General features: G+C 40.4%; 2 protein-coding genes and 1 long non-coding RNA gene across 7 annotated transcripts; all 3 read left to right on the forward strand.

Moving 5' to 3' along the window:
• The first annotated feature begins 12,279 nt into the window (after positions 1-12,279).
• Positions 12,280-28,835, forward strand: KRT23 (keratin 23). 2 transcript variants are annotated; one of them, XM_008539624.2, is made up of 8 exons: positions 12,280-15,984; positions 20,580-20,662; positions 21,333-21,489; positions 22,812-22,973; positions 23,060-23,182; positions 25,972-26,192; positions 27,032-27,063; positions 28,466-28,835. In XM_008539624.2, the coding sequence occupies exons 1-8, from the start codon at positions 15,571-15,573 to the stop codon at positions 28,558-28,560; spliced, it is 1,287 nt and encodes a 428-aa protein (XP_008537846.1). In that variant the 5' UTR covers positions 12,280-15,570; the 3' UTR covers positions 28,561-28,835. The 2 variants fall into 2 exon arrangements, with proteins under 2 accessions (XP_008537846.1, XP_070418096.1); XM_070561995.1 differs by lacking the exon at positions 27,032-27,063.
• A 4,597-nt stretch (positions 28,836-33,432) lies between these two features.
• Positions 33,433-38,735, forward strand: LOC139074049 (uncharacterized). The gene is made up of 2 exons (XR_011523361.1): positions 33,433-36,233; positions 36,938-38,735. It is a non-coding gene; the product is annotated as an uncharacterized lncRNA (long non-coding RNA).
• A 21,546-nt stretch (positions 38,736-60,281) lies between these two features.
• KRT20 (keratin 20) lies at positions 60,282-68,360 on the forward strand. Of its 4 annotated transcripts, none has more exons than XM_070561996.1 (8): positions 60,365-60,848; positions 62,788-62,870; positions 64,203-64,359; positions 64,693-64,854; positions 64,988-65,113; positions 66,052-66,272; positions 67,007-67,130; positions 67,548-68,360. In XM_070561996.1, the coding sequence occupies exons 1-8, from the start codon at positions 60,441-60,443 to the stop codon at positions 67,551-67,553; spliced, it is 1,287 nt and encodes a 428-aa protein (XP_070418097.1). In that variant the 5' UTR covers positions 60,365-60,440; the 3' UTR covers positions 67,554-68,360. The 4 variants fall into 4 exon arrangements, with proteins under 4 accessions (XP_070418098.1, XP_070418097.1, XP_008537842.2 ...); XM_008539620.2 differs by having other exon boundaries at positions 67,007-67,023; XM_070561997.1 differs by lacking the exon at positions 67,007-67,130 and having other exon boundaries at positions 60,282-60,848; positions 66,052-66,298.
• Positions 68,361-72,089: the final 3,729 nt, after the last annotated feature.

Here is a 72,089-nt window from a genome sequence, read left to right on the forward strand (position 1 = left end):
ACCCTGGGCCAGAATGCAGTGACCTTCAGTTCTAGTTCTTAGGAGCATCATTTGACCTCTCTCTGCTTGGACTCTGGGTACTCCCAGGGATTTCTGGATCTAACAGTTTAAGTCTCTCTTCCAATCCCTGCTGTTACTTCGCTTATTGTGTCTAGTCTTCTGCATCTGCAAATAAGAAATGACACCAGAAATAACATCCTCCAACTCCTTCTCTCTCTGGTGTCTTTAAAATAAGGCAATTAGATGCTATCAATAAGATCTTTAAGTTCTCTAGAAGAAATGGCTGTATGCTGTTATTATTATTAATTCCCATAATTTCCATTTATCAAACAATAGAGAAAAGTATCTTATTCATTACCTGAGTAGGTTTACCCTAATTCTGTCCATTTTTATTTAAACTGAAAGTTTTGATAATAAAAACTATTTTAAAAGCAAATGCCCTTTCTAAATGAGAGGGAGGGAGAGAGAGATTAAAATTCAGGAGAAAAGGAAAGTATCCCAGAAGAGAAGAGTACCATCCATGCTGGGAAGAATTTCTAGGCTGAGGCAACCACCTTCTGTGACACAGTGCCGTGGGTTAGTATCAGCACGAGCAAGCCTGGAATGCACTGTTTCAACACTGTGATCAAATATCTTTCATAGGAAATGAATCCTTTGGCTATGTGGCCGGTTGAAAATATCTGGTCAGTGTGTTCATGCATGATTCACGAGTTTCAGGAGAACAACACCCAGTTCAAATGGGAACAACCCTATTCGGCAACATTGAAAAAGTTTACGTAATTGAATTGTCATTTCAGATTGAACATTATATTTGGAGGGTTTTCTTAGGTGATGCTTTTAAGCCACAGACGACCACTTACATGCACATAAGAAAATAGGTAATATGACAATGTTTCTAAATATCTCAATTAAGGTGTCATCAGTAGCAAAGTTTCTGAACAAGAAAATCCTCTCTTCCTCCCTTCTCTCCCCTCCCCCTCCTTCTCCCTCCTCTTTCTCTTTCTCTCTTTTCTCCTTCGCAGTCTGGAACAACTTAACAATCAAGGTGGACATACTGATGGTACTTAGAGAAAACATCTGTGGCTAAAGTTTATCTCACTATTTCCTAGAAAGAGAGCAGGTTTGGGGTTCCCTTTTCTGTGTCCTTCTCTAAAGAACAACAACAACGAAAATCAAGAAAGCCAGGGGCAAAAATCTCTGATATTATGGTTCCTTGTGGTGGCCCAGTGGGCCAAGCAAGTGCTTGAGATTTACCCTGGAGAGGACTATACGTATCCACTTGATATCTGTGGCCACTGGAGAAGCAACTTAACTCAACTGACCCAGAAGACCTAGAGAGAGACCATACTTCTGGCTCAGTTTCTCCAAATCCATGTAGTTAGTTGTAGAGAACTGCCTAGCCCCAGCTTGTATGTAAGAGTAGAGAGGGCTTCTCTCTGCACCTCAGCAGGGAATAACTGTTTGTCAGCTCACTGTTCACAGACCCATCAGAAATAAATAACTGTGCCCTCCTCCTTCACTGCCACAGTCAGAGAGACCACCCCCCTCCCCACCTCCCACATAGCCTTTGTGGGTGCAGAGAGAAATCTCACAGTGCAAGGCAAATAAAACTCACAACACATTTAAGTGAACTCTGTAACTTGAGGGAGAAAAGGAGACTAGGAAGAAAATTCAAAGTGCCCCCTGCTAAGTCATTAGAAAAGCCAGGAGAGAACATTGGCCATCTCTGGTCAAGAAGCAGGATCACGTGCTGATTAAGAACAGATGTTTGAAGCTAGACCAGCTGAGTTGGATTCCCAGCCTTGTCACCTACTGTGAGATCTTGGGCAAGTTACTCAACCTCTCTATCCCCACTTCCTCATCTTTAAAATGGTGCTATTAATAGCATCTACTTCATACTGTTGAGAGGAATGACATTAATTAATGCATGCAAAACTCTTAGAGTACGCCTGGTACCCAGTAACATTGTAAGTATGATTTTACTGTGCTGCTTTGAGGAGCTTACATTCAATTGGCAAACAATCATGCTCAAGCTAATGAAGTATTTCACCGGAGCCGACAGTGGCACAGTCATGCAAAGCCACCATGATAAGTAATGAAAGCAGTAGATTAACAATGGAACTTTTCTTTTTTACTTTATTTTTTAAATAAAAATTATACATATTTAAGGTGTTTTGATATTCATATATATAGTGAAATGATTACCACATATAGGTCCAACTCTTCTATTTCCCAGAATTTATGAAACTCAGCTGGTAAGGACTTCCCCATAACATATCTACCTTCAGACTCTTTGGCAGCCAATAGGAAGAAGGCGTGCCAGGAGGAGGGAGAACCGTTTGAAGCCAGCCCTGTAAACAGGATCACTTTGGCGGAGAACGGACGTGATAGGGCAGTTCAGATAGGACGGGTGGCCCTTCTCCTAGTACAACATCTGTTGCCCTTGTCTCTTATGGCCCTAATGTTCCCTGGAGTCAGGTCATGGGCTCAGCAGAGAAAGCAGTAGGGAGGCTGCCGGAAAACTCTCAGAGTTAACACAGTATAGCCAACGCATAATCAAAGTGATTAGAAATGTGCAGAAGCCACAGTGCCTCCTAGGGCCAACAGGTAAAAAGAGTAATGTTTCTTCCATCCAATTAAAAATTGATTGAATATTATCAGACACTGTGCCAAGTGCTGCATATGAATTACCTCACTCAGTCCTCACAAGGACCCTGGAATACTATTATTATTCCCACTTTACTAATAAGTAAACCAAGGCTTACAGAAGTGAACTAACTTGCTCAGTGTCACACAGTTAGTAAATGGTAAAGTTAAAATTTGAACAAATTCCTGTCTTCCGTACTCCAAATGCCCTGCTCTTAATCACTTCAGTTTGACAATATAATATCTGTAGCCCGATCAAAGGCATAAATAGTTAGAGAAATAATGTGTTTGTCTTGGGGTCCTAAAGAAGATGAGGCCTAAGAGCCACTCGACAGTGTTTACACCCAGCCCAATCCAGGACGGAGTGAAGCTGAGCGCACTCACACCAGCACATGGAGAGTCGAGACACTCGTGCCTCATTCCTTAAGACCCCACATCTCTTTTCTGGTTCCATTTTGCCAAACAAATCCATATCACAGTTTGCTTTCTCTCAGACTCAAATACAACAAAGAAGGTGCTCTGATTTGCAGATGGGAACTTTGTGGTTGCAGAATGGATCATCTCTGCATGTTAAATTAATAAGTTTGCACTCTGGCTCACTCATCTGGCCTTTAAGAGTTAGCTTACTGCCAGTCAGCTCCTGAGAATCCCTTGGATCTGGTGCACTAATGAAAATGGTGCTCTGAACCCCCAGCCTGAGAACAGACACGACCACTGTGACTGCGCAGAGGAGTGTCATCCCGTGAAGCTCTGCCTCGGAGACTAGACAGCCTAACTAGATGGCACCTCCAGCTCACCCCACTCCACCTATAGCAGTTAGGTTGTGGGGTTCATGTGAAGTTTATTGTCTGAAGATCGGCATGGAATAGCTCAGCTCCACTAGAGATAAAACCAAGAGGTCATGGTTAGCATTAGGAAAGCCTAGTTCTCATTTCCAATCCTTTTCATATTCATAGTGAGCACAGAGTCAAAACAATGGCTGCCAGATATCCACGTTTCCAACACATGATTTGTGGCTTCATTAGCAGTCATGGGTTCTTGAAGCTTCAGGGGACTTCCTGGTATTGATCCATCCTAAGATTAACAGGGAAAAAGGTGATAGGATAGAATATTGAAAGTCCACCCCCAGGATCCCTTTTAAGAAAGGCTACAAATTGTTGGAGGAGGTAGCAATCAGAAGCAAAATCAAATGTATTAGGTTTAGATATTAAAAGTAGAAGATGCAGATTCATAGGAGGCACTGAGAGAAACAGACAAAATAAAAAGAAGGAGGAAAATAGGTATGCTCTTGTGGCCACAGGGTGAGATGTGCCAAGAGATCATTTGGAGCTCACCCAAATAGAGCAGAATGTTCTGAGTGACTTGACTGCAGGCATCACCACCTCTTCATAGTAATGATATGAAGCCTATGTAGTAAACAGCAATTAGTGATGGAGAAACCCATGGTGCAGGTAGCTCCATCTGAGAGGATGGTCCATAGGGGAATTCAAGAGCTGAGGATAGGGCCAGCCCTGTGACCGAGTGGTTAAGTTTGCGCGCTCTGCTGCAGTGGCCCAGGGTTTTGCCAGTTTGGATCCTGGGCGCAGACATGGCACCACTGTCAGGCCACGTTGAGGCAGTATCCCACATGCCAGAGCTAGAAGGACCTGCAATTAAGATATACAACTATGTATCTGGGGGATTTCAGGAGATAAAGCAGGGAAAAAAAAAAAAATATTGGAAACAGTTGTTAGCTCAGGTGCCAATCTTAAAAAAAAAAAAAAGAGCTGAGGAAAGAGGGTGGGATCAGGAGGGGGCTGGGCTTGGGCTGTAAATAAAAGACAAATATTCACATCTATCCTAATTACAGTAAGTGTATGCCCTTAATCTTCAGGAGAAGCCTTGATTTTATGACTTTTATACTTTACAATAAAAATTATTTGTGAAATATTTAATTGAATGTGATCTAAATTCTATAATTTTGTGAGATGTATTATACAAATTAATTTGAAAATAAAAAATCTGTCTATAATTTGGCTAATGTAATGTCTATGAAATTGAGTCACAACAACCATGTTTGCTCTTATGCTGATAATTAAATATCCATATTAAATACGTGTATTGAAAATATATATTTTATAAATGACATGGAAAAATATTTTATTCACCTTAATTTAATCTTCAGCAAAAATCAGTCACTAGAGTTCCTATTTCCATGTCACACACACACATTCTTGCTATATTAATTTTCTATGACCTCTGGAACAAATCAGCACAAACCTAGTGGCTCGAAACAACACAAATTTATTATCTTACAGTTCTCTATTTCAGAAGTCTGTCAAGGGTCTCCCTGGGCTGAAATCAAGGTGCTAGCAGGACTGCTTCTTCCTAGAGGTCCTAGGGGAGAATCCGCTTCCTTGCCTTTTCCAGCTTTTAGGGGCCATTCCCATTCCTTGGCTTGCGTTCCTCTTCCATGTTCAGTGTCAGCAATCTCATCACTCCAAACTCCACTGTCATCACAGGTCTTTCTCCGACACCGACTGACTCTTCTACCTCCCTTTTCCACTTTTAAAGACGGTCAGGATTACATCAGGCCCACCTGAGGAATTCAAGATCATCTCCCTATTTCAAGACCAGCTTATCCGCAACCTTAATTCTATCTGCAGCCTTAATTCCCCTTTACCATATAACACACATATTCATAGGTTCTAGGTCTTAGGAGATGGACACCTCTGGGGGGATATTATTCTGCCTTCTACACTTGCCTACAATTAAACCAAAGGAAAACGAGAGAGAGGGAGAGAGAGCTCTCGTGTGTTATCTCATAAAACACCAAGACCAAAACTGGAGATTGATGCAGACAGTAATGAAGTCATGAGTGTTAAAATCCACCAACCAATCAAATTTCCATGTTGTACTTCAAGCCTCAGGGAACACAGCTGATGTAAAGATAGTATATATTTAGGCGAACACCTTAAATAACAGTTTGAAGATGTAAACATATTACGTACCCTTGTAGGGGCCATATTTTTACAGCAACAATAACAACAATTAACCTTACTGAGCACTTCCAATAACAAAAAGTGTTCAGCGTTGTCTCTGTGCATTTTCTACACAACTACTCATTTTACAGATGAGGAGCCTGAGGCACGAGATGTTTGTAACTTACTAGGGTCACATGGATAGTTAGTGTCAGAGCCAGAGTTCAAAGCCAGGACTGTGTGACTCCAGACCCTGCACTTTTAACCATCATGCAAAACTACCTCTTGCTTTTTTAACCAATATACATTTTGCAAGAATTTATTCCCTAATTGACTTGTCATGATCTCAATATTAAAGAAAAAGGACAACTAGCTGGAATGATACTATCCCTCCAGGAAATTTGGGCAACCACCCTCCCCCCTACCCCGGACCTCTCCTCTAATTCTGAGAGAGAAAGGAGAGAACAAAGAGGGGAGAGAAAGAAAGAGTCATAGTCCGGGGGAAGTGAGGAAGACAGGGAGACAGAGGAGCGAGAATGCGAGTGAGATCTAACAAAAGGCGTTTGGGAAAGCTTTCACCTGCTCAAAAACAATAAGACAAATTCAAGCCTTCCTAGGGAAGAACGGTAAGACTGGCTGGCTGTCTCCCATCCTACCTTAAAGCCCAGTTATTATAACACGACATAACATTCGGAATGTTCCGGTGACTTCCTTAGAGTGGAAATAGTGTCCATCCTAAAATATAAATAAACATAACATAGTAGGAATAAGAATAAAAATACCAAACAAAGAAATTGGGGATTATATTTAGGATATGATGTATATAGAAAAGTGACAATTTAAAAGGCACAAAGCATATTGAAACAAATCCTATAAATTTAGGGCATTCTATAAAAAATATCTAACTTCCCAACAAACTGTACCCAAAGCCAGAACATAGAGTGATATGGGCTTATTTTACCTGGCCAAAATAGAGTATTCTAACACACACACACAAACGTATTTGAATAATAGTGATACTGAGCACTTTTTATGTACAATGCATGGATTATCTAATTTAATTCCCACAATAACTCCGTCAATCAGGGGTGAGCATTAATCTCAGTTCACAGGTGTGGAAATTGAGGCCTAAGGGGTTGGGCAGCAGATGGCACAATCAGAATTTGAACTTCGAGCTTGTAACCAGAACATTCATCAGCATGAACTTAGACTGACCTTTACAAGGACTGTGTTTATAAAATATGAACTCTTGCAGTTAACGTTTATCTTTGGATTCATCTGGAGACAGAAGTATGCCTTTTAGGCTAGGATTTTTTATCTAGCGCGTGTGACCTCCTGACAATTTCAATGGTCTCTTCTCTCTCCGGAGCTGTGGGATCACAGGGTAGAGAAGGGTTGTTTACGATCATCGTCACCCTCTGTCCTCCTGTGCACACTACAATGTATAGGTTACAAAGTTTATGTGTGTATGTTACATATTGATCACATAGCTCATGTTATGTACAGTGCATATAGATTACATAGTTCATGTATGCACATTGCGTAAGGATTACACAGCTCATGCATGTGAGTTACATACAGACCACATAGCTCATATATGTACATTGCATGCTGATTACAAGGCTCACGTGTGTATATTACATGCCGATTATATAGCTCATGTATGTCTATTACATACAGATTACAAAGTTCACGTATGTACTTTAACTCATTCACTCGCCACAACAGCCCTATTAATTACAGGGAGGATTATTGTTAGTCCCATTTTAACCATAAGAAAACTGAGACCAGAGAGGTTAAGATCACCCAGTGGGTTAATAGCAGAACAGGGACTTGAACCCCTGGCCTAAAGTCCTTTCCACTAATTTACACTGTAGCAAACATATAGATAAGATACAGCATCATCAGGGTGATTTTTTGAAAAAGGAAGGGCAGAACTCTTTGAAACTGGAAGCATAGAAAAAGCAATCATTCCCAGCCAAAATAAAAGAGAGAATGGGGAGAGAATCAATCTAATTTTCCATCTAAAAGTCAACACATGAATAATAACTAATAAGCAAGAAAAGAGGTAAGGAGAATATCTCCTACAAATACAGAAGGAGCAACCAAGAAATAAATCTGCAAAGATACTGTAAAGACACATGAAGTCACTGCAAACAGATGGATGAAATATGAAGCCAGTGGTGACGTAGGGGCTGGGCTCCACGGCCTCTCTGCCATTGACCCACTGGACAACCCTAGACAAGTCTTTCCCCTTCCACTGCTTTAATTCTTTCTTCTAGAAAAGAGAGTCCATCATGGTAGTTACTTGTCCATTAAACAAGCTAAGAGCCTTGAACTAAAAAATACTTTAGCAAAATATATTATTACTATATTTCCTGTCTAAAAGTGTACGGATTAGGATATGTATCAAACACATACAGTTTAGGATAGCATAATAAACAGTATATTTATTACATCATCCTATTGAGGGGACAAATGCAGCATATGCACACTATAGTTGCCGTAAGAATCAACGATAAATTGAATTTTATTATGATGTTTTCTTTTTCATGGCAGAAAACTAACTAAAGCTGTGTTACTCTTCTAATACCTCTGCATATTTCACTAAATCATTCTTCTACAAAAAATAACAAATAAATCACCATCATTTCTCTTCTGCACAGGTGCCATAGGCTCCCAACTGATCCCTACACGTTTACTCTCTCATTTCTTCTCCACAAAGCTGCCAGGGTTATCTTTTTAAAACACAAACATGATCATGGTACAGCATTCCTTTGCTTAAAATCTTTCTGTAGCTCTCCATGGCTCTTGTGTTGAAGATCAAAATACTTAGCAGAGGTGGGAAAGCACCTAAATGCATCACCAGCTTCATCTCATCCTACTTTCCCCCTTGCTCTCTATGCTCCAGTCACTTAGAGTAGGTATTCAGTAAGTATTCGTTCTATGAATGGATGAATGAAAAGGTGAACAATACATTAAGGTGTTTTTTTTAATAGGAAGCAATATTTTTGTGAACCAAACAAACAAATGTTGCATTTCAGGCACCAACAACTGTCAAGTGAGGAAGAATCATGGTGTGCAAGGACCTTCCCACAGGCCTCCACACACTGACCCTAACACAACAAGAACCACACTGGGCTAAAGGGGAAACCTACCAAGACAAGATTTCGGCAAGTTGCATGAGATGATGTCTCAGTAAACCAACACCAGTTACTTAAAATGTAAAATGCAGGTTAATTCAAGGATTACCAGTGACAACAGCCTTTGTGTAAGGGATTTATTTGGTTACCTATCATGTTCTTTGGATTAAGATGATAATAAGGAGAAAAAAGAAGAGTGAAATCATTTCAGTCTTGCACTTGCACTCCCCACCCACTAGTGGGGACTTGTTTTTCTTCTGTAGCCTTAAATAAACAAAATCACCCCAATAGCCCTGGTGCCATGCCAGAGGCAGTGCAAAGGGACTTAAGCATCTATCTAAAATCAGGCTTAAGCCAGGCTGTCCCGGCACTCCTTTCAAAGAAGTGATCTGGCTGGAACACCTCTTACCTTCTCAGCAAGGTATGGTGTCAGCTGGGAAAAGGGAAGAGATAGGCCTCCTCTTTTGAAGGTGATAGTGATAAATGAGATTCAGCTCCAGTATTATGGGATAGGCTGGCCCACTCTTCCCAAGGTTCACACTAAGGTGCTGAATGACAAATATGTCACTCAAATGATGAAGACTTCATCTCCACCAGGTGAAAAGAGCCCGACAACCAAGAAAATGAAGCTGTCTCTGTTGGTGATAATGCTAACTTTCCATGTCTCCCTGAGAACTGGCAATTCTGAATTCAAGGCATAAATGAGTAAAGATCAGTAACTGCTCCTAAGCACCACAGAACAGACCCTAACGTAACACATTGTTCATCTGGCAGGGTACTAAATCTGCAAAAACCAAAACAAAACAAACTCCCATATCTATAGACTAGAGAATCCTGGGAGGCAGGAACTGCGTCTTATTAGTCTCTCTACTCACAGAACCAGAGCACCTCTAAAGTAAACTCTCAACAAAAGAAACAATTAAGTAAATTAAATTAGAGTAATTAAATTAGTAAATTAAATAATTAAGTGAATTAAATTTAACCTAATTATTTGTGGCTGCAGACTTTAACCAACAATGGAATCAGAGACGAAACGCATAGTGTGGGGATAGGAGAAAAAAGTAACAGAAACATTTTAAACACAGCTGGACATTTGTAAATCAACAGGTGCATGAATCAACATCCCACAATTGCAAAAATCTTAGGGAACCTAAAGCATCATCTCTATGGCTTTAAAAAATAATAAAGCAAAGAAATTAGGGAGCTCTACAACAATGTCATGGAATCCCACTGCCAATCCTAGCTCTGCTATTAACTAGCCACGGGCCCTTGCTGAAAGGAATTCCCTTCTTTTGTTTCTTGTCTGTAAAATGACGGGTATGAGACAGATGGTAAATATGGTTCATTTCAAAGTCCAATATTATGTTCCTATAGAACATGAAAATCCTAAACATTTTCTTGGTAACTAGAGGCCAACAGAGAGAAGGAACCTTTAAAGTTTTACATCATTGGCTCCCAACTTTTTCTATTTGTAGACTTCTTTGAAAAGTTAATGAAAGCTGTCACCTCCCCCTCAGAAGAGTGAACATGTCAAGACTTAAACAAAATTTTGTAAACAGTTTTAGAGATTTTACCAACTTCTTGAAGTCTAACCACTGAATTCCAAGTTAAAGAGCTCAGCTAAAATGGAAGCAGTGATTCGCAGTGTGAACAACAGGAAGTGCACAACACTCCCTACAAAGCATTCCTGCCCAAAATGCCAGACTGGAATCTAATAAAGCCTTTAGCTCTCATTATTACCTTCAAAGAAATACAGCGGTCAGAGAACCACGCTCAAAAAATTACCACGGGGAAGCAATCAGAAGAATCTAGAATTTGGGAAATTCTACAGGAGTTGTCATTCCTTTCCAGCCATTCTTTCTGACTCTACTACCTAGGACCTCTTGCTCCTTCCCAACCATGAGGGTCCCTTAAGTATCCACTTAGGCTTATCTTTTTTAACTACCCCTGCCCACAATTATCCTTCCTTTTCTTCTCCTTTTTATCTTAACTTATTCTATTCCACACAATCCACTACGACTTTATATTCTTCCCAAGACCAAGGTTAACAAACATTTACGGAGGGCCTGCCACAGCCCTCTGTAAACTGAAAGTGTTGAGGAGTTGAAGATGTTGGCCATACCCTGGGCCTTTAAGCTTCCTTACGATTAAGTTCTGGGATAACTAGGCAGTTGCTTGACGCGCAGGACGTGCAGCAAACACGGCTTCACTTTTCATACATTTTGAATTGCTCAAAAATATGCTAATATGGATTAGGATCTTAATAAACACTTGCTGAATTAGATTTCTGTCAAAACAGATCTTATTTAACTGAAATCTGCTTTCTCTTTCTTTCTCTGATGCCTTCTCTTCTTCAAATTTCCTAACTCTTCTCTTAAGGCCCCAAATGCTATTCGTTTGTGGTCACTTACAAGGCTCTGTCTACTGCTGCATCCTTATCTAATTCTCTCCAGCTTCTAAAAACCAGATTAAGAAGGGTTTCCAACACATTTATCTCAAGACATACTGTTTGAGGAAATTTCCTTCTGTAATCTTAAAACTCTTTTTGCCTGTGTGTGTTTTTAATTATTTTTCCCTGTATATCAGTCAATATATACAGATACTATTTGGAAGCAATTTTACATTGGTTTACCTTCCCTCCTCGTCTGAAACACTATGTTGGATACTTTTTAATTTAAACCTTTTATCTGTTGGCCTCTTTTTTCTGGAAAAATCAAAATATGAGAAAATTTTCTTTTGATTTGGCCAGAGTTTGATAAACCTAGGCATTTATAAAATGTCTGACCTGGTGTCATTGCAGAAGCTGTGTTTTATTTCTATAAACATCTAGTCTTTTTATGTAACCCTCCAAATCACAGGATAATGACACAGCAATTTTTCCTGAAGCTCTACTACTCATCTGTTCTGAAATGTCATGCATAGTAAAAGTCTATTTGGGTGTTGTTTTGGCCATTCTTCTCTCACTATAAAGAAGAGGGGGCCTATAGAACGCTTCAGGGATGGAATGATTGTCTTTAAAAGGCACAAACACACTGTGCTTTCAGTTAATGACAACTAACTGTTGACAGGGCTCCCATCTGATCCCTAATGCACCCACGTGCAACCCCATTCGTTCACTCACCACTCAACCCCCTGCAAAATACCCATTTCCTTTTAATGACAACATCTCAGTTCATCAGAAAGATGAACTAAATGTGAAAATTACAAATCTTTTAGCTGGAAAGTCATGCAAAGAAGAACAATTTATATTCTGAACAATTTGAACTCAATAGAAATTTTTTAAAAAATCATGAAACCATATCACAGGTGAAATGCTCATTGACCAAAAGGACGAGTAAATGTTGGACATCTACTGAGAATGCAATTGATCCTTTATCCCTTGAGTTCTTTAAAAACAGTTTAAAAATACCTTCAGTGGGGCCAGCCCCGTGGCCGAGTGGTTGAGTTCGCACACTTTGTTTCAACGGCCCGAGGTTTCACCAGCTAGAATCCTGGGCGCAGACATGGCACCGCTCATCAGGCCATGCTGAGGTGGCATCCCACATGCCACAACTAGAAGGACCCACAACTAAAAATACACAACTATGTACCGGGGGCTTTGGGAGAAAAAGGAAAACTAAAAATCTTAAAAAAAAAAAAATACCCTCAGCAATTTGCAGTTGACCTACCTAAAAGCAGAAAGCTGCAATAAATGACGTTGTTGGCCTTTCCAGTTCTGTCATTCCACAAATACTGGCATTTACAGGTCATTTTATGTTCTTTAAAAATTATAAAAATAAAATAATGTGATGAATGTTTAAAATTCCTATAGAAAACACATAACTAAAGTGAATTCATTTTAGCCTGTCAACTAAATTTTTTAATTAGCTTACTTCTTCTAAAATAGAATAAACTGTATGAACTCATCTTTCTAAAATTATTTTAGCCATCCACCTGTGGAGAGTATCTGAAATAATGTTCACCAAACTTACCAATGGTTGTCTGTATGGTAGAATTAAGAAGTTTTTCAAGATCTTTTTTCTTATACTTTTTTATGTATTACTTGAATTTTTTATGATAAGCATATATCATTTTTACCAAAAAAAATGCCCCACCATTTCTTTTAAAATCCAGTGGAACTCCACCCATTGTAAATTACACGGAAAATCATTGTACCAGAGTTCTAGAAGAGATTACTTCTCTCTAGTCCTCTCAAATCTCTTTACCAATTTTCCCGTGCCCTGGTGCTGCTATAATACAGGAAATATTTTGCTGGAGGCTAACTTCTATAAATCCAGACTCCTACATACTCCTGTAAAATGATGCACAGGCCAAATTTACAGGGCTAATAAGTCACTGCCACTCAGACACGCCTGAAATGGGCAGAGAAATGATCGGTTCCATTGCAGATTATCACGAGAGAGTTTAGAGAAACGGAGTGCAGCCTGGCTCTTGCACGTCCTAGAGATGGATGTTCTCATTTGTGAGGCTGGTCCATGTGAACTCAAACCAGAGCCGACCCAACCTTGAGTCAAAACAGATGATCAGGAACCACCCCCATCCGTCAACACACGGCTTGCACCACACGTCTGAGCAAATCTACGTTTCCCTCATTTGCTCTGTTTTTACCTCATCTCCCTTTTGTCTTTCTCTCATGTTCAGATGTAAGTGACTGCACAACACTTTAACAGAGGGCTCCCTCTAAGCACCCCCAAGGCTTCCTTTAGTCTTGACTAAATTTTTCCATCTTGTGCACAGTGAGATGAGGAAAGTCTGGAGGACTTTGCAAGGTTTTGTTGCCAGGGCAGACAAGCAGAGCTGGTGTGCTTTAGGTGATTTTATTTGTAATTAGGAATGATTTTGCCTTTGTGGCTGGCTAGTTCACCCCTTGAAGAGGCTTTATTCTACTATCTGGTTTTACATCTCACACTCCTCAAAGGGGCAGGCAGTAACTGCATCAGAGGACCTGAGTTAAAATCCTGACTCTAAAAAGTTCATTATTGGGTTAACTCACACTTATGAAACGCCAATACGAAGCCAGACTTTGATGCTTGAAAGACGGAAGACATAATCCCTGCTTTCAAGAAGACTGCAGTTCCAGAGGAGTGTGACAAATGCAGTGGTGAGTGAAAGAACAGGGATAGACTTAGGGCCAGGGAGGCGGCGGGGCCCTGCTGGGGACTCCTAGCCTCTGCAGTGGGGCAGGGACACCAAGCTGTCTGTTCCTCTGGAGGATCTTAGGATCCAGAAGAGGCGGTTTCGTCATAGAAGGGACACCCAAGTCATGCGGGAAAATTCAGAGAACAATTGTTGAAGGAGGTAACCCTCAAACCACATCTTAAGGCGGGGAGCAGGCATGGGCAGCACAGGCAGTGACTTTCCAAGCAGTGGAAACAGTACAGATAAGGCCACGACACCCACAAATTCGTGTGTTGAATTACACTGCACATGCAAATCAGCTCTGAATCATTCACCTCCATGAGCCCCTGATTCTTTACCTGTAAAATGGAGACAACAACCCTTGCCTGGTTACATCAAGAGTTGTTGTGTGTATTAAATAAAGAATATCAAAGGGCTATGTAAACTGGGAAATTCCATTATCACTATTATGAAAAAGAAGTGTTGCACAGAACTCCATCAAGATTCAACTCAATGATAACAGTGTTGTGTGGCAGAAAGAATCCGGCCCTGGCTTTGCCACTAACCCACCATCAGTCCTCTGCCATATCCTACTCCTGACAGGCCTCAGTTTTCTTCACCTGTAAAATTAATGGCTTGAACGGAGGAACGCTAAAGTCCCTTCCGATGTCGACATTTTATTTCTAAGTCCCCTTTAAATCTTGTTGCCAGTAACCACCACATGGCTCCCCACCCCCAGACTATTTCTTTATTCATTCCTAACCTTTACCTTGGCAGACGAACCATAATATTCATCAAGCACGTTAGACAACCCATGGCACATTTCCTGTTTTCCTCCGTCCTCTCTGCAGGTCACAGACACACAGAGCCCAGCCTATGCAGGGTTCAGCCGGGACAGGGCTGCTGGCCACTTAACAAAGGCTGCATTCCTCCCAGGAGCAAGAGAAGTCCTGAGCACAGGCCAGGGTTGTTTGGTTTTGAGGTGTGCTGGGGATGAAAGGCACTCTGGAAGTGGAAGGCTCGGTCATTCATTAATTAATTATAATTGAGGGTTTGTTCTTAAGAACCATCCCTTTGAAATTACTTTCCATCAGACAGCGACTGCCACAAAGGCATCAGATATTCAGAACATTCTCCATTTCCTCAGCGCGAGTATTTTCATTCCAGGATCAGAGATTCTGTTCTGATCTGGCTCTTCCCTTGTGAGTCTCTCCCACCTTCGCTTTAGAGCTGGGGTTTGTTTATTTAGGGGGTGTGGATGTGTGAGTCCGTGTGTTTAATGCCTACTTTTTAAAAGGCAATCTATACTACACCAAATAACCTTTTTGTGGTCTTTAATCTGACTTTTCACTGATAAATGAACAATGGAAAAACTCCATGGAAAGATTAGAAAGACACCGGAGACTGACACCCCCCTAAGGTGTGGACCACACCTCCGGCTTACAACTGGAAGGGAGAAGCAAACTGATACACTGATGTGGCTCTAAACAACAACAACGGGTGTGAAGGCCCAGGGGCAATTCAGGGTTGACCAAGAGGAAACACATGTTGCACAACGATATGATCTTGTTGGTACAGTTGTCAGAGAAGGGAACTCCCACAGCAAAGGGCATAAAAGCATCCGGGGCAGTCTGGGGCAGCGCAGTTCTGTGGTGCCAGGGAGTGGAGCAGAGTCCGGCCCTGCCCCAAACACAGATGGGACCATGAACTCCAGCCACAGCTTCAGCCAGACCCTCTCGGGCTCCCTCCATGGCACATGGTCCGGCCGGGGAGCATATGGCACTAGGGGCTGGCCGGGGAGCTTCCCCCGGGCTCCCAGCGTCCATGGTGGAGCAGGAGGTGTCCGCATCTCCCTTTCCTTCACCTCACCAAGCTGCCCGCCCCCCGGAGGGTCCTGGGGGTCTGGAAGAGGCAGTTGCCTCCTAGGTGGAAATGGGAAGGAGACCATGCAGAACCTCAATAACCGCCTAGCCTCCTACCTGGACAAGGTGCGTGCCCTGGAGGAGGCCAACATGAAGCTCGAAAGTCGCATCCTGAAGTGGCATCAGGAGAGAGACCCTGGCAGTAAGCAAGATTACTCGCAATATGAGGAAAACATCAGCCACCTGCAGGAGCAGGTAAGATCCTGGGTGACCCTGGAACTCAAGAGGGTGCTGCATTTCCAGGGGACCCATGGGAGGAGAGATCCGTACAAAAAACAATTTCCAGGAGAATGGCAAAAGACCTTAAAGTAATTGTGAACAAAGGTATTCAAGAAGATTTTCTTCTTATACCTTAAATCTGGACTTGGGAAAGTCTGTTCTCTATATTTATTTTTCTATACATAAATTATGCAGAAAACTTAAAAAATGTAAGGGCATCAGCTGCTGTCCAGTATCACTTATGATCCAGCCATGTAACAGTAATGATAAGGGCTGGTATTCATTCCACATGCTCAGTGCACAAGGCACAAGAGAGCATTTACTGCTCATTACGTCAGTTCTGCTCCACTTCAAAATCCTAGCGAAGGTGTTATTATCCACCCAAAAAAGGCTGAGTTATACTATTTTGGAGATCACACCTAAAAAATGTCACTCCACTAGCAGATACATCATTGTGACACCCCTGGCTATTTCCTTCTGAGGGCTGCTGGAAGTTCTGAGTTCTAACTGCTCACAGTTCTGAAAATGGCACATTGCTAGAAGAAAAAGTAAAATGAGCATAATTTTTGGAAGCTTAGAGTTAGGGTGGGTTAAGGAGACTTCTTCAAAAAATAAGTAACTTTTTAACCAAACATTAAAAAAGCTAAACTTATACTTTCTGGGATGTCTCATAATATTGGCTAGAAGTAGAGGGAATCTAGTCATTTCATATGTTATTTTTTAAAGGTATGTAACTTCCTTCTTATGGAAAGTAACCCCAGGAAACTCCTTGTAAGATCATGATTTAACCTGTCCTAGAAAGGGCATCATGGGGTTCCAATATTTATACAGTATTATTTCTCAACACTCAGTCGTCCTTTCTTAAATGTAGGAAGGACCAATCAAGATAATAAAAATCTGTCCTCATAATGAACCCTAATTATTGAATAATCAACCTGATAACTGGCTGTGTAATTACTTTAACTATATAGTACTTGGTTGTCTTTATGAAAAAAACAAGGTGACTCAACACACCTCACCATTCTTTTTCATTAATAAAGTTGCTTTGGTTTTAGAATGGAGACAATAGGAGATTTTTGCAAATGGACAGCTGAGAACATAACTCCCAAAGGAAATACGAGATTAGACCTGGTCAAATAATTCACTAGCTGACAGCAGAGAGAAGGAGGGAAAGGGGGAAAAGGGAGGGAAATATTTATTGAGCTCTTATTGTATGCCAGGCATCATGCTGGTTATTTAATACACATATAAGCGCTGTCCAAGAGCTTTCTGCACTGATGGAAATGTTCTACATCATCTAATTTAATTCTCACAACAACCCTGGAAAGAAACTGAAACTCAGAAAAGTGAAGTAGCCATCCGAAGCCACCAGCAAGAGGCAGAGGTGGAATTCTAACCCCAGTCTGTTTCAATGGCCTTATAATTTCCATACAGCATCGTGCTGACTAGCACACCTCATACAAAAATAAGAGTATTTATTAATAAAGATAATGCATTACATTGGCATTTTTAATCATGCAACACATATTTCATATGCATTATCTCACTCTGTGAGGCAGGTATTTCTATCCTTGACTTATAGATGAGGAGACTGAGACCAAGTGGCTGCCTAAATTCCTTGGAGCAGAATTGAGACGTGTGAGTGGGGGCAATGACGAGGAGGGGGTGGCTTGCCCCGTCTCCAAAAAGCCTGGGATTCTAGGTTCTGACATTCAATGGGAAGCTTCTTCAGCTTCAAATTCTACTCTTTTCTGGATTTCTTACTTCAGTTGTATTTTCTCCTTGTTTGAAGAAAATAACCGACGTGGAGTTTGTCTATCTATCCCGACCTCCCTTGTTTGCAGGTGAGAAAATAGAGGCCCAAAGAGTTCCCACAACCACTTGGGGCTGACCCCTGCCCGGGCCTGGATGAAGTGTTCTGAGTAGACACGGCATTCTCCCACCCCCACTTCAGGGGTATTAAACGTTACTCAAGAAGTCTACAAGAAATTGAGTTCAAAAATTAATCCAATCCCTTTGAAACACAGAATTGGACACAGTCATAGGGGTATTAGAATATTAGAATAGCTCACAACACTGCTATATTTGGGATTTTGGTTCATGGTCAAAAATTCTATTTTCCTCTCCCTGGGACGAGATTACACACCCTGGGGTGAAAATGGTGCAATAACACATCAACTAGATTCTTTTAAAAGAATGAACTCAGGGCCTTGGGGAGAATCCAGATGATTAATTATAACATACAATGCAAAGCCTATGCCTCATATACTGTTGCTCAATCCACCCTGATCCATTCATTACGGTGAAGGATGTCTCAGAAACAGGGACTGCATCATCATATTGTATCAGGTAACCCGAACAGTGGGAAATAGTTTCAGTTTTTAAATGTACTCCACATCGAGTACATTTCAGAATTCACCACTCAGGAACCATGAGAATGCTGCCTAGGGAATCAGACTCTTGACGTGGGCCTTGCAATGGATAAATGATCAGTTTGACTCAGAAAAGCCAAATAAGCCCACAGACGGTATTTTTGATTTTCTGATTCCGTGGGGTGTATAGTGCATGGTTACTCTGGATGTCAGTCCACACCTCAGTGCACAACTAATGCTAACCCCAGGGATCCTCAGGCCTTTTGGATGGAGCTACTTTTCATTTCCCATGCGCTTAGATAAGGCAAAGAATAAAGAGGCTGGAGGGAAAGGCGCTGGTAAGAAAGTCCCTGAGCAGCACTATGGAGGGGAGACAAGAGCAAAGGAAGCAGTCACAGTACCATTTGGCATCCACCAAGGGAAGAACGAAATTGGGCAGGCGCAGCCAGCCTGGCTATCTTCCACCACCAACAGTTAAAAGTTTGAGAATGCATCCCAACATATAAAACCTGGGGTTTATCCAATACAGACATTGGCTCTAATTACAAAAGTGTTATATTTGAAAAAAGAACATTAAACAATTTACATTTTTCTGAACTCATTTAGTTTCAACTAATTTTTCAGAGTGTCTACAGTATGCCCAGAATATGCTAAGTATTTTACATTATTTTATTTAATCTCTTCTAATCTAATTCTCACAACTCTGATGAAGTGGCTATTTTTATTGCCTTTTTGTGGATGAAGAAACTGAGACTCAGCAAGCTCACTCAGTTCGCGGGCCCCGCGCGGGAGCCCAGGTCCTGCTCTCTGAGTTCCAGACCCAGTGTTCCTACCCCCTCTGAATCCTGCTATTGTGCATTCATGACACCAAATTCCAGGTTATCAGTGGAGCTTTGAATAGGACCAGATTCTTAAAAGGTGCCTTTGTATTGAGGTATAACTTTGTCCTAAAAACTCCTTTCTAAATAAAGGAATTATCTGTATAAACACAACAGGAATGTCACAGGATTCTCTGGTCCAACCAAGTTACAGAAGTTTGGACTAGGACCTCTAATGTTACCTGTTTCTAGTGTAAACTACTTATCTAACAGACAGTGAAATGGAAGCCCAGGGAGTGGAGCGACTGGCCAAGTTCACGCGGATGTTCAGTAACAAGAAATAAAAGGAAAATCTCTGAGTTCCTAGTTCAGCACAATACTTGGTACAAAAGTAGTATTATACTTTTGACATTGAGAGATCTTCCACCCAATTTCCTGAAGACAGTGACTTACATCAAATGAGCACTATTTCTCTGATCACAAATGCCTAGACGTATTTACAAATCACACATCTACACGCGATTGCTCGTGTGGATACTTCCAACAATATTTTTCTCTTTATAGTAAAAACATATCTAAACATCCAGTGAAAGTCTTTACCTGAAGGCTTTACCACAGTTAGTATTTATTAAGCTGCTTCATTCTAAGGTAAAGAATTATTTCAGTGAATATTTTAAAAGCTACAACTGGGGCATTCTCATCACAGACTAAGTTAGAAACACATACACATTACCTACAAGTTATGTGTAGGGCTAGAGTCACTTTGGGCAAAAAATAATTATGTCATGTGATGACTACTATAAAATATACTTAAAATTAGTTTGACGAAGTAGTATCAGCGATAGTTTGTCTCAGTGACACTTTGGTCAATATCACTGAGCAGAAACACGAATGCTATCGGGAAGAAGAATTACATCCATCTGAAAGAATTACTGCCCTTTAGGGGAGCCAAACTAATATTCACAATAAGAAAAGGGTCAGAACCTAAACCTCGTTTAACAACTTCCAACGTGGATGAGCTTAAGCAGAACATGAAGACGTGTTCATCATACTAGAAAGTCAGAAGGCATTTGAACGATGCCTCTCCTTCCCTTCCCATATCATTCTTTCAGCAGTGGCATCAATCCTAGCCGGTCAAAGCTCAGTTTAAAAAAAAGACCATGAAACTGGCTGCAACCATATCCTTGCTATAAAATCGTTCTGATGCTTTCCACCTAGTAAGCGCTCAGCAAACATTTACTGATTTGATTATTCATTGTTCCTCTGCCAAAATGGAAGGCATCTACGCTGACAAGTCAAATTCTCAGGAGACTAGAGGGCAGAAGTGCAGCTCCCCTGTGTGTGTGTCTGACTGAGAAGACTCTTGGCACGTGTTTTACAGATAGTGGATGGTAAGCTGACCAACGCTCAGATCATTCTTCTCATTGACAACGCCAGGATGGCCGTGGATGACTTCAGCCTCAAGTAAGTTCCTTCTTCACGGTGTTGCGGGGGTTTTTGTTTGGTGGTTTTGTTTTGTTTTTTGGGTTCCTCTTGTTTTTGTTTTGCAGAAGGAAAACTTATCTCACACTTGCCCACACGTAAAATCTTCCTGAGATATAATTAAAAGGTGTAACAAGAACAAATACTTGACTGGACCCTAGTTTAAACAAGCCAGCTATAAAATACAATTTTTGGTATGGGAAAATTTGAATATGAGGCAATAATTAGATGACATTGAAGAGTTGTTATTAATTTTTTAGGTGTGATAATGTTATGCTTATTTAGAAAAATGTCTTTTTCTTTAAATGCATTCTGAAGTATTTAGGGGGTGAAATATCATAATGTCTGTAATTTACTTCAAAATACAAAATAGAATATAAAAATAAGCAAACATGACAAAACGTTAATGGTTGCTAAATATAAGTGCTGGCCACATGACTGTTTATTATTTTACTCTAATTAAAAAAAATAACTTTGAATCACCATCACAGAAAAACCTGCATGAAATAGACATATGAAGCTTGCAAAGTATGTATTCATTTGCTCCCATTAAACCTAAAAGGTAAGAGATTCGCCTCTAAACGAAAGTAAATCCTTAAAAGACCAGAGCCTTCCAACAACAGATGTGCTCTTCCCTTCCTTCTAATCAAAGGTATGATAATGAACACTCCTTCAAGAAAGACTTGGAAGCTGAAGTTGAGGGTCTCCGAAAGACCTTGGATAATCTGACCATTGTCACAACAGACCTGGAACAGGAGGTTGAGGGAATGAGGAAGGAGCTCATCCTCATGAAGAAGCACCACGAGCAGGTATAACTCCCCGGGGGCTCCTGATAACTGGTACTGCTCTTAACCTGCACATTTCAAGTGATTCAATACCTACACAAGACATTACCATCCAAATGCCGGTTCTATCGTCCTTCAACCTAAATAATCGTAAGGAACCACAAGTATCTAATTTTTCCAACTTCAAGATTATCTACTCACGTGTCAAATATAACAGCCAAAATATAATCACAATTAATGATGAATTGGTCAACAATTTTGTTAACACACAATATTTCCCCAGACTTTTTTTATTACACTGTAAGAACAAACGTGTGAGACTGAACTTCCTTCACTGACCCAATGTGCAGCAAATTGAGGGACAATAGAATAAAGAGAATCTGTCACTGATCAAGGTAAATGTGACTAGTAGCAAAATTAAGAATCCTAATTTCCAGAGGCATTTAACTGACTTTTAAAAAGTTACTATCCATCTAAAGTCCCTGAGACTCTGATAAAATGGTAGAAAAACAGTCCCCATTTTAGGCAAACAAAATTGCTTACGAACATCAAAGAGCCTTAGTTTCTGAACAGCTGGTCAGATAATGACTGCTAATTAAAACTTTCCTGTGGTTTCTTGGTTTTCATATCCTATGGGCATCAGTCCTACAGAGTCATAATGCATTGATGAGATTTTAAAAGCCTCTACGTCTTTTGGCTTTGGGTTACTGAACTGCTTCCCAAAAGCTTTGGTCTATAACCCGAAATGTTCAACTGCTTAAATGTGTCGATTCACCCATGAACATTTGCTGAAGAGTTCTTGACACACCAGATGGGGCCAGCCCCATGGCTTAGCGGTTAAGTTTGTACACTCCACTTCTGTGGCCCGGGGTTCGCAAATTTGGATCCCAGGCAAGGACCTACGCATTGCTTATCAAGCCATTCTGTGGCAGGCATCCCAAATATAAAACAGAGGAAGAGAGGCACAGATGTTAGCTCAGGGCGAATATTCCTCAGCAAAAAGAGGAAGATTGGCAAGAGATGTTAGCTCAGGGCTAATCCTCCTCAAAAAAGAAAGTCAATCTTGACACACTATTAAGCACAATTCTTTCTGAAATGTTTTCAACCAGGAATTAAGTCAGTAATCACAAAGGCTGTTTGATATCTGTCTGTATAAGCATAAGAGAAAAAAGTACATAATATTTTGTCATCAACAAATAGTAACTGAGAAACCAAACCAAACCAGTGAAAGAGTAGCAACCACAGAAGCTGAAGTTCTAAACGATCCATTAACTGCTGCCAATCAATACACTTCCAGCCTTCTGATCATTACAGCCAATTCATTTTCTTTTTCTGTTATTAAACAGGAAATGGAGGAACATCGTGTGCCAAATGACTTCAAGGTCAATGTGAAGGTGGATACAACTCCAGGGGAAGATCTGATCAAGGTCCTGCAGGATATGAGGCAGGAATACGAGTCTATAATAAAGAAGCAGCATCAAGATTTGGACACGTGGTATAAAGAGCAGGTAAAAGAAAGGTGCCCAGACTCCCTGAAGGTTCCATTTCCATGCGGTCCAATGCCAATGCCTCTGCCCTTTGCTTGGTCTCACAGTCAGCGATGATGGCCCAGGAGGCGGCCAATCCAAAAGTTGTGCAGAGCAGCCAAAGTGACATTCATGAACTGAAGCGTACTTTCCAGGCCCTGGAGATCGACCTGCAGGCACAGTGCAACAGGGTGAGTCTGAGCTTGGAAAATCCTGGGTGGGTACCACCTCCTCCACAAAGCCTTCTTTGACCTCTCTCATGGGCCCATCTCCCCAACTCCCTTGGGACATCTCTCACTTCCCACTTTCCCCCCAAATGTTTTATGATGAGGATGATAACAAGAGCTATCATTCATTGAACGTCCATGGTGTGCTAGGGAGTTCATTATACTAAATGTCATCAATCCTCACATTAACTTTTCCAGGTAGGTTTTAGTAACTCCATTTTAGGGACAAGTAAACCAAAGCTCCAAACAGTTAAGTAAATTAGCCAAGGTCACACAGCTAGTAAGAGGTCAATGGTGAAGCCAGGTGGTGTTTTGGGGGCAGCGCAGCTCTAGACTCCCATAATCTCTATTAGTGCTCTCCCCACTTACAACCAGCCTGTCCCCCCAACTCCAATAAAGCAAAGTTATGTGCCTGTGACCTGGATGACTCCAGGTCACCCAGGCCTGGCTGACTCCAATCACTGTACATGTGTCTTATCACCTAGCAAACTACAAGTTCTTGAGTCTAAGTCATTTCTATAATCTTTATGGTCTTTTAGTAAAATGCTTTGTGTGAATGTCATAAGCACTCAAAATTCATTAAATAAAATCTATCCTTTGAGTACCTTTGTAGCCTATCTGAATCTTCTAATCATTCATCAATATCATTCCCCAGTACCACTCTGCCCTCAGTCTTGAGGAGAAATGATTAGCTCATTTTATTGTAGATGCACATGGTAAATTACTGTTATGTTGTAGGAATCAGTGATGGTGAACAGACGTTTAAAATGTGCGCTGTCAAGGTGATAATAACGAGCCCAGAAATAATTACAGTTTTATAGCTTTCAAAATATTTTAACACACAGTATTTCACAACACCCTGTGAGGTCAGCAAGGCATTTATATCCATTTCCATGCATTCCACCATCTGACACTATTCTAAGCACTGAAGATTTGACAATAAAGGAGTTCGTATTCTAGTGAGGATGACAGACAATAAATGCATGAATCTTCAAAATACATAATATGTTAGGCAGAGAAAAGTGCTACAAAGAAATGAAGCATGAAAGGGAGGTAAGGCATGGCAGGGTGAATAGATGTCATTTTAAACAAGGTGGTCAGGAAAGGTTTTACTGTTAAGGTGACAGCTGAGCAAAACCCTGAAAGTGGTAAGGAGGTGAATTATGTGGCTATGGGGGGAGGGGTTCCAGGTGGAGGGAACAGCAAATACACAAGCAATGAGGCACAGGTATGTCCAATGGGTTGGAGGAATAGCAGGGAAGCCACTGTGGCTGCAGTGAGTGAACAAAGAGAAGAAGAAAGGAGAGGAGGAGAGGAGGGAAGGGAGGGGAGGCCATGGGGTAACAACGGAGCCAGACTATGTAGCCTTGAACCTTGGAGGGTGTCCAGAGGAATTTGAAACAGCAGATATAGACAATGCCTTGAGGAACTTTGCTGTAGGTGAAGGCGATCAGAACAATTGGATGACAGCTGAAGGTAGATATGGGTTCAAGAGAGAAAAATTTTAAGGTAGGAGAAATTATTCTATTTGAAAGCCAGTGGGAATAATCTAGTAGCGAGGAGAACACTGATGATGCAAGAAGGCAGGCAATTGCAGAGATGACTGGAGCACAGACAGCTCATGCCAAGTAACAGGAGGAAATGAGTACCTGGACAGACTCAACCACCTGGGTGTAAGTAATGGTGAGAGCTTGTGGGAGTCCTCTCCCGGCGGCTTTCATCTCCTCAACGACATAGGAAGCAAGGCCATGGGCTGAGAGAAAGGAGAGGGAGGAGGGAGGTTGGAAGACAGAGGAGAAGGAATGAAATAGCCCTCTGGGAGAAGAGGAGAGTAAGTAGACCAGGGACATGTGGTTTAATGGCCAGGCAGCATTAAGAGCCCCCTGAAAGCTAGCAGTCATGATAAAGTGAGAGTATCCAGCACAGTTATGAGTTTCTCCTTAAGATGAAAGTCAGGTGCTCCAGGAAAGCAGGTGGCAACACCAAACAGAACAGGGACTTGAACTCAGTTCTCTGCATCCTGTATCCAGCAACTGTATTTTGCAGCTTTTAAAATTTCCTCAAAAATGACGATTTGTTACCATTGCCATAATCGAAAAGCATTGCTTGGGACTAGGGTTGCCAGATTAACTGAATTAAAATGTAGAACACCCAATTAGATTAGAATTTCAGATAAAAAACCAAAGTTTTTTTTAGTATGAGTATGTTTTATGCAATATTGGGGCAATATTTGGGACATACTTGTACTAGAAAATTACTCGTTGCTCATCTGAAATTCGAGTTTAACTAAGTGGCCTCTATTTTATCTGGCATCCCTACTTGACACCCTTCTCTGGAGATAAAACAGACAGCAGTCTCAGTCGCCGTCTCCCGCTAGGAGTTTTCCATCTGGCAGAAACAAAATGTAAGCATGAGGAGGTAAGGAACAGATCAGAGCAAGGCAGCATATGCCCCATCCCAAAGGAGCGGTGTAAACAATAAACGCTACAGGAGCGCAGCGAAGTTGCCAAGAGCTCCCTGACACAAAGGTTTTACACTGGGAAAACGGGCTTCAAAAGTCCTGACACCGCTCAACTCCCCACTGCCCAAGCCCCAAACCTATAAGTCAGCCTGCTTCTCATCTTTGCATCCCCAGCAGCTGCCAAGACACCTAGCTGAGTGGTCGCTGTATCCTAAGTACTTAACAAGCACATCTTATTGAATCAATCAAGCCGCCAGTCAATTAAGGAAAGAAACATGATTTCTTTTTTCAGAAATCTGCTTTAGAAAACACGTTATCAGAGACCCAGTCTCGGTACTCCTGCCAACTCCAGGACATGCAACAGATAATCTCTCACTATGAGGAGGAACTGATGCAGTTACGCCATGACCTGGAGCGTCAGAACAGCGAATACAAGGTCCTCCTGGGCATCAAAACCCACCTAGAGAAGGAAATCGCCACGTACCGTCAGCTCCTGGACGGAGAGAGTGAAGGGTAAGGCAGAAGCTGGCAGGGGAGAGGAGGAGGCAAAGGACATCCAGCTCGTGTGTGCATTCATGTACCCTAAGATTCTTTTAGCAATCATCACTCTAGACAAAGAAAGATTTATGTTGAATTTCTCCTGAAGATACTTAGATCAGGTTGTATTTCATTAAGCAGCAAGTGAGAATTAATCAGCTCTTACTCCCAGGACACTGAGATTTGAAGCCAACAGTTAAAATTAGTATATTAAAGTCTCTAGAAAGAAACAACCAACAAGGTTCAGGTAGAGTGCTTCCCAGTGGGAATGCACGTGATTTTGGCTCCAAAAAAAGGGAAGATTGGCGGAATATTTTAGCCTAATAGCAGGAAAAGATTCATAAGAGATTGAGATGTCTAGATTTTCAATCTGGTACTTCTGACCACCTTGGAAAATGAAAACAGCTGTCCACAAAAAGGGCACATACATCCTATGACTCAAGAGAAATGGTTAGAAGTTTTAAAAAAATACATAAATAAAATAAAATGAACAGTCTGAAAAGCCCAGACATTCCAGGCTTCAGACCCAGACCCAGGAAAGGATCCCAGGGGAGGAAACCTGCAGCCAGTTGAAAGGATGGAGCTGGTCCGGTAAACCTTCTCTGACCCCAGGGTCGGTGGGAGGCAGTACTCACTGGTTTCTGGATCCAGAGGATTCTCCCATGAACTCATGACCTTGAGACTACAGAGCTCAGACAATTATCCTCATTAAAGAGCTACAAATTTACAAGCAGGCAAAGGAAGTTAGTTCATCTTGAGGTTTTTATGATAGTTGCTAATACTAAAATGAGCTTTAACCTTTATCACTTTTATAGGACAATGGAGGAATCTAAGTCGAGTGTGAAAGGTAAAAAAATTTCTTTCATTGTTTGAAGCTACTTTTTTAAATGAATCAGCACATTTATCCATTCTGTAATATTCATAAGCCTTAGTGTACTCCTAAATGTCCTGTGTTCAATTTTTATTTTACTCCCAAATGGCCAGGAATCTTGGATTAACTTAAGTTAGATAACACAGAAAAAAATGAGCTCTCAATATTGTCCTCAACCATATATATGAAGGTTCTTTGCAAGCAGTAAATAAAAACAATCATTAATATTTTCACATCACTATTAAGTAATGGAGCCTGTTTATTAAACTCCTAGGAAATTAGAAGGAAATGATTTCACATAATTTCCCCAAGTATATTCTGTTGAATACTAGCATTCCATGAGATTTTAATTGAGTATTATGAAAGACGTGCTCTATGGCCAGATACAGTTGAGAACACTACATACCACTCTCCTCTTCGTGAAGAGTCATGTTGCATGTCAGTAAGTTCAAGATGGAACAAGCACTGCTGTGGGGAAGAAAGGACGTTGTACTTCGTATAACACAGTGCTCCCAAATACATGTGACCTGGGAACTCCATGTCCTCAGATTACCTTTAACACCTCACAGAAAAGCTCCAAGAAACCACAGTGCGGAACAAGTGGGACTTTCTATTCATTTATGGTAAAAAGGTTCTAAGGCGTTAGAGATTCAGAGAATCAGAGCTCGAGTAACCATCACAGAACAGTTGATCTAACTGCTATCCCTCTGCAAGCTCCCGACAAATGGTCCTTCAGCCTCTCTTACCCATGGCCAGGGATGGGGAACCCATTACTTGATAGGGTGGCCCAATCTACTGTTCAAGAGGTTTGATTTTAACAAGGTTCTCCCCATATCTGTATTAATGGTTTCAATTCTTCTCTCTGGTCTAGAATCAGTTTACTAATGTGTCAACAAAACGTTAGTCAAATAAATCATATCTTTGAAAACAGCGACCATGATAAACATCCCTGGCTTCTCACCCATCTCTCATAAGCATGCTTTGTAGATCTCAAAATCAGGTGCCCAGAATGGCATTTAATGCTCTGTAAGCTCAAAGAATCTGTGATGTAAGTGCTACAAAGTCAACATAAGCAGAAAGGACTCCTTGAGTGCTTATGGTCAGAGACTAGATTGTGATTCAGGCACACCTAGGATGAAGTTCTCGACCTCTAGAAGATGACACTGTCACTGTTCAGACCCCTCATTTCCTGGAGGGTGGGAGGAAATCCTTCCTCGGTGAGATCTCTCTTCATTCCCGCAGGCCTGTCACATTGCTTAGTGATCATTTTGGAAGGCACAGAGAGCCTTCAGGTGCTGAGAGCAGGGAAATGAAAATGAGTACAGTTCAGATGGTGGGAGAAGCACGGCAGTGACCTCTTCATTGCTCTTTCCCTCAGCGTCTGCAGCACCAAGGATCAAGGCCATCACACAGGAGAGTGTCAACGGGAGAGTAATTCTTTCTCAAGTGAATGAGATCCAAAGGTGTGCGTGAGGCCAATAAAAGTTTCTGCCTGTTTTCCCCAATGGAAAGTCCTTGCCCGGACACAAATGAGTGAGTCCTTAGAGGTGCCCCTGGGGTTATCAAACTTCTATTTTTTTCTCTGTAACAATCTCACCAGATGTTCCACAGTGATCTTAACGTACCGCTGCACCTTTTGGATCAAAGTATGAGTTCATGAGCTTAAAGCTCTGCTTTCCTAGTACAATATTCAGATTCCCATCATTGTGTATCTGTTTTGTAGTCAATAAAACTCTCCACCAGCTGCATCATGTCTTTTTCTATATTATATGGAAAGATAAGACCTACAGGTCTCATTCTAATGAGGGATTCTCAGAGCATTATCCCTGAACGATCCAGAGGGACCGTAATGCTTTAAACATGTTCAGAGCAGCCAAACACGGGCAGAATTGTTACCCTGCAGCCGTGCCACCTAGGGACGAGATGCGGCTCATAAGGCTCTCCAGACTTCTGCCAGCAGGAAGGGGGAAAAAGAGAGAAAGGGAGGCCTAGAAAGCCTCACTGAGAATGTGAGATGCCCAAAAATTATTCTATCCCACATAAAAATAAATAACCAACCAACCAAACTTAAGGGCCTAAAAGGGAGTTAAAGCTAGAAAAGGAAATTCAGAAAAAAATCCTCATTACAGATAGATACCAAGACCCTAAAAGGGGAAGTGACTTATCCAGGATCCAAACTGCAAATATTAGCATCCAGAGTATTATGCTAAGTTGTAGTAGGGGCTAAAGCACAGAGACAACACACCTCTGTCCTCTGAAGAAGGTGCCGTTTTCTCCACTTGTAGCAGCGAGAGCCGTTTTTCCAAGGCTAGTACAGAGAAGCAGGGCTGGAGAAAAGGAAGATAGAAATCATATCCACTAGGACATCATCAGAATGTTGGACACAGGAGTATAGGATATGAACAATTTACAGGACCATAGACACAGGCTTAATCAAACTCTCCCATTTTACAACAAATAAACTGAGGCCCAGAGCGATAAAGACATTTACCCACTCACTCACCGGATTGTTGCAGATGGATCTAGACGCAGCTCTCTTGGCTGCATTAACAGCTGTTAAACTAAAAGTGGTGTAGTTTAGTTCCACTGTCATCCAACACATTGGCAATGCATCGTATACTTTTTGTCTCTGTGTTTTAATACTTTCCTGGAAAGGATTGCTTTTGATATTTTGTGAAGTGGGCATCTGTCAAAACAGGATTAGTCTTCCTTTAAGGCAATAATTGCTGTTTCTAATTCTTAATGCCCAAAGAATAGAAAACCAACCCTTAACAATAGGAAATTAGGCAAAAGGAACCCAGGGTAATCCCCTCATTGCAAAAATGTGTTATTGATTTAACTAAAATACATTAATTCCCTGAGGTAAAATTACAAATTTATCTTTTCTGTGTGATTACTTCAAAGAATCTCAAAAATAACCAATATACTAACATCTTCAATGAGTTTTCTTTGTGCAGTATTCATCTATGGAGAATTTTGATGTTTTGGGGGGCAAGAATGGATCTATATTAGACTTCAATAGTTCTCTTTTTCTATTTTATTTTATTATGGGAACTTTTTCATGTTAATAGGTTACTATAGTCTCAAAGCAGATCTAAAAATGAATTTGTTCTCTATTTTAGCACCAATTCACTCTGTTACTTTAGACATTATTATTTCATTCCTGAAATCTGGAAATTATGCATAAAATTATACATATGTTCTCAAGGTAAAGTTTGAACATTGCTAGCAAAATATTTTGAAGAATATTCAAGAAGAATATGACAAGCTGAAGGTAAAGTTATAATACTAGATACAGAAACTAATTTCTTCCATTTGCCATCATAGTTTATATATGATTTGGTAATAGTAAATCATAAAATATGAATAATTTTGTATTTAAGGCACTAAAACACCCTTAGAGTCTTATTAATTTTCACTGTATCAATTAAGGTGACCAATTCAACCCAGTTTGCCCAGGAAAGCCCTCAGTCCCAGGCAAATTGGGGTGGTTGGTCGCTCTATCAATAAAGAGTTACTCTTGTCTTAGTCCATTTGGGCTGATATAACAGAATACCACAGACTGGGTGGCTTATAAACGACAGAAATTTACTTCTCACTGTTCTGGAGGATGGGAAGTCCAAGATCAAAGCACAGAACAATTGTGTTCTGGTGAAGGCCCACTTCCTGGTTCCGAGCCTGTGTCCTCACAGGATGGAAGGGGCTTGGGAGCTCTGTGGGGTCTCTTTTGTAAGAGCATTAATCCCATTCATGAGGGCTCCACCCTCATGACTAAGCGCCTCCCAAATGCCACACCTCCTAAAACCATCACCTTAGGGGTTAGGATTTCAACATCTGAATTTTTCAGACCCACAGCATCTCTATTTCACTAAGGAGAGACAAGTAGAAAGAAATTAAATTGGCCTGAATAAAGAGACAACTGCATGAGTTTAGGCTCTAGGCAACATATTATAACCTCTCTCCCACATCTAAATGAGAAATCTTTCAAAATACCCATTACATAATAAAAAAAAATACCCATTACAAATTGATTAGTGCCTATATGTCCAGATGAATTACCAACCAAAGAAGTTTTCATTCGTATTTGGTTTTGACCAACACACACCCAATCCACATAAAGGAGTTGGTAATAAATTATATCGTCGTCATTACAGAAACACTTTGAGTAAATAGCAGCTTTTCCACTACTCAAAACCCAATTAAACAAATAGTTGGCTAATCCAGAGAGGTATAAAGCATTACTTTGGAACTGAATATTTATGTCAACATATTTTCCAACAGTATGAAAACATGGTTGACTGGATAGATCCATTTGATATGTTTAAATCCAATTAAATACACGCCTTTATTAAATGCTCATTTTTCCATTTATGTTTCTATACATTTAGCCTGTTAATGATGTGTGAAATTGGGAACTAAACTTCATAAAAATTCATTATTAAGGAATGTAGCAATTGTATGTTGGGGGTAGAGGTCATAAAGCTGAAAAGAGAGCAAGGACTCGAATTACGGTAGGAAAAAGTAAGAAAGAGACATTCGAGAATGTTCCTTTAGCACAGGGGTTCTCAAATTTGGCTGCACCTCAGGATCACCTGGGGAGATTTAAAAGTTCTAATGCTCAGATCACATTACAGATCAATTAAATCAAGGTTTTTGAAGGTTGAGACCCAGGCATCAATATATTTTAAAGATTCCCAAGTAATGACAACATACAGCCAAGTTTAGGAATCTACTGCTTTAGTAGCTTCAGGCAAGTGCTTTTGTATTTGTTTGTTTGCTCCCCATATTACTAATTTTTAATAATTCCATAAGAATTAATGATGGCTTATAGAAAAATAAGAACCTCCTCCATGTCGCTCCCAAATGCTTGTGAAGAGAGTTTCATTTTACAGAATTGTAGAGAACTGCTTCCAGAAAACACAGCTGAATAAAAACTGTAAGACAAATACTAAAAAGTATTTCACAAAACTCTGCAAACTTACTTCCACCTAAGTCTAGTAAAATCTCTTTCAGGTGCTTAATCAAATATTTTCCCAAGGTGTTAGGCTCCTGTAATGAGCCTCTATGATGAAAATTTGCCATATTATTTTAGCCTCTGTTTAATTGCAGGAACAACTAAGTAAATTTTTCCTTAAACAAATATCATATTGTTTTACTGTTTCCAAAATGCACATTTTATATTTCTCTAATAGTTAATCAGGCATCACATGTAAGTTCAAATAAAAAAATATTAGCACTAGAAGAAATCATAGGAATCAACTGATTGGGACCTCTTGTTTAAGAGATGCGGGAGCTAACGTCTAGAAAGGTTAGTCAAGCCCGCCTGGAACTCAGATCTCCTGTCTATCTATATGTAGCATCTCTGCCAGATGGAAACATCAGAATTGAAGAAAGCATCGCATAATTTTTTTTTTAAGTTTACATTGTGTCAAATAATATACTATTTCTCTATAAAAATAACGTAATTCCAAAAATACCTTTTATGGACATTAAGCAATGTTGTACCATAATTACATATTTAGCCTTTCACAAAAGCAAATGGATACCAGATAATGGTATTATTTTCTGAGTATGCAATAGATATTGGTAGCCCCAGGGAATCCCTACCACCAGGACTAATGCCTTTCTGTAGTCTCTCTCACATTTATTCTCGGCTTGGCCGTGTGACTTGATTTGACCAATGGAATATCAGCAAGCATGACACAAATAAGGGTTTAACAAATGCTTACACATTGGGGCTCATCCCCTTGGAATGCTCCCTCTAGGAAGCCAGCTACCATGTCAGAATTTCATTTATCCTGAGGTCTCATGCTTTGAGGAAGTCTAAGCTAGCTTCATGGAGAAGCCTCATGAAGGAAAACTGAGGAACCCAGCCAACAGCCATAACTGAAGCTCCAGACATATGGCTCTGCTCAAGCCATTCCACCTAATTCCCTGCCATTCAAGCCACCCAGTTGAGGCCCCACATATCATGGAGCAGAGATAAGCCATCCCCAGTATTCTGAATCTGAAATTCTGACCCACAGAATTATGAACAAATAAAACGGTTATTGTTTTAAGCCAGTAAGTTTTGGGGTAGTTTTTCATATGGCAGTGGATAAGCAAAACGGAGTATTTAAGATGGAAGAGTCTATTATTTGCTCAGTGACAAGAGCTGATTTAAGGCTAGTCCATTAGCATCCCACCAAACTTTTGACCAGGATTTTAGTCATTTTAACACGGAAATGGATCTCCACAGAAGTCCTGGTCCAAGAACCACAGACAACGCACCAACGCTTCCAAACGTAAAACCAATGTCTTCCCTCTTCAGAGATGTCAGTGAGTAAAGCCCATGTATGTTCACAGCTCCTCTCTGCCTCTTCAAAATGGGGACCAAGCAGTAACTTCAACCTGGAGAGGAAGGCCATCTCCTGCTCTTCTCTAGAGCATGCTGGGATGCCCAGGTAACTTCTTATCTTTGAGATTCCATTCCTTTGACTTCGTCTTTAAGTTCCTCATTCCAGGGACATTAACAACTTCTGTATAAATATTTGTGGTTACAGTAAGTATCACACAGATCAAGAGTTTCACTGAAAGGTGATCGATTTTCAATGTAGATAAGCAATGTTCTCCTTCACCAAGGAACTATAAGGCCTTTACAATGATGGCCTTTAAGATGGTCATGATTATCAGATAGCTCTTAGTTATAACGTTTAAGTTTTTAAGTCATTAAGACCCTTGAATACTGTCCATTCATTCCAGACATATTTCTTCACAATGCCATACATTAAATGCTATACTCTTATATGGCCTTTAATCAATAAATACTTTTAAGATTTTTGCTGTTTATATATATATCCCCTGAAGTGTCTTGTTCGATATTTGTGTATCACAACAATGTTGGTTTCTCCGACTTACTACGTGCCTGAGATCATTCTCATATGTGTGACTCATTCCCCTTCTCATTTATTCTTTTACACATCCACATGTCACCATCTTTCTGAAGAGGATTAGAGAGTTTCTAGAATACATTTGCAGTGAGGGCACGCAAAAAGGAAAAGAAGACAGTGTCTCTGACATACTTCACTATCTGATGAGCTAACCACACTTAGAAGTTTTAGTGAAGAACTCTGTGTGTATGTGTTTATGTATTAGTCATACTGGTACATAGACTGTCCTACTCACCAAAACTTCTCTTTGAAATTTAAATTAGGAGCCACCTAATAAAATTACGAGTCACCTAATAAAAACTACAAGTCAATTTATGCTAATTTTTAAAGTGTGCATACACAACATAATCCTCATGCATGTGACATACATACACACATACACTAGAAGAAGTTTAACAATAACAACTATTCTTGACTGAGCTTTGCATTCACAATCTCATTTAACACTTGTCACAACCCTGCAAGGTATTATTATCCTCATTTTACAATTGAGGAAACTGGGGCTCAATTGGAGTGAATTAACTGACTTGTGGTCTAAAATGGTGGAATCATTAATTTGTACCCAGTGTACTTGCTCTTTCAACTGTGTCACATGAAGTCAAAAATGGTTGGAAAGAGTTACGTAAAACCTAAACACAGGCAACACATTTTGATGAACTCTTGCTCGTGGGGTTTATCTAAGGTGAGAATCCAGGCATAAGAAATCTGAATGTACAGGGTACTAGAATAACACACAGGAGTCAGAATATACACTCAGGACTAGGGAGGGACACACTTTTACGACCAAGAGCTATCTTCCCATTACCCAAAACCCAAAGCATTCAATCCTCTGTGCGCAGAGATGTTCTCTTAACTTGCCACTTCCTTAGCCTAAAACTCTATCAGTCAACACCAGGGATGAGCTTAGTAAGTTCCAAGGCCAGAGGACCTCACTCCTGCATCTGTCCAATTAGATGTCACACTAACTCCTACTTTCTATCAAAATTATCTCTCCTCATAATGCTCAGAGAAGAAGAAAGGAAGAGAAGGATGAAGAGAAGATGGTAATGGATGGTAATGATGGCTGGGACATAGTTACACAAAACATGTTCAAGAGTTATCACTTGGAAGTATTTTATCCAGTCTCATCATAAAAACATGTTGTGAAGATTTCTACTTATCATTTCCAATACTCTAGAAGCAGTAGTTCGAGGTCAACATCTAATCTGAAGTCTTATCTATATATTTATTAGTGTTTCTCTAATTTTAATGTGCATGCATATAACTGGGGATCTTGTCAAAAATGCAGATTCTGGGTTTCCAGTAGGTCTGGGTTGAGAGCCCAAGATTCTGCATTTCTAACAAGCTCCCAAATGATGCTGAGATTGCTGATCCCTGGACCATACTTTGAGTAGCAAGATTATAGATGAGTTCAATCCATCAGCCATTTGATATATGCCCTAGACTTAATGTCTTATCTGTAAGCCAGTCTCAATAGATTTAATACAGATTTGACTGGGTGAAAAATACAGCAGGAAAGGTGGCATCCTTGAATCCCATTAGAACTGTCCTGCTCAAAGCAAGTGAAGCAAGAGCACTGATTAAGTAAGGCCTTGAAAGAAAGTGTCTCTTTGTTCTAGTCAAGAGTGGAAAACAGAATGAAGTCTGGAAACTAAAGGAATCGACCACTTTGTCTCAAGTTACTCCTGGCCTCAATGCATTACATTAGTACAAACCATGAAAAGTTCACCACTAATCAGACTCATTGGAGAGGATGAAAACTGCCCGTCCAACATTGTCTATCATATTAGCTGACAGCACTAAAAAGTATGCCACTATTTACATATGAGCATTCACCTATAAAATTCTTCCTAAGTTCTCTCCAAGTACCATTTCTTTATTCAGTGAGCCACACAATGGCTGAAGTTTGAAAAAAATAACAATGACTCTGTGAAATTATGTCCTATTCCACACTCAACTAAACCAGCTTGGATCGATTGCTTTCATTATTGTTATTGACGTCATTATTCTTTGTTTTCAAGAAACTCACATATGAGTTGGAATTAGGAACCAATCAAGACGTATTTATTAAGCTCCTAACAAATGCCTACTATGGAATCAGTCACTATTAGGAACACAAAATGAGGAAGTACATGAAGGCAGAATGTCAGAGAAGGAAATTAAAATATACAAAACAATGCTTTTGCCCAACTGCAGTTCTCATCACCCATAATCATGGTAAGTAGTCATAATAATTATTACCTTTGCTGGTATTATGATAAGGAAATTGATTTGAGCCAAGAGACAAAAAGGAGCATGTCTCTTCAAGTAAAGCCTTTCCACCCTCTTGAAATTTTCTCCCACACTCAACAAAAACTTCAGAAAACCATCCATGACCCTTTGGCCCAATTTCACCAAGTCAGCTCCTATGACTGGCCTCACACCCTTCTCAAGCATCCAGGCATTACCACATGGTCTCCCCTAGTGAGGCCCCAGCTTGTTTTTCCAGAAGGCGGCAGTCATTACATGAATGGCAGGTTTGCAATGCAAGCTGCCTTAATGTGGGGCTTTGTAGACATCACTCCTGGGCTGTCATTAGTGTCCTCTCAGAATAATAATCAGCTGGCTGACCAAAAAAGGGCATTCCAAGAAAACTCATTCATTCAAGTGTTTGGGGAAGCCAGGAAAATCTAAATTTATTTACCTTTTAGTTATTCAAAGGTCTAACATACACACAAGTATAATAGTCATCTAAAAGTTTATGAACTATACCTGCTAAGGTGCTAAGAGTTGGGAGAGTTTAGACACCTATGGGTGGGCAGCATCTTTAATCATTCCTGCATGTACAGGGTACTGAGCCACTGGTAAGAGACTTAATTGTGGAGACAGGAAATGAGTGGTTCCATTTCTCACTCTGTCCCTTCTTCCCTCTACAATGTCAGGTGGTTAGAAGGTTCTGGAAGAGACTTCTCTACAGGAGACAAGGCATCCTCTGTCTTCCTCCTCTGCTCCCACCTCTAGCATGAATGACCCTAAACCAATATGGCCCAAGGGAGAAGATGACAGCGCTCAAGTCTTCTCTCTTCCACCCAGAGGTTAGAGTGACCAGAACCGGGTTCTGTGTCAGATCACATTGGGGCTGCCTTTGAATAGCAGATGTCCAGAGTCAGTTCTCTCCCCTATCACAAGAAGCAGAGAAAGAAATCAGCTCCCCACGCCAGTGACAAGCACAGGCCTGCTAACTATTTTTACAGCAGGCAAAGAGTTAAAACCACAGCCTCCAGAAAGGCGCCTGTGGAGTCTTCAAGCAGCTGGCAGAGGAAGCTGGGAGCCTGCACCTCTGGGCAAGCCGGAGACCCATCTAGGGGTCCAGATATTGGGCAGGCTGAATGAGAGGGACCCCCAGACAGCTGAAGTGGAGGAAGAATGGAGGATGGAGCCCAGGGCTGGGAGTTCAAGGCTTTGATACACAAATATGTTTTTCCAGTATCTTCCTGTTGTGCTTGGAATTGGATCTGCCCCACCTCGCCGCACCAAGAGTGTGTAAGAGGGAGAATTCAGAGCTGACTCCCATAATCCTTTAGAAGTAAAACTTTCTAAGTGGTCTCTGCTACGCTTAAAGGATCCAAACGACACCTGGAAGGCGCTGCTGTGCTTGTTTGGCTCTCACATCAGCGGGAAGCTTGGGAGCCTCTCGGATATTCACTTCCGGCCCCCCACCTTTGTTTTGGTGCCTCCAAGTGACCTCTGACATTTATAGATTTATATAAAATCGCCTCGATATAAAAGCACCTCCAGCGCTGCTTCTCTTGGACGCTCCTCATCTACTCTCCTCTGTAGTCAGCCCCGGCTCAACGTTTCTTTGCGGGGAGGGAAAGGGGCATGTCATCTCTTGCTGTCAGCAGTGGAGACGGGAAGGGGATGTTAAGAGAAGGTGAAGAGGAAGCTAAAACTGCAGGAAGCAATCATGTTACCTCAGTTTCCCCAGACCCACTCAAACCTGGAAGAAACAGAATCCATTCACAGAAAAAGTACAAAGATGGGTTTAGGTCAGGCAGTAGACAAAAAGCTCCAGTTCCTGCCCTCACACTTATCCCTTTTCTAAGTGCTGGCTCCCTTTACAAGACAACTTGTCAGAGTTTATTTCCATATTGGCGTCTATGTCTTCAAGGCACCCAAAGTATCTTGTGTATCTTTCAACATATCAAAAGGCAGAAAGAAAAATGTTCTTGGATCAACTCCTAGAAAAACCTTAAACCAGATTTTCCTGGGATATTTCAGGCCAGTCCATGCCTGTTATTCCACACTGTGGCAGCTTTCTTTTAAAATATGGATTAAACAATGTGATGAATGAAAAGATTAAAAGTTCACAATTCCAGCAGCACTGGTTTCTAAATTGCTGGGTTATCCACTTAAAAACTTCTGTGGACTTATATCGTCCTCTCTGCTCTCCGGGGCCACCGCCTTTCTTACAGGGAAAATGGAGAGCCTGAGCTCTCCAGGCAGAGGGCACTGACGCTTGTCAGGAAAGTTGTAAGGGGGACCAGGCATCGATTCCAAAAAGGAGTGGAACCAGGCGGACATTTGGATTTGAGTATTTTCTTGTTACTTGAAAAAGAATTTGAGTTTATAAAGAATATAAAATAATAGATACATGGACGATATTAACTGGGTTTTTAATACCTATAGATGTCTATAGATTGACCAAATTACAAATAAAGTTTCATTAGGACACAGCCACACGCACTTGTTTACATTTTTTCTGCTTTGGGCGACAACAGCAGAGTTGAGTAGTCAAAACAGAGTCTCTCTGGTCCACAAAGCCTAAAATATTTACCATCTGGCCTTTGCAGAAGAAATTTGCCAACCGCATCTGTAGACACTAGAGCAGGAGAAAGTGAGTTGAAATTACACAGGAACAGCCGGGCCTGTCTACATCAACAGCTCTGCCAGGGAAAGGGGACAGACTACTAAACCTCCCCCAGAGCTGAGAGAGCTCTCATCCCTTCGCACACCACCCATCGCGAACAGGGCTAATTTGAAGAACAGCTGGATAGTCGGTGTAATAATTCAAAAGATTGAAAAACATCTGCTTCCCCACCCCGTAATTCATGCTTATGGCAAAAATTTAAAATAAGATAAAGGACGTATTTTGCTTTTTCACTTTTAAAATTGTAGAGTTTCCCAAACGCTTTTGCAGATGATTGGTCCACAGTTGCTTACCAAGAAGTAATGCTGTTCTTTGCAAAACGCCGGTTTGAACAGAGGAGGAAGGAGGGCGGTGGTGACTCACAGTCTTGGGTTTCCCCAGAGCCGGCCGCGGGGCAGGATGCGCGGGGGCGGGCTTTAGCCTTTGCTGGATCTGAAGGGCAAGAGCGCCACCTGCTGACCAGAGAGGCAATTTGGGCCTGGAATCATCTTTCCTGCTCAGGGCTCTCATGTTGGTCAAGAAATCAATATCCGCACAGCCTCCTGAGAGAATGAAGGAATACCAAACATTCACAATTCATGCCCAAGGCATGGCAGCAACTTTAAATCTCAGGAGTTTGTATAGCATGTATGGTAGCAAAGAACCACCACCAAAACAGACTCACGAGCTTCTCACTTCTCTCCCCGAAGCCCCCTTCCCCACTAAAAATCAAAATAAAACCGCAGCCTTCTACAACAGCTCATTGAACACAAATTCCCTTAACAATGAACAAAGAACTTAATTCCTCATTTGAAATAGATACTGGCCAAGGATTTTGTTCAAAATAGGTTGAACCATATGAAATTGCTGATATTCCACTTGTTTGACCCACCCACAAAAAGAGCAATTTCATAGGGTTCAGCCTAAATATAATTGAGTCCATCAACAACTGACAAAGGTAGACTAGAGAGCTTGGAGGTGTGAAGTTGGGGGCAGGCTTCTCTTCTTGACTGACAGGCACAGTGGTTGGAGGTTGGGGATACAGGACCCAAACCCCGGGGCCTCACAACTTTCCCAGGGGCATCCTCAGAACTCCTCTGACCAATGAAAGTAGAGGCTGGGATCTTAAGGTATCTTCTTGTCATTTAGGCAACTCTGCTCCCCGTGATGCCTAAACATTTTTTAAATTAGTTTTTTTTTTTTTTAACACAAGTGTTCTAATAAACAAGCTTCAGGGAAGAAGAAACTTTAAAATCGTGATCTCACTCTCTGAGGTCCTACAGAACAGTAAGGCTTGCTCATGGGTGGAGTAGAACCGCCACTGACTGTAGCTGTGGGACCGCAGTGGTGGCTATGCTACGGCGACCAGTAGCAGTGAGGACTGCGTCCAGGATAGACACAGGTGGTATCAAAGATCAAGTGTTAAGAGGGCAGGGACTTCTGATTTGAAAGTGGGAGAATCTGGGAAGCAAAACATTTAAAAGATCTGAGTACTAAACAAATTAATGTGGAGACTCATTCATGCATCTGAGTTTTGCAGTAAAGTCGATGTGAATCTGAATTTCACGACCACGGTGGCCTAGATATAAGCAGCCCTATCCATTTTTCAGGAGTGTCAGCTACAAGAGTGACAAAAACTGTGAGTTATAAGAAGACTTTGAAATAAAACAACCATGAGAGAAGAAAGGTGGGACAGCAACTCAGTGACGCGATAGTCTTAAAAGAGATTGGCAGGACCTCAAAGGAAAATTCTAAGTAGACTTATTTGAAAGGTCAAGTCAAGAGAGTATATGGGTGCTCATACCCTGAGCTAGTCCAATACTTCGATACATTCCTTAAAACGTGCATGATGATTTAAGGCAAGGGTCTCTAGGTTAACAACAAAGAATCATGGCTTTGGATTTCTTGGATTTGAAAACACTGTCGTCACATGCCATCCTCCAGGACACTGACACTGAATACAGTAAAAGCCTGAATTATACCCTTCGCCCAGAACATCAAGCTCCCCCAGGAGAGTCCAGTGTGTAGCTTAAGGATGGGAACCACTAGGCTGAAGAGTTTCTCTTTCATCTAATTATAATTCACTATAAGCTTGGGGACTTTAAGTACAAAAAAAAAAAAATCCCACAGCTGTACAGTATATTCATTTCAAGAACAAAGCAGAAAGCCAATCATCCAGCAGAGGGAGCAAGAGGTAAATAAATATTTTTTTAAGCTATAACATGAAATCTTAAGACTTTAGTGACCAAATGATTTATTTTGTATGCAATGACGTTATTTCCTGAAAGGTAAAGAAACTTGGTCACAGTAACACAGAGTACCATCCTACATCTCTTGACTCTAGGTCCCTGATCTTTCCCAGGATGAAGCTGATGTGGAATGACTTTTTAATGTTCATTTACCTACAGAAACATGCATTCAAATTCCTTATTGAGATCAAGAAATATGGTAAAATATATTTTAATTGGTAGTAGACAACATAAAAACAGGAAGGACTTCTAAGGAAAATGCAAAGACATTTCTTCCTCTTTAAAACAGATCAAGCGGACCCCCCCTTTTCATTCATTCCTTCATTCACTTACTACCATCAGCTGTGTACCTACTATGTTAGACACTGTTGCCGGACCTCACCTAACATCACTTTATAGCTCTGTATTGAAGTTTGGGATGTTTCGGCCTCTTCTTCAGGCAGCCCGTTTCGTGGGATACAACACTGAGTATTATTGTATTGTGTTTCCTCATCTGGCTGTTGGTGTACACTCGTGGCTGTTGGTGTACACTTGTACTCTTGTATTTAGAGTGGGTAAGATGGACAGAACATTTCCGGATGAGCTTTCCAGAGTCACTGCACCTCACAGGTTTACTTATTCAACACACATTTGTTGACAAAGGTCCAGTCCTCAAACTTTAGGCTTCAGAAATTTGATTTTATCAGTCCACTCAGGGTTGATCAGGAGCTAAGGGAAACGAATCATATAAACCTCATTAACAGCCCCATTCGTTTACAGTGGAAGTCTCATTGTTGCCTTTGGTTTACCTTTATCCAGTCCACTTTTGTTTCATGACCAATGTGCCTACAAGCTAAATTAGATATCAGAACATTGTCTGGTGATCATGGAACAAAGGCAAAGGCTGTGAATAGGCTTGAAAGGCGTTTGTCTAAGCAATAGGAAAGCAGCATCAGTACCAAATAGCAATCTGCTGTGATGAAAATACCGTCTCTGCCAGATGGCTTCTGTTGCACAGTATTCTATTGTCTGCTCCAGACCCCACCTATTTCCCCACATTCACAGGTGCTGCCATGGACACCACTTGCCAGCCCTATGCTAGCCTCCCTACCAGACCGAATTCTCGAGGGGACAAAAGGCTTCTTCGTATTTGTCCCCGGATGACACTAGGCTCCCAGAACTTCTAAGGATCTGACGGGTGAATGGGAGGGTAGATGAACGGGTAGGTGCATGAATGAAAGGCAACTCCAGTTTCCCAGACTCTGCCTGGGTTATCAGAAGCCTAAGCTTCAGACCCCATTTGGGAGGTGTTAGGGGTCTTATTCCAAATCATCACTAGTTTGTTCTTTAGCTTTATTTTAATTTCTTTGCTTTCAAAACTGAGTGTGTTACCACTGATACTACTTTCCCTTCTCAAATAATGATTGTAAAGAAAAAAGAAACATTTGAAAGAGTGGTGTATCAGTTATTCTAATTTAAAATCAGCATTTATAAAGCATGGTCTATAGGTCTCTTTTTAAAGATATAAGGAACTGCTCCAGGGACAAAGTCCAATGGCTTCCCATGTTACACAGAGTAAACCATTGCTATTGATCTCTGACCTCCTCTGCCATCACTCTCCCTTCCATCCCTCAGCAACAGCTCTGGGGCCCCCGCTGCTCCACCCACACTCACACCTCTAGACCTTTGTACCTAGAAGGTGCCCCACCCCAGACTAGTGTAGGGCTCTTCCCTCTCCCTCAACTTCCGGTTTTCACTCAAATATCACTCTCACTCTCACAGTGAGGCCAATCCTAACTGCTCTAGATACAGTACACCCACCCAACCCCAACTCCAGGCCCCTTCATTTGTCCCAAACCACAGATCATCCTCTGACATACTCTCCTCTCCTACAACAGGGCCTGGCACACACTTATAATATTTATAGATATTTGTGAATGAATAAATGAGTGAACAAATGAATGGAGCATCAAACAGCCTATAAGGCTCACACTGAACGATAGCAGTCCCTGGCCCCCCCACTCGTGAATCTTCCCCTCCAAAATCTTTTAACTATTTCTGGTATTAACATGCGTATTTCTAAAGAACATGCTTATACTGCTATTTCTTGATTATTCAATTTGTGATGTTAAACACCTAAATTCCTATTGTAGAAGATGACGACACAAGATTCTTATACCACCCCACACCTCGAGCTCCCATTTCTTCCCCTTTCCAGTATAATTATAACTCATTATTTTATAACTTACTTATATCTTTTTTGTCTGTATCCCTCTGCTAGAATGAAACTCCACAAACAGAAATTTTTGTCTGTTTTGCCCGCTGAAGTATCCTCGTGGCCTAGAACAGTGTCACACACATACTCAGCACTGCATAAATATTTATGGAATGAATGAATGAATTATCAGATATACAGTATGTGACTTACCCAAAAGTCATTCATTATTGCCTTCTTGGGGCACACTGGCTATCCCCTACATCCCTTCTCGTGGTTGCCTGGCTGGTCTACTCTCCCCTGAATGCTGCAATGGCGTGTGATCATGTCCAGGTGACCCTCAGTGACTCATTTTCATCCAGTTTTAGTTGGAAATCCCTCCTCTATATGCCCAAACTTTGCATTAACACTCACACTGATTTATAATTACTGATTTATTAATCAGCTTCTCCAGCTACGCTGCGGCCTCCTCGGCATCATGGAGTGTGTTGGTCATCTCTGAACCCCACCATCTATCACAGCATTGGACCTATTGTAACAGATTTTCAAGAAGTTCTGAATGAAAAACACACAGCCCCGCTTGTCACTTTGGAAAATGACTTCTTCCTGTCCCAAGTGAGCCCTTCTGACAAGGCACTCTCACTATTTACAGAAATAAAGTAGGAATCAACTGCTTTTCTTTTCACTTTTCACCTCCCCATGTGAATTCATTCCAGATTATTTCATTCACTTTATTTTTTCAACCATTTAGTTATTTCTACCCACTTCCCTTGTTCAAATCTGCCTCAAAAAAAAAGTACATTTCACGAACAGAGTTAAACGTCAGAGCATCATGGCTTCTTTCAAAGTTAGAACTGTCACCTTACAAAACATCTGATTTAACATTGCTTGACAAAATTGAGTATTCAGAACTAAAATGTACAACCAGTCGAACACCTCCCTACGTCACTACTGCCGTTACGTTCTAGCAGCGCGTCAGAATCACCTGGAGGATTTAAGGGAGGATTCAAAGGAGGATTTAAGACACAGATTGCTGGGCTCTCATCCCCTGGGTCAGAGGATTCCGCGGATCAGGAGCAGAACCTGAGAATTTGTATTTATAACAAGTTCCCAGGTGGTGCTGAGGCTGCCCACCTGGGGACCACTCGTTGAGAACCCTTGCTTCCCCATCACTCTCTGGGAGGGCTCAGGCACTAAGCTGATGCACCTGTGAATGGGTTAAGCCTCCCACCCCACAACCACCAGCCAAGCTAACCAACTGTTGAGTCCATGATTACAGCACCTCTCAAACTTTAATAGGAGCCAAAATCACCTGAGGATCTTCTGAAAATGCAGAATCTGGTTCAGCAGCTCTGAGGCGGGCCAGAGATCTGCATTTCTAACTAGCTGCCGGGTGATGTCCATGTGGTCGGTCCACGGACCAAACTTTGAGTTTAAGTCACTACAAATTATACCAGGTAGATTAGTATAAAATTAAATGACTTTCTTAGGTCTCCAAGCTTTGAGTTGATTCAAAGCATTTGATTTCAGATCTGAGCACTGAAACTACCAATATTCACTCACACTTTGTTAAAAATTTTGTTTCACCCATATAAAAATTCCACCATGAATGGGCCCAGCTGACTCATTGTCCTGCCCAGACTACCCCAGCTCTGTTCAAACAGTGCAGATAATAGTAAACCTGGCAGAGATGGTTGGGAGGGTGGGGCTGTTTACACAAGGTGATTTAGAAACTTACTCTTTGTCCTGTGGTGAACGTGTTTTGTTACATAGTTACAGCATTCAGCCTTCCTGGACAGCTGGTTTAGAACACCATTATCTCATGCATTATTGAGTCCAATTCCATGAACGTCTGTGTTATCTCTTTTTTATTTCCTGGGCTATAGAGATTGTGGTGATGGGGAAGTGAAAGAGAACTCCTCCCAAAACCTACCTTATCCACTTACTTCCTTATAGCTACAGGTGAATATTAAGTTCACACTGAGGAGAGGGCAGGACCAGCTACAAAATTCACAGGGCCCAGTGCAGAATGAAAATGCAGGATGCCTTGTTCAAAAATTACTAAGAATTCCAACAGTGCAACAGCAGAGCATTAAACCATGCACCAGGCCCTTCTGAGGTCATATGCCCGTGAAGTCAACCCCAGGGGAGGGACTCTAACATAACGAAAAACTGATGAATTAGAAAACTAAGCCAACCCCCTCACACTCTTCCCTTCTTTCTCCTTCTCAAAACATATGTCAGAAAAGAATAACTATGATGAGAATGGTGGTGTCATTTATTACATTGTCGAATAAGAAAGCGTCCCTGTCTCATCCTTGGCCTGACTTTTCTTTATTTTTTGTGAAATATCTCAACTTTCTGATTAAGAAAAACCTAACTGGCTGCCACTGATTCCAACAAGGACTAGACTGAACTCTACACCTTTGATCTGATGATGATAAGATGGTTTATCCAATCTATGACAAGGAAATGTACAGCACAAATATGATTAGAGGAAAGGGTGTGTAATCTCAAACAACAAGCTTTCCAAGTCATCAGGCAGCACATCACAAACTTAATGATTCACCAAGGGTCTTGTTAAAATGCAGACTCTGATTCAGGAGGTGGGTATGAGACCCAGGGGGCACCTACAACGTGAGGCCAAGGACCACACTTTGAGTAGTTGAGCTCTAGAATTGCCCTGTGCATTATTAAGGTAGCCACTGGCCACATGGATTTATTGAGCACTTGGACGTGGCTTGTCCAAATGGAGATGCACTGTGTGTAAAATGCATGCTGCATTTCAAGGATGGTCCAAAAAAAATTAAAATATCTCATTGATAATTTTATATTGATTATATGTTTTGGATATATTGGCTTAAATAAAATATATTATTGAAGTTAATTTCACCTGTTTGTTTTTCCTTTTTCATGTGGCTCCTAGAAAATTTAAAACTACATACGCAACTCACTGTTAGCACTCTTCTAGTTGGAACTTCATTTACCATCCTCTCCATTTGATGATGAACTCCTTGGGGCGGGAGGGTAGGACTAGACCTGGACATCACCCAGGTAGGGAACAACTTGATATCTGAATTCATCTCTCAAGGTCCCACCATTCAAAGTTTGCTTCTCTGGCTCCCTCCACCCCAGTACACACAGGTACGCACACACACTCACACACACACATTCACACACAGCCACACATGGGAGTGGAGTAGACTTGAGGACAGGACCTTGTCTTATGCATCATTATTCCTCAGTGCCCAGCACAGTCCATTATCTAGGTAATCCATGAATATCTGATGTGCTCTATGTAAATCATTCATGGCTCCTCCCATTTTTAATACCTCCAGGTCGCTGTGTATATTTCAAAGTTATCATATGCTTTCTCAATTATATTTTCCTGCAGAAGGTTGTCCTTCAGCTTATCTAGTACTAGCTACATGGGCTCAATCAACATCAATGACACAATGCTACTAGTGCATATCAAATGGTAAATATCAGTGGCCCTTTCCCAGTCACCAAGTTCACAATTCTCGCACTTCTATGATCGTTGCTGCTACTAGTAGCTACAACTCACTGAGTGCTTCCTCCACGTCAGGTGTTGTTCTAAGCACTTCAAACATGTCATTTCACTTAATCCTCACTACAATGCTATGCTGGGTGTCATTACCATCCCCACTTTACATATGAGGAACGTGAGGCTCAGAGAGCTTAAGAACCTTGCCCGCATTCACACAGCAAGCAAGTGGCAGAGACAGCATTCAAATCAAGATCTCCAAAGTCTGTGCTCTCAATCCTTGGTATCTATAACACTAGCAGCGAGTTCAGGATCGCCAGTGCAGCCAAGAGGCAAAAGAGATGTTGGGTGGTTTCGAACAGTGCTTTTTAACATCTCCACCAAGGCAAAGATATTCTTTAATTCCTTTTCTGAGTCTATTTTTTAAGTGTATATATTTCTCAATAAATGATAAAAATGTCATCAGCCTTTTTTCCTCCAAATCAGGCAACATGTAAATCTGACATTTCTTTTATATCAGAATGTTGTGAACACGTGGATACACACATATATGGATTGTATACAAATATGTGTGTACACACATATACTGCATTTCAATTATTAATATGTGGTATATCGAGTAACTCATTGGGCAAATAGGTTTATACGGAAAAAACAGAAGAATAATTCAAAATCAATTACCAATGAATTGTTTTACAATGAAGGTACAAGTTTCAGAATGATCTTTGAAAGACAGATTTAAATATTTTGAGTCAGTTTCAGATTTGAAGTCATTTTTTTTCTAATGACTATTCTTTCTTCATCAAAAGAGCTGGTTCATTCAAAAAGGAAGATTTTGTGATGGAAGTTTTACTTTGGGGATTATCACCTGTATATATAAATATCTTAGTACAACTTTAAAACACCAATGCTTTGAAATAATATGCAAACTACTTGCTAAATCTATTTTGACAGAACTGTAAAAAGAACAAAGTCTTAAAAGATTTCTTGTAGCTCTACCAGAAGAGATTGCATTCAACTTTCCACGTTAAAAACGGTGGATAAAATTTCTGGAATACTAAGATGCAAAATGGTGGAGACAAAACGGTCATAATCATTGTGACAAAGCAGATTAAGGATCGTGGCTTTCACATGAGTGCAATAGGTCAGAATAATTGGTTTCCATTTTCACTCTTCGATTAATTGATCATTGCTTCTGGGGTCAGTTTTACTGTATAGATTTTCCACTTTGACAGTGCGCAGGCATTATGTCAGTGAAGTCTAGGGGAAAAAGAGGATCTGAATTAGAGATTAAAAACCTGAACTTTGGGGGGCTGGCCCTGTGGCCAAGTGGTTAAGTTCCCGCGCTCTGCTGCAGGCGGCCCAGTGTTTCGTTGGTTCGAATCCTGGGCGTGGACATGGCACTGCTCATCAAACCACGCTGAGGCAGCGTCCCACATGCCACAACTAGAAGGACCCCCAACGAAGAATATACAACTATGTACTGGGGGGCTTGGGGAGAAAAAGGAAAAACTAAAATCTTTAAAAAAAAAAAACAAAAAAAAACCTGAACTTTGGTCGAATGTCATGCTTATTATGTTCAATAAACATAACTGGCGACCGAACACACCACGAAGTCCTGTGCTTTTAACAACCCATGAGGTAAATCTTTAACAAAGCCTCAGATGACTTAGGAACCAATGAGTCCTGCAGCAGGGAACAAAATGAATTACTGGTGCAGATCAAATTACCCAGAAACACCATGTGTCAACATTAATGTCAGTTCCTTAGAACCAAGATATTGCTCCTTAATTACTCTGACCTCCCAAAACCCATAGTCCTCCTGACAGCTCATTTCACAGAGGTGCATTTGTCTTGAAAAAGTGTTTGTAGCTACCAGCCTGTCCATTCTATCAATGTAAGACTTGGCCGTGAAATTCTGTCATATCTTGCCCTGGGCAGCGACTGTTAAGTATCCCTCAACATACGTGTCAAACACATAAGAAGTTGCTCCAGGCTTTTCCTACCTTTTCATTGCTCAGAAAAGTAGAAAACACCAAACAAGGAGGCCTTTGTAGAATATGAGGCATCAAAAATATTACTTGCATTGTGAGAGCTGAGTGGTAACAACTCGTTATTGAAAAAAATATTAATAACCCCAGTCTCCATTGAGACCTAGTAAGTCCCCGGAAAGGTGTACAGCCCCTGGGGATAAGGCTAGGAAACATATCACAGGGAGAAAATGCAAGCCTGAAGAAAGCTATACTATCTGCAATCTTTATTGTCACTAGTGAGACTTGTTTCGATGCCGTCACTTTTCTAAATCAGGTTAAATGAGGCTTCTCACAGTGGGGTTGTTTCCTCCCGACCCTCTGAGGCCCAAGCCTCATTATCTAAGGATTTATTACCTTATTATATGCTAGCATCCCAGCTCTACGTTTAATACATAACCTGGATCCCAGAGCCTGCAGACTGACCTCACTCATCCAATTCTTTACCTTCAGGGTCCCTGGGGTCTCAGTGTTCTGCTCTCACATCCCATACTTCCTCATCTTTCTCATCCATCCACATTAAAATTCAAATTAAAATCCATGTCAGTATTTCCTCTGCTAGACCACAAGCTCCTTGAGAGCAGTGTCTGACTACCCGGTAAGCATTCAACAATACTTGTTGAAGAATAAATGATTGGTTAATTTACCTGGTTGTTTTTCTATTTTTAAAAGCCAGTTGTCAAAACTTCATTCCATGCTTTGCCAAGCACCTGTTCAGAAAATGTTGATTTTACAGGCAGTTTTCCTAAAACCTGTTCACAACTCCTCCCTCCAAAATCAGGCGTTAGCAAAAGCTTATCGTCTCTGAATCTCTTTCTAGAGCTCTGTCTCACTCTCTCTCTCTCTCTCTCTCTCTCTCTCTCTCCCTTATTTCAAGTTCTATCCTGTGCCCTACAACAAATTTTAAATACAAGCCTATAGAGCTTCTCTTTTAAACAGTATTCTGCTTTGTACAGTTTTTTTTAACTTAAATGAGTGCACATTAAAAAGTAATGACATAATACCCAACCGAGCTGAATGTGAACACATCTGCCTTTCGTGTTCTGAAAGACTAATTAATAATACATCTCTTCATCTAGTTTGATGTATCCGCATACTCTGTGCCTTGCTCTAGGAATGTTCTGGGGCCAGTGATCACTGACACATCTTAGACCATCTATTTCAATTTTGTGCTATTAGGAACGAATGAAAGAAGACAGCGAAAGAGTAGATCTTTAGCCCCAGGGTGGAAACTAGAATGTGTGGGCCATATACCTTATATTAGCTTTTTCAGCAGTAATTTAATTGGTGAGCGTTCTGTTTATAGATCAGGGCGGTGTTTACAAGACAGCTTTCCTGGATCAGGCAAACTTACTGAAAATCAATTTAGAGAGCAAACATTATGTTGATTAATCTGAACTTTCTATATTTGCGCTGTTGCTATAGGCAAGTCGTTTAACCTATGAAACACCTCAGCTTTCTTGTTTGTGGCAGAAGAAGAGTCGCTGACACGATTTTCAATATCTCTTCCAGATATGAGAACTTATACTTCTTTGAGTTTAAAAATAAGCATCATGAAAATAAGAACACCTGGTAAATAATTGCCACTTGCTTACTCTTCTTTCAAAAATACTAAGTTTGAGTTGTTCAAATAGCATAAAAACACATCATAAAACTGAATCGCTGATCATTTCTCACCTTAAAATATTGTCCAAAAAGTTCAGTGTTAATTGGTTATAACCATTTCCTTAGCTAAATCCTGGGAAGATTTTCTGGATCCTTCACAAATTGCACTCAAGCATCATAAACACTACATTTTTAGGTTAACACAATAAACGAAATACTCCATTATGTGGTCATGCAGCAGCACAGCAGTCTGGAGAAAGACAAAACCTCGAGGCAGCATGAGGTCTACACAAGGCAGCGCTCCCCAGTCCCTGTGGTCTGTCCGTGCAGAGGTTTGACCCTGGAGTTTGAAAGACAGAGTGAACTAGAATTATGGTTGTCATTTACACATAAGGGATAATGAGAGAAACGACGAGGTCAGAGGACACCTTTCCAGCCTAGTTCTCTCCACACCAGAGCATTCAGCAGTCATCTTCACACAGACCTGCTTCACTGGGGTCTGATGCGGGCACTGCAAACGCAGCATGTCCACAAACGAACACGTCACATGCCCCTTTGCAACAACCCCTCCCCAGACCCTCTCCCAGCCCCGTTCCAGGGCCCCCTTGGTAAAATGCACCACCATCACTCCCCAGTCACCCAAGTCAGAACTGTGGGAGCCATCCTTATCTCATCCTATTCCTCACACCCACACCCATTCATTCAACAAAGGAACCCAGGCTGAAGAGCGTGCACATGCTGTACCCAAGAGACAGAAGTGCACAGGGGAGATGAACAGGGTTACCAACTGTCCCGGTTTGCCTGGGACTGTCCCTGTTTCAACACTGAAAGTCTCACATCATGGAAAAATTCTCAGTCTCAGACAAACCAAGACAGTTGGTCACCCTGGAAAGGAGGGGATTTGGGAGCACAGGGACAGTTTTCTGGAAGAAATGATAGCCAGAAGAAGAGAAGGGGACAGAGCGTGCAAAGGCATGGAATAGAGGGATATCAGCAGCACGTGTGACCGAAGTGCAGAGTTTGAGGCAGGGAGGGGCGAGAAGGGGACTCTGGAAGGTTAGGCAGGGCTAGCTCTTAGAGAGCCGTGTTTCGGAATTGACCACATAAGTGTCAGGAGTTTTTGAGAGGTGAAATAATCAGATTTGCATCTGTAGGCAGCTGTTTTAAGACTGGACCTTGACATTTAGGAAACATTGATGGCTAGAAGCAGGAGCTAAGCTGTTATTTTTAAATTGTCAATAATTTTTTAACTGTGATTTTAAGGACAGAAGCTAGAATTTGTCTTGGAGACAAATTATTTCCCTGTTTTGGGAAGAATTTGGTTGGGCTCTCTCTTAGTCAAGTTGATATAAAATAAGTACCCACTTGTTGTCTTTGGTGTAACCACAAACTTAGGTGAAATAATCCAGACATGGGGCTGATGGCAGGGGTGAGGAGGGCGACGCAGCTTGTCAGGCTTCCCAGTCAGAGACTTTGGACATTACATTCAAATGTGGTGTTATCTGGTTCAGTGATCTCCTCTAGGACTGAAAGAAGATATTCATTCCACCAGTCAAAACTGTACCCCAGCCCTGGACTAGTGCACCAGTCCCAGCCTACAGTGCACTAAAATAAGTTAGTGTTTTTTACAAATCTTGTGATTGGTAAAAATATAGCGTATCATGATATTTTTGTGTTGAAAACAGTAATATGTAGGAAATAAAAACACTTTAAACATGATCATTTTGGTTACCCCATTTTGGGGTTTTTTTCATTTAATGTATCAGGAGCCTAGAGAAATGGAAATGGTCTAGAGGCCCCTCAGACTCCAAGAGAACTTGCAAAGGGGTGTGCTTACAGTGTGAATCTGTGACCATCATTTGCAATCCACCACCCCATCGCTATGTACCTCTCTTAATCATATATCATGTCTTTTTGCCTGTTTATGTACTTTATATCAACGGAATTGTCCTGGATATACTCTTCAGTGTCTTGTTTCTTTCACTTGACATTATGCTTTTTAAGATTCATCCATGTCAAGAACGTAGTTTATCCATTTGTATCTGCTGCATAGTATTCCATTGTATGAATATATGTCAACATATTTATTCATTCTACTGTTGATGAACATTTGGGTCATTTCCAGTTTCCTGTGTGTGTGTGTGTGTGTGTGTGTGTGTGTTTTAGTATTATGAAAAATCCTTCTGTGAATATCCTTGTACATGTCTTTGGGTAAATAGATGAAGGGGCTTCTCTGGAATATATACCTAGGAATGGAACTACTGGATGATAGGTATGTGCATGTTTACCTTTTTGAGATTATATCAAACGTTTTCCAAAGTATCTGCACATATTTACAAAACCACTATCAGTGGATGAGAATTCCCTTCAACAACAATTGGGATTGTTCAACTTTTTAATTTATTCCATTTGGCAGGCATGAAATGGGCCATTCAGCTTACCTCTTCTGTGCAAGGCAATTTGTATTTTTGCCCACTTTCCCACTGGGTGGTTTTTCTTCTTATTATTGATTTGTAGGCATTCTTTTCATATTCTGGAAACTAATTCCTTGTCAGTTGCATGTATTATAAATATCTTCTCCCTGTGTGGGGCTTCTTCCATTATAATTATGATATCATTTAATAAATAAAAATTGTTTAATTAGTATCAATTTTGTACTTTATAGTTTGCACCTTTCGTATCTTATTTAAGAAATACTCCTTTACCCTGATTCCTGGAGATATTATTCTGTATTTTCTTCTAAACTTTGTATAGTTTTTACCTTTCACATTCACATCTTCAGAGAGTCTGAAATTTATTTTTGTATGTTAAATGTATATTTTGCCTGAGATAGAACTACAGTTTCCATTTTTTAAATATGGAAATACTCCACTACTTTCTACACTGACTTGTAAGGCTGAACCAGTTGGAAATTAAGTTTCCATCAACAGTAGATATGTTTCTGATCTCTCTGTGCTGATTCATTGGTTTATTTCTAGATCAATGTAGAAGCCATTACTCATCATGTGAAGGGCAAAACTGTAAAATTAAAAATGTAATATACATTTCATCTTGTCAATGTCTAAAGTTAATGTGTATCTTTACCCTTTTCCTGAACAGTCAAGGACCTTAGAACAATTTAACGCCATTCATCTCCTTCCAGCTTTATTTCTGTGTTGTTTTTCCTTCAGAATACATATAGTATTTTATAGCCAACATTCATTTAGGTTTGGTCACATTTAGTATTTTATTTGTTCATCATCCTCTTTTCATCTCAGATCTTCCATCTGGGATCATCTTCCTTCTGCTTAAAATCCATTCTTTCAGATTGCTTTTAGTGAAAGTCTGCCAATGGCAAACAGCTTTTGTTGTCCTGAATATGTCTTTATTTTACCATCATTCTTCAAAGATAATGTCACAGAGTAGGAAAATTCCAGAATGGCAGCTATTTTCTCTCAGCCCATTGAAGGTATTGTTCCAGTGTCCATTGTTGCTCTTGAGGAGTCAGCTGTCAGTCTAATCACCATTCCTTTGTTATTGTCTTTCTTTTCCATCTACCTGCTTGGAAGATCTTCTCTTTGTTTAGTTTTCTGTTCTGATGTGTATAGATATTTCTTTCTATTCATTTTTCCTGGAATTCATTAGTTTCCCTTAATCTGAAAACTTGTTTCTTTAAATGATTCTGGAAAATTTCATGCTATCTCATTGAATGTCTTCTCTTCTCATTTTCCCTTGTCTCCTCCTGGATCTCTGATTAAAAATATTGAGACCTCCTTTGCTAGCTTTCACGTCTTTTGACTCCTCTTTGCCACTTTGCTGCATTCTGGATAATGTCTTCACAGCTATATTTTTGTCCAATAATTTTCCCTTTAGCCTTGCTTAATCCATTGTTGGACACACCCACTGAAATTTTAATTTTAATTATAGTATTTATTTCTTCTTGCTTATTTTTCATGTCTTCTTGGTAAGTTTTATAATCTCTTAGTACTTGCTCCAATTTTCAACTTTATCTTTGATTAGTAAAACACTTTAATGTGAGTATATTATATTCTCCCTCCAATAATTCCACAGCTAAAGTCTTTGTAGGTCCAATCCCACTGTGTGCTGGTATGCTCACATTCCATACAACTTTATCTGAAGGGATTTTTTGAGCCTAGACTGAAGTTGCATTATTTTAGAGAGGATTTGAGCTCCCTATGCCAGTTGGCTGAGGGTATCACTGATCAGAGATCACCTTAAATTAAATACTACACTTAAGACTTTCAGATGACACACAGACACAGGTAAATACAGACAACAAACTTGTGTCAGGTCAGCTGTGGCACAAATTCTCAGGGAAGTTTTATGTTTCCTCTGCACCAAGCACCAAGTTCAAGTTGGAGACAGAAATTTTTCCTTACTGTACCCTTCTGCATGATGACTTTATTTATCATGTATCCTTACTCTGAAGGCATAGTTATTTGAGATACTAGGTTTATGTGGATGTTCCCTGTTAGTATTCCCACTTTAGTCAGGCCCTAGACTCTGTATCTTATCTTCTGTGATCTTACAGACATCATAAGGGAAGCTCAAGACCTCCATGATTGAGCAGAAACACACAGGGTGCAAGACAGCTTTCCCACTTGCTTCTCTCCTAAGGTTCCTGTTTCTATTTCCTTTTTTTTTTTTTGTTTTTTTCTGAGGAAGATTCATCCTGAGCTAACATCCGCTGCCAATCTTCCTCTTTTTGTATGTAAGCTGTCACCTTAGCTTGGCCACTGACAGACAAATGGAATATGTCCACACCCAGGAACTGAACCTGGGCTGCCAAAGCAAAGCACAACGAAATTAACTACTAGGCCACCAGGGCCAGCCCTCCATTCCCTTTTTTTTTTTTTTTGAGGAAGATTGGCCCTGAGTTAACATCTATGCCCATCTTCCTTTATCTTTTATGTGGGAGGCCTGCCACAGCATGGCACATAGGTCTGTAGCCCAGATCTGAACCAGCAAACCCCAGGCCACCGAAGTGAAGTATGCAAACTTGACTGCTATGCCACTGGGCCAGCCCCCATTTCCTTTTTGATCTCTGAGAAATCTTTCCTTTCATAGTAGGTCTGCAATAAGTTTGAAAAGATAGAGAGATAGATAATGTACTTTAGTTGTTTCCACTGGAAACGTTTTGGGTAGGGACATTAGGGGTATCTAGTCTGCCATACTCCATGACATTGAACTCCTGGGTGACAACTCTTTTACTTTCTTAACATGACTAGCAGAATCAGCAGTCAATGGGCATGGAGAACCTCCCCACACTGACAAATGCTTCTTCTCTCCTTGAAGCTGGGCATCAGCACTTTTACTCATTCACTCAGCCATCACTCATATAGCAAGTCAATATCAAGTGCCTACTATGTTCAAGCCACTATGAGACAGCAAATCTTCCAACTCAGTGAAACACAGCAGGGCAGAATTACCAAATAAGTACAAATCAAAACCTAAATATGCCAGATTAACTGTGAAAATACAATAATGTAAGTTTACTACATTAGCATCTTAAAATGTCTCATTACAGAAATTTTCAAACAAATACTAGAATAGTTAGAATATTATAGTAAATCCCCACATACCCATTTCCCAGCTTCAACAAATAACTCATGGCTACACTTCCTTCATCTATACTCCCACCCTCCTTCTCCATCCCATATTATTTTGAAGCAAATAGAAGATATCACATCATTTCACTTGTAACTATTTCAGTAAGTACACTAGTTTTTAAAGCTCAGAGGCCATGGTTCTTTTCTGACTTAACTTTGTGTGGCATCTAGAACCACAATGCCTACAAATACCCACAGTTCCTATATGCCATCCTTCTCAACCAATGGGAGCAACACATCCTAACTGAGATGTCTAGGCAAGACAATCCCCCTGGAGACTGCAGATTCTATATGTGTCACATAAGGGCTGCAACGGCTTGTCCATGGTGGGGAAAAAAGTTGAAAGTCCTCTGAAAACTACAGGGCTTATGACAACACTCCAAATTACCGGCCATACTTAATATTAATCATTAACGCCCTCAGCAGAGTCTACTTCAGAGGTCAAAATGCACCTCCTATTAGTTCCAAGGAAGTTGGAGTCTAATAAATATTTACTTAGAGAGGCAGTCATCCAACAGCCTGGAACATCAATGGGCTCTAAATTCATGACTTGTGCATGAACAAGAGTCAATAGGATCTGTATCTAGTCCTCAGATCTAATTCAGAAAAATTAATTGCTATGAAATACTAGCCTGATTTCCTGTGGCCACATCATAAGATATAATAATCTACCAAAGCATACAACTCAATGTGATGGAGGAGCCAGAAAATTCTCCTGCCCTTGCATAAACATGTGGGAGTCTTCACAACAAAAATTTTTCTACCCCAACAAACGAGTAGATTGGATGACTGAACCCCATCATAATAGCCCTCTTGTATCATATTTTAGTTTAAATTTGAAATCTCAAAAACCTAAAAATATTAGCCAAAAATTGGTATAATAACATGTAGACAAAGTTATTTCTCCAAAAAATTAAAAACGATTTTAATCATTTTAATGAGATTTTAACTCTTTCACTTAAACGTAATTGGGTCCAGCCACAAGAAAGAATTGTGCTAAAGACAACAAAAATTATCATGCTTAATAACTATACTTATATTCCTTTCTAGTTATAAAGCTAACTTTTGATTTAAATAATGCTTCTACACACTTTATGATGTGTGTTAGTGTGCGAAACTCTTAGCAGAAACTAACTCACCGCAAAACTTGTATATGTAAACAAGACAATTTTCCAACGACTTTAATCCAAGAACCTCCTTCTCCCCCATGAAGCCACAACAAAAAATACACTAATTTTGTGAATACACATATGTAAAAGAATACTTCATGTGTTTATAAAAAATTTTTCACTGTAGATTTTAGCTGTGACATCTATTTGCAAAGAACTTTACAGTTCTGTGATAAATAACAAGATCTGCTAATGACATGTCCAGTCACAGGTGGTGTGGGCTGATGCATATGCAAATGGATAAAAATAAAAGTAAGAGTTGGGGCCGGCCCAGTGGCCAAGTGGTTGGGCTTGTGTGCTCCGCTTCAGTGGCCCAGGGTTCGCTGGTTCCGGTCCTGGGTACACACTGCACACTGCACACTGCTCATCAAGCCGTGCTGTGGCAGCATCCCACATAGCAGAGCTAGAATGACTTACAGCTAGGATATACAACTACGTACTGGGGTTTGGGGAAGAAAAAAAGAAAAAAGGGGAAGATTGGCAACAGATGCTAGCTCAAGGCCAATCTCCCCTGTCCACACATAAACCATATAGCGCACGAAGTAGGTTTAACTCTCTCTGGCAATTTTTTCTTTCATAATATAACTGAAGCAAAGTCCCATATAAAGCGTTATTTAAAAGCATACTATTTATAAGAGAGAAGTAATATAGTCTTACCTTATTTTAGAAAAAGGATATTTGTAAAAAAAAAAAAAAAATCCCAAACAAACTCAAAAGTTAAAAAGCCATTGATTTTCAGTGGAACAACAACAAAAATGGGCCACTAAATCAAGTAAATTGCAAGTTCTTCAGAATGCGTAGGGATTTTGGCTATGCCTTCTTTACACTTTTTGTTCTGTTTTTCTTTTTTGTTTTTTGCTTGTTCGCTTGCTTGCTTTAATCATATACAAACCTCAATCAATTAAAGTCGCAGAATGCGAATTAATGAGGTGTTTGCTCTAACTTGCCCTATCCCTTCCATTTAACTTGATTAAGGAAACAATTTAAATGTTTCAGGGGAGGTGTAAAATTTTGGGCCAGGGAGTTTGAATGAGGGAGAGTAAATGGATAAATCCTGTTCAGCTGAACAGTGTTTATCCGATCCCCACTGGAGAGATCACACCCACGGCTGAGCAAGTACCTGGAGGTTGACACACCTGCAGTGGCTCCAGCCCAACCACGGAGGCTGGGTGTGGCCCCGAGGCACTGCACACTCCCCCTTCCTGCATGGAACTGCTCTGCTCCTGCTGTGAGTATGTGCACCTGCAGGGAAGACAGGCAACTGTGGAAGCTTCTGCCAGCGAAATTCACTGGGGATCCTAGGAGGGGGCAGCCGCAGCTGCAGGATAGTTGGAGCAGGGCCTGTCTCACGGTGGGGGTTGAGCTGACCGTATACAGCGGAGAGAGACTCCTCCACACACCAGGTCAGGTGGAAAGCACTATGCTGTTTATTCTAAGTTGCTACAGAACAAGACCTGATGCCAGGTAGTGACTGAGAAATGTAAATATATTGTCTAGTCTTAGAACGTTAGAATTAGGAAAAATCTTCAAAATCACCTATCCACCACTCACCTAAATTCACTTAATTCACTTCCCCAAATTACATCTCCAAATGTTATAAATGTTTCATTTCTGCTTTACATATTCAAGGTTTTGTGTTTGTATAAAATATTTTAATAGTCTTATGAAATATAATCTCTAAACAAGGATAAACTTAAAAGCCAAAAAGAAAGCATAAAACAGAGATTCGGAAGACCATTGTTCTTATGCAAATCAAAACTACAATGAGATATCAGCTCACATCTGTTTGAATGGCTATCATCAAAAAGACAAGAGGTAACAAACGCTGGTGAGGATGTGGAGAAAAGGGAACCCTGCTGCACTGTTGGTGGGAATGCAAATTGGTGAGGCCACTACGGAAAACAGTATGGAGGTTCCTCAAAGAATTAAAAATAGAACTACCATATGACCCAGCAATCCCACTCTGGGTATATAGCTAAAGGACATGAAATCACTATCTCGAAGAGATATCTGCTCTCCCATGTTCGCTGCAGCATTATTCACAATATCCAAGGCATGGGAACAACCTAAGTGTCCATCAACAGATGAATAGATAAAGAAGGCGTTTTACACACAATCATGTGCTAGGTAATGAAGTTTCAGTCAGCAATGGGCCACCTATACAATGGTGGTCCCATAAGATTAGTACCACATAGCCTTAGGTGTATAGTAGACCGTACCATCTGGGTTTGTGTAAATACACTCTCTGATGTGCACACAATGACAAAATTGCCTAATGACACATTTCTCAGAACGTATTCCCATCAAGTGACACATGACTGTATATACATATATAATGAAGTATTATTCCGTCATAAAAAAGAAGGAAATTCTGCCATTTGCAACAACTTGGAGGGAACTTTAGGGCATTTTGCTAAGTGAAATAAGCCAGAGAGAAAAAGACAAATACTGCATGGTATCACTTATGTGTGGAATCTTAAAAAAAAAAAAAAAAAAAAGTCAAACTCATAGAAACAGTGGTTTCCAGGGGCTAGGGGTGGGGGAAATAGGGAGAAATTGGTAAAAGGATACAAACTTCCGGCTATAAGATGAATAAGGTCTGAGGGTCTAATTTCAACATGGTGACTATAGTTGAAAACACTGTATTGTACAATTGAAGTTTACTAACAGAATAGAACTTAAATGTTCTCGCCAAAAAGAGAAAGATAAATAAAAAAAGAAATTTTTTAAACGTTCTTTATTGCCAGTGTGACTTACTATTATGTACCCACATCTGTCTCTTTAGGAACCTAAATTATTCATAGATCACGAATATTCTTTATGTGTATATTAGAATGAAAAAAATCTGCCAAGGCAGGGGCAAGGGCTAAAAGAATACACCTTCCTGTTTCCTTTTGTTAACTCTGTTTGAAAAAAGAAATCACCCCTGAGAAAAGCTTCTAAGAAATGCCTCTAGTGGTAATTTCTGGAATGGAATTAAACAGATCGCTGTACAAAGGGGGAAAAAAAAAAAAGCAAAGCAGGATGGACTGTGGTGTCAACTCTTAGGTGAGAGGTCAACAGAGGAGGAGTTTCTTTCCTGTGAACTCTATAAAAGGTCAGCTCATCCACCACCGAGAGACAGACTCTGCTCCATCCATCCTGAGGCTGCAGCTGCTCCCTCCTAGAATCCCCAATGGATTTCACTGGCAGAAGCCTCCACAGAAGCGTGAGTTCCTCCTCGCGGGGCCCTGCACTCAGCGTAAGCAGCTCCATGTATAGACTGGGGGGCACGCAGCACCTCCAGGTTGCACCCAGCGTCTATGGAGGGGCTGGAGGCCACGGCACTCGCATCTCGACCTCCCGCCGCGTAGTGAGCTATGGGGGCGATCTCTCCGGAGGGGACCTGCTTGTCGGCAATGAGAAGATGGCCATGCAGAACCTAAATGACCGCCTAGCAAGCTACCTAGAAAAAGTGCGCTCCCTGGAGCAGTCCAACTTGCACCTCGAAGTGCAGATCAGGCAGTGGAATGAAACCAACGCGCCTAGCGCCAGTCGGGACTACAGTGCGTATTACAAACAAATCGAAGCCCTGCGAAATCAGGTGAGGGATGATGCCTGTGTTTTCTACTCCACTGTTTAGCTGCATGGTCTATCAGGAGGGCATATACACTAGCTGGTCCAAATGGACATTGTAAAGCAAATTAGGCTGAAATGCTACATCTATAAAAATGGTATATTCTATCATCTACCCTTAGTGCAGGAGTACCTGACCACATAACAGGATGATTTGTAAGCCATACTTTTTAAAAATTTTTTAAATCTAATTAGATACAAAATATGAAAATTTTATCCTCCAGTCTTAGAATCTGTATTTTTGTCACAGTTTACCAAGTCAGGCTAAGTGGATAGTAAACATTTTTTCTGAAAAGAGCTAAAATTTTTTTATGCGATAATGCTTTTTTCAATGTCTTCCTCTTGTTCCCATCAAGGGTTTCAAAACTTGATGTTTTATGTAGATGTTATAATACAAGTATTAGAATAGTGTAACACAGATTTCAATGATGAAGTGATTCAGGGAGAAAATGGGCGGAAGGGGTTTAGGTCTTAATGGTCTTAAAAATCCAGGGATTTTTTACATGTCCTGTTCAATAACCTGATCGTCATCACCAAGCAGTTCAGAAACCACTGCTACAGTAATAAAATGTTCTATTACCCCAATTCAAATTTATTGCAATCATATCAGAACCTGCTCCTGTGTCATCCAAGAAAGGTGGGGTTCTCTGTTTCATCAATCATGGAATAAAAGAAGACTTCGTTCCTAATTGAAAATTTCAGATATGACACCAAGCACTTTCTCTGCTTTAAAATTCTTATCTAATCAAGAAAAGTGTCCCTTTCGTTTTCATTTCTATTTTAGCTTTCATATTCCTTTAGAGCAAAAGCCACTAACTTACCAGCAAGGCTCTTTTTCTTTCATTGTATTGGACATCAGTTTGATTTAATTCAGATGCCACAGGGAGTTACGTTGGGGTTTCAGGAACTATGGGGATCCGAGGCAAAGGTGTTTAAGTTGCCCTTTCTGCCAACAGGTCATTCTTCTCAGATTCCCACTAAAAAATTCAAAATCAGCCAACCATTCTCGCCTACCTGTCTCATAATTCATGTCTCTGAAGCTGTTGTGGATCATCCCAAACACATAGGCACAGCCATCTGTTCCATTTATCTGGGAAGATTCAGTACATGAAGGAAGGCAGCTCTCTCCAGAACTGGATCTGCTGAAAGACATAGGTCATTGTAACGTGCTCTACAAGCAGACTTCTGATCCACATGCATCTTAGAGAATTCGCCCATTAGGAAACTGCTTCTGAAGATCAGGGGCTTATTTATCCTGATGGCTCCAGTGCCCAGGACAACTCCCACCACATAGCAAGTGCCCATTCATTCAGCCAGTATTTAGTAGACACTAACCAGGTGCTGGCACCATGCTGGCACTGGAGAATATGGTGGTGAACATAATGCGATTTAGGGGGAAACAGGCATGGAAAAAGGCAGCATTTATCCCACGCAGAGGGAAAATGCCAGCACGGAGGGCTGTGGAGGGCAGTGAGAGCACAGGCAGCTCATCCAGTTCTGTTTTGAGGAAATCAGAGAAGGATTCCTGGAAGCAAAGATGTCTAAGCTGAGACATGGAGGAGGAGGAGGAGGAGGAGGCGTTCACCAAGTGACAGAGGCTCAGAGGCGTGTTCTGAGCAGGAACATCAAAGGCAGGGCACTCAGTAAGGTTGATGGCTCCAATTGAATTAAATTCTCCTTTTGTAAAGTCACAAGAAAGCTGACCAAACCCTGGGGACTAGAGTTGCATTTTAAGAATCTGTTATGTTAAATACCCATATCATTATTTTTCCTTTCTATTTTCACGTGGAAATTCTTGAAATGAACATCATCTTTGATGTAATAGTGGCTGTATCTGAGGATAAACTCAATCATTTTAGGCTCCTATCCAATTGAAAAAGTCATTTTTTTTCTCATGTATTTTCCAGATTGAAGATGCTCAACTGAAAAATGCCCGATGTGTCCTACAAATTGATAATGCAAAACTGGCTGCTGAAGACTTCAGACTGAAGTAGGTTCTTTAACACCATGGTAGAACTTCCTGAAAAGAAATTCTTCTTAGTAATCCTTCATGACACTCGGCTTTACATATGATTGTTGGTAAAGGAGCTACCATTAAATATTTTCAGAATCTTGGAATTTAAAGAGTGTTAGAAGCTATCTGGTCTAGCCCAGCACTCAGGGCTGGACTTCTCTCTCCCACAATCCTAAAATCTTGTCACCCCGTGTGTAACTGAACACTGCCAGTAACTACTACTGTTTTCCTTGCTGTGGTCTGGTTGCTAGAACTTTCTTGTTTAGTAACCTGGCATCTACCTTTTCGCCCACTGAACCTAATTCTGTCCTTTGAAGTAATAACAAAACAGTTTACAAGCCCTTCTGCGTAAGCGCCCTTCTGTTACCCAAAGGGGCCATCTATCTACCCTTAGTGATTCTCCAAGTGAGCCATCCGTGTTCCTTCAAGTGCCTACAAGTGTATGACTTAAGTTCCAGCGGTGACTCTGGATGCTTTCTAATTTGCCAGAGTTTTACAGTACGGTCTAGCCAACCAAAGAACTAGGACTATGATCAAAGCAGTTCAAATTGTGTTCACTCTCTTGTAGTCATTTCATGCTACATGTGATCAGAGCTGTTGCTCATAAACTGCTTCTACGCTAGGGCTTCCTCATTATTGTGCAATGCATCAGCACTAAAAAGTCTTTTGTGATTCAGAAGTTTAGCATTTTAACACTACAAGGAATCAAAGAGAAGGAAATGGGAAAGTAGATCTGAAGGTTAAAGCAGTAAGTGTTCATTAATTTCAATTTTGCTAGGTCAGAATCTGAGTGTTCCATTGCATTATCATTTTTTAAAGTGTGCTACTATAATAAAAATGGGAGTATATGAGATTATAGAGGAGAAGGCATGAATTTTTAAGATAGTTCACTTTGGATGCATCTGTTTACAAAATACTAAAAATAAATTGATCGTGTGCATTCATTAAGTAGCTCCAACTAGCCATCATTTAATATCAATAATGAAAACACTTTGACAACACACTAATTAAAGCAAAACACTTTTTTATTTCCTTTAAAATATATTCTAGAATTTAGGAACTTTTAGGAGTTATTTTAGATTGCTTTGTTACCAATCACGCCAAATCACAGAGATTATATTATGGAGCAAATTATCTGATTCCAAGGTTCTCATAAATATTTTTGGAATGTATAAAGGGGGATACAATCATGTACTGAAATTGATCTCCCTGTATACCACATAAACTCCATCTCATTATATTAAGATTATCGCTTCTATAATGGCTTCAGAAGAACTGAATTATCTCTGCACACTAATTAATCCACAGGTATGAGACTGAGAGAGGGATTCGCCTAACAGTGGAAGCTGATCTCCAAGGCCTCCATAGGGTCCTGGATGATCTAACTCTACGTAAAACAGACTTGGAGATTCAAATCGAAGAATTAAAGAAAGACCTGATTCTCCTCCAAAAAGAACATCAGGAGGTGAGAAAATATTCAGAAGTGGTATTGGGCATGATAAAATGGCTCTAATAAGAACAAGGAGGAGAAAGAGGAGGAGGAGGAAGGGTGGATGGCGGAGGTGATGGTGAAGAAGATGACGACAATAATGATGTAAGCCCTAACTTCTTTTCCTAAAGTTGCTGTCAGGGTTAATGACTTAGAGCAATATTTGGACTATAATAAGCCCTATCTAAGTTTATTATTTTCTTTCTTTTTCTACTCGGTCCCAATTGAAGAAGACTTATTTTGTTTTTTCTGCCCAGCCTCATCTGAGAATGTGCTTCAGACTATAATCAGGGATTTTCTCTCTCGTAGGAAGTGAACAGCCTACGCAGACAGCTGGGCAACACTGTCAGTGTAGAGGTGGATGCTGCTCCGGGCCTGAACCTCAGCGCCATCATGGATGAAATGAGGCAGAAGTATGAAGCCATGGCCCAGGAGAACCTTCGGAAGGCTAAAGAGCAGTTTGAGCTACAGGTAAGAGCATAATTCTAAAGGGTAAGTAAATGTGAAGAAGCCGTCCTACAAAAAAGAGAGGACTCATTTTCTTCCTTCCTTCCTTCCTTCCTTTCCTTCCTTATTTATTTTTTCATTTTTGGAACGTGTCTAGATTGAAACTCTGCATCAAGAAGTCATCCTGAGCTCTAAAGAGTTAAAAGAAAATGAGGGTCGCATAAAGGAGCTGAGACGCACCTACCAGAACCTGGAGATAGACCTCCAGTCCTATCTCAGTAAGGTAGAGCACATCTAACTTCCAACTCACAATGTAGTGTGTGTTTACTAAGTGCCCAGGTTGGGAACTCTGGAAATGCAAAGACCTACATGAAATAACCCCTCTCCCTGCAGAACTGGCAGGGAAACAGGCCAAACAATGGATTATAATTAAAAGACAGAAAGAAATTAAGGAAAAGGGCAATGTACTGCAAGGATGCATAGGAAAAAGCAGATATGGAGACTTCACAGGGAAAAGTGGCATTTAAACTAGATTTGAAAACTTGAGATGAATTTTTAAGCTGGAGAAAAGGGGTAAAGACCTTCCAGGCTAAGCAAATCAGTCAGCTCATGATAAATTATGCTGTCGTAACAACTCTAAAATCATAGTGCTTTAAAACAACAACACTACATCCATTATGGGTTGGCTGCAGCTCTGCTCCAATAACATTTCTGCTCCATGAGATAAGGCTAAAGGAGTAGATCCTAGCTGGGACATGCCATGCTGTCACAGAAAGAAAAGAGCAATGGCCAGACCATGTGATAGCTCTTAAAGCTTCTCCTCAGAAAAGGTGTTTGTCAGGTTCACCTGCATTTCGTTAGCCAAAGAAAGCCACATGACCAAACCTGGTGTCAAAGGGATGAGGAAATCTACTCCTCCACTTGGAGGGGCACCACAAATTGCAGGGGAGGGAAGCAAATATTGAGAACAATAATACAATGCCACAGTAAGAAAACAGTGAGCCCAGTGCTAAAAACAAATAAACAAAAACCCCAAGAGCTAGTGATCCTAGCTAGCTGCCTGAGGTTGCCTACATGGAAAGAGTAGGAGATAAAGCTAGAAATATGCATGATGCCCACAATAACTAGCTGCAGAAATTCTTCTGAAAAGAAATTAAAATTGAGTCACCTCTTAAATCAAGTCCTCAAATAAGAAACATCCACTTTTTCTTGTGCTCATAGAAAGACTCTTTGGAGCGTACACTAGCAGAGACCAAAGCTCGTTATGCTGACCAGTTGGCCACCATCCAGGCACTGCTAAGCACCCTAGAGTTCCAGCTGATGCAGATTCGGACTGATGCAGAACGCCAGAACAACGACTACAGTATTCTCCTTGACATAAAGACCCGGCTTGAGCAGGAAATTGCAACATACCGCCGCCTTCTGGAAGGAGAAGATGTAATGTAAGGCTCTTAGAATCAGGGGATATGTGTCAATGTCTATATGTTGTGCTATTTTAACGTTTCCACATTAAACCCTGTCACTTATTCCCCAGCACCAGTGCAATGCCTAGCACAAAAGCAACTACACGCACACACACCCCAACAACAACAACAACAAAACAAAAATATACCAAAACTTCTTGGTATACTTATGCACACCCCCAAAAATACCAAGTACAGCCTTAGTACTTGAGGTCGTGTCATAGGACTGAGTTAGAGATGGTTATACAGATGATACAGATTATGCTTATGTTAATTTTTCTGATTAATACAAAGTCAAAAGCACAATAATTTTTTTAAATTCTCACTGAGAGGTCATGAATTCAACAGGCCGCAGAGGCCTGCGGGAACCAGTCTGAGACTCCTCAGGGCAGCAGTGGCAACTGTCTTCCAATACCACATCCAAGAAAGTCAGCAAGAGAACAAGAGTTAAATTTCCATTGTAATTGTGTTTATTTTAATTACAGAAACTTCTAGCCTACATTAGAGGAGTCGCTTCTGAAGCTATGTATCTTTCAAGTTAAAAAGTAAGGCGCTTAAGTTTGAAGTAGTAAGCATTATAAAGGGGAAAAAAATATAAACCATGGCATTAACACACACATCACTCAGACTTTGTTTTGAAACAAAAAAGGTGAGACAATGCTTCACTTTCAAAATGGCAATAACACTTTTTTCTGTTTTTCTTTTCTTAAAAGCCACCTGGAGGAGAGAGGTAAGTGTTCTAATTTTGACACATTTCCTGTAAGACTGAATGCTCACTCCGTAGCTTACCACTTCTTATCTACCGCTGGTGAAAAGTACAGGGAGACCAGCTCTCAAGTGAGTGGATATTACCATAGGGATTCTGAAAATCAGGCACGTCAGATAAAGACACCTCCATGTGGGGAATTGTCACACTCCCTGTGACAGGGTGATTTTCTTGGCCCATACTATTGCTGTCCTGAGACATTCTGAGATCGTGAAAAGGAAAAATAAGATGAAAGTTGCAGTTTGCTTAATTCAATATTGTCTATTTCTCTTTGGGGTGGGAAGAGTAGAAAATGTTTAAATTGGGGGAGAGAGGCACATTTTCTGCATTTATTTATAAAACAAACTTAAGACCATTTAAGAAAGAGAATAGCTTTAACTTTTTCTAAAAGAAAATACATACAAAATAATAATAATTTAAAGTTGAATATTATAAACCAGCAGAGTCATGTGTCTGAATTAACATTTTATGTTTAAATCTAAATTCAGATATAAAGAAAACCAGGAAGATCAAGACAGTAGTGCAAGAAGTAGTGGACGGCAAGGTCGTGTCTTCTGAAGTCAAAGAGGTGGAAGAAAACATGTAAAGAGCTGCCAGAAGGAGATGCTGCTGAAGCTTTGAAAGAAATGTAGCTATAAATTTTGCTCCCTACAAGAAAGTGGCCATCAGAAAGTACTATTAATGCTTTGTAGTGTTCGAGGAGTGGGGGGAAAGCCCATTTATCAGTCTCTGTAATTGAATATGAATTTTACTCAGGGGAGTTGCAAATTGCCTGTAAAAATGAAATCCAATGAGCACTAGGATATTTAAAACATCATTACTGCCATCTTTATCTCGAAGCACATTAATTACAAGCTATAGACAACCTAATATCAATTCATTAATGTTCCTGAAAATTACAGCACATTTCAATTATACTAAATTTCACAAAGCAGAGGAGTCTATGCAAATTGCAAATAAACCTCTCTCACTAATTTTTCCTGCTTCTGAGTTGTAAACTCTCCTCTCAGGGACCCCTGGATAATGGAGCCATTTCTTGATTCGTTTCATTGAATTTTCAGTATCGGTACCATTCTGCTAGCTTTGAGCTATATCTGCTTTTTTTTTCATTGTCTCCATTGCCTTTTAAAACTCAACTCCACTCTTTGAATAATTTGAGAGTCAAATTCCAATCATAAATGCTGAGCAGAAGAAGAATGAAGCACATTATGCTTGAAATGGGAGTAGATTGAAAGCAAAATTAGTAAAACCTTCCTCACAGCAGAATGCTTCTCCTTATGATAATAAACTGCATAAATCATTGGGTGGTCTCCTTTTTTTATGTGGTGAACGTATTATAAAGTGTTTCTCACTATTTTTTTAATAACAAGTTTAATGAGATATAATTCACACACCATAAAATTCATCCTTGTAAAGTGTACACATAAGCGGTCTTTAGTACATTCACAGATTTGTGCAACCATCACCACTATCTAATTTTAGAGCATTTCATTACCCCAAAAGAAACCACATTAGTAGTCACCCCCATTCCCCTTCCCCCCCCCCGCCCCCAACAACCACTGATCCACTTCCTCTCTCTATGGATTTGCCTAGTCTGGACATTTCATGTAAATGAAATCATACAATGTATTCTTTTGTACACAAATGTTCATGGTAGAATTATTAATAATAGCCCAAAAGTGAAAACAACTCAAATATCTATCAATTGATGAATGGATAAACAAAATGTCATATCCGTACAATAGAATGTTGTTTGGCAATAAAAAGGAACGAAGTACCGACGCATGCTGCAACATGGATGAACCTTGAAAACATTATGCCAAGTAAAAGAAACCGGATACAAATAGATGCATATTGTAGTCTCACGTTTTTTGCATTTTATTGAGCAACAACTGCCTTGCAAATGTTCACAGGAAAGATAAATTTACCTTCCATTATTGTATTCTAGTAAATGGATAGCTTGGATTTAAATTTTGAGACTATGTAAGTTTGTAAATAAATAGGATTTTGAGTGTAATTATTACATTGAAAATAATAACATGATTTACTTAAGAATAATAATATCTACCATTTGTTAAGCACTTACTATGAGCTAAACAATATGCCAGGCATTTTATGTGCATTTCTCATTTAATCTTCACAATAACTCTGTGAGGTAGAAACTGTTAGATTGACTCATATAAACTTGCCAATATGTGATCATTTTTGACCTTCACAGATAGTAATTTCATATGGTTTGACCATATTATATTATCCCCATTTTACGTATGAGGATTATGTATGAAGACATGAAAAAAGGACTTTCCCAAAGCCACAGCTACCAAGTAATGGAGCAAGACTGAACCTCAGGGCTGTCTGTCTGAAGTCATGATACGCTTTTAAGCAACATGACAAACAATTACAGGGTCATGCTTGAAATGAACGTTTGCCTATCCTTAATTGTTTTGTTGTTTCATAATTGTCATTTTCACTAACCAGACACTTACAACACCCAACTGTCACAAATGTCCAGCTAACATCACACACAAGACTTGATTTAGCACAACTTTTGTCAGAAAAGATATTATTTTCACTCATTCTCATTCCCATGCTTTTCAAAGAAGTGAAGAGGTTTCACTCTCATTTTTTTCTTAATTTCCTTCCAAGTTACTCTAGTTAGTAAACTGCTTTGAAAGACATTAAGAACTTTCGGAAGTGAATTCTTTTTCACCTACCAAGACACATTCCAGGATAGTCTGAAACTCTGACATGCAAAGACCAGAGATCGTGAGTCTGATTAATAAAAATCCTACAGAAGATGGGTTTGACATTCACCAGGCTTGGCCATGTCATATGGCAATAATGACCCTTTGTTAAAAGAGGTAGGATTCTTATTTTTAACTCAATTTTCTATCATAAAAATGAAGATTAATCCTTGCCTTTTGGCCTATCTCTAGTTGTTTCCAAGTAATCTTTTAGAGAAAGTAGGTGAGACCATATACACACATGGAACAAGATGGTTCCACCTCTGGCTTTGCCAGTGGTTACTGTGTGAAAGTGAAGCATCAATCTCCATTTCTATCTATACTTCTTATACAAGCTAAGAAACAGAACAGTACAATCCTATTTCTGACAGGCATACAGATCCAGAGAAGACTCCTAGTCTTTAAATAGAGGTCTCTTCATTACACATTAGAATCATCATCAATATATTTCACGACTTTATATGAAATCAGTGCAGAAGTGGAGCTATAGAACTCAGAGAGATCAGCTAGACGTGAGGGTAGGATGGAAATAACTAGTTTCTCTGGGCTTTGAGAATTACTTCTACACAGATCCTTACAACATCTAAAAAGAAGAATGACGTGGAATGATATAAAATCAAAATCTGACCAGTGGTCACCTCTGGTCTCACCCTTACTCACCTGGGGGCAGTTTCAGGGACCTGAGTACACCGTCAAATCACAATGCCAACTTGAAGCATTGCTTAGTGATTTTAATTTTTCAATTTCCCTCCAAACATCTGTTTTCTCTCCCCTAGACTCACTTCTAACATTCCTCTTACCAGGGTATTATTTTATCTTCCTCCTCCTCTCTTTTGCCATGTACGATCCTCCCCTGCTTTTGAGAACCACCGAGTTCTGAAGTCCAGAAATCATCCTCAAGCATGACCCTGGGGTCCTTGTTCATCCTCATCTCAATATCACAGCGTAAAATCTCAGTAACCCAATATTCTTTCACTCACTCACGGGATCTCAAAACGTTATTCAAAGCAAAAGTGAAAAGTTTTATGAACCAAGTGATCAGTGAACTGCAGAAAGTAGAAGTTCTGTTTGTATTGGAAAGAATTCATCAGACATGGAAGGATCAGCACACTTTTTACTTAATAAAAATATAAAGATTTACAAATACCACGTAAATAATTATCTCTATTCTGCGTATTCCCTCAACTCTACAAAAATGGAAGACATAATTCTTTGGACGAGTTCCCCCTGGTTCTAGGCATTTTCATCTGTCTCAAATTATGTAATCACTTTGCCAACAAGCACAAGATTGTTTCCGCTTTATACATTCCCACCTTCCTATGTTTTTACAGCTGTCAAAGAAAATTATTTTCACTTTTAAAACCTTTAAAATAGAGGTTTGACTATTTAACTTGGCCCTCCCTGACCCGCCACCCCCCCCCCCCCGACAAAAAGCCAATGAAGAAGAAACATTTCTCTTTTCAACTTCTGAAGTTGCTCCCCATTCATAATTGGATTCAGACTAAATTTTGGTCAAAGCATACCAGTAAATTACAGCAAAATCACTTTCAAATGAAATGAATTTTAAATGACACATTCAAACATATTAAGGATTAAGTTCTCTCAAGTGAAATAAGTCCAGGAGTACAAGGATAAAGTTTAGCCAAACACTAGGCTAAGACTCAAGATTGAAAGTAAATTAGACATAGTCCCTACCTGGAAAGCTTACAGTCTGAGATAATACACACCGTCATGCACCACACAACAACAATGAACTGCATACACCACAGTGGCCCCATAAGATCAGTACCATATAGCCTAGGTGTGTAGTAGGCTAGACCATCTGGATTTGTGTAAGTAGTACAGGGGAGGAAAAAATTTTCCTCTACCCGTCTATGTTCTTCTGGCTGGTTTAAGAATTAAATTGACATGAGACAGATTAACAGTAGAAAAACAAAGAAAAGTTTAATAACACGTATACATGGGAGAAATCCAGGAAAACCAAGTAACTCACCAAAATGGCCCAAGCCACCACCTTAAATACCATCCTTAGCTAAAGACAGAATATGTTGGGGGTGGGAGAGTCAGGGACTTCAAAGACAATTCACAGGGAGTTCAAAAGGAGCAAACATTTAAAAACTAATTGTTTGGCCACACAGAAACAGAACAGAGGGGAGCCCCCAAAAAGCCTTTCTAGGTTCCTCCCTGTCTATCTCCTAGTTCATGTTATGCTAATATGATAGCTGCTTCCTGAGACAGGTTTTTTTAATAGGAATTCTTTCAGGCAGTTAAGCAGGAGGTAACAAA

This window comes from Equus przewalskii, chromosome 10 (genome assembly GCF_037783145.1).
Source record: "Equus przewalskii isolate Varuska chromosome 10, EquPr2, whole genome shotgun sequence".
Taxonomy (NCBI): Eukaryota; Metazoa; Chordata; class Mammalia; order Perissodactyla; family Equidae; genus Equus; species Equus przewalskii.

Excerpts from the sequence above, each read along its gene's own strand:
- KRT20 (XM_070561996.1), top strand. The coding sequence starts at position 60,441 with ATGGATTTCACTGGCAGAAGCCTCCACAGAAGCGTGAGTTCCTCCTCG. Across the intron at positions 64,360-64,692 it reads TCCAAAAAGAACATCAGGAG|GAAGTGAACAGCCTACGCAG; the intron begins GTGAGAAAATAT and ends TCTCTCTCGTAG. Across the intron at positions 66,273-67,006 it reads CTGGAAGGAGAAGATGTAAT|CCACCTGGAGGAGAGAGGTA; the intron begins GTAAGGCTCTTA and ends TTTTCTTAAAAG.
- KRT23 (XM_008539624.2), top strand. The coding sequence starts at position 15,571 with ATGAACTCCAGCCACAGCTTCAGCCAGACCCTCTCGGGCTCCCTCCAT. Across the intron at positions 22,974-23,059 it reads ACACGTGGTATAAAGAGCAG|TCAGCGATGATGGCCCAGGA; the intron begins GTAAAAGAAAGG and ends TTGGTCTCACAG. Across the intron at positions 26,193-27,031 it reads CTGGACGGAGAGAGTGAAGG|GACAATGGAGGAATCTAAGT; the intron begins GTAAGGCAGAAG and ends TCACTTTTATAG.